Consider the following 72,089-nt stretch of genomic DNA (forward strand, 5'->3'; position numbering starts at 1 on the left):
CACTGACACTCTCTTCATTTAGCATGCTGTCTTGATGTTTTAGAGAAGATACAAAGGTTTATAACGGCTTGCCTTTAACCTTACTGTCCCCCTAAAATCTTAAATACCTCAACGGAAATGTCTCCTTCCCCTCACAACTGGGGAGGATCCACTCTATTTGTGATATTTCCTGAGACTGGCATCTATAGCTTATCCCTTTATCCCTGTATCTGCACCGAGCACATAACTGAAACTCTATCACTGATTATTGAGGATGCAATCCAAAACAAGATGTGGTTGGTAAAACCCACCCTCTTCTCTCCAATGGAGATTCTAAGAGAAAAGCGGAGATTGGGAGCAGGCGTGACAGCAGTGGACTCAGCTGCAGGCAATAGCTGGAAGTTGGGAGGCGGGAAAGCAGAGATAACTAGGCTGTGCTGGGCCCAGCCAGGAATGCCAACAGCGAGGGGAAGGAATGCAGGTGTTGCAACAGGTGCTAAAATAGAGCCCCGAGGAGGCAGAGCCAGGCAAGCAGGTTTGCCACGGTAACAGACATGAACGTGGAGACGGTTCTGAAGTTCAGGGGCAAGACTCCTGTCTCCAGGGTGTCGGAAAAGGTCAGGTTGCCAAGATCCTTGCCCAAGCCCCGTTTCCAACATTGCATCTTGCCTAGAAAATAGGTTTGTTTCTTTTGAGAGACTTGTTTTTTTTTTTTTTCCTTTTTCTTTCAAACTTTAAACATTTTTTTTTTGTATTGGGGTATAGCTGATTAACAATGTGTGGTCGTTTCAGGTGAACAGTGAAGGTATACATATATAGGTATATGTGTATACATATTCATACATTTCCCCCCCAAACCCCGCTTCCACCCAGGTTGGCACGTAACATTGAGTAAGGTTCCATGTGCTGTACAATAGACCCTTGTTGACTATCCATTTTGAATACAGCAGTGTGTGCATGGCCTTCCCAAGCATAGACACAGGTTTCTTGTGTGACTGAGGGCATGAATGAGCGAATGGAGTGAATAAAGCCAGTTAGAGAGGAAACCAGGGGCAAGAAGACAAGATAAAGAGAGGTGTTCTCAGAATGGGCTTACCGTGTAGACTGGTTTCCGAGGCATGAAGCTCAGCTGAAAGAGCAGTGCCACAGAGCCAAAGCCAGTGAACGGTAGTTAGGAAATGCTAGCAACGGAGCTTCTTCAGTTCATCATGTGCAGGGACAGGACCTGTTTCCAGAGTCCGGACAGGACTGGCTTTGCAGTAGTGCCTAAGTGGCCACAGCTGTAAAATAAGGAACCTGTCAGAAAACCCAGCAGGGACTCACAGGCAAAAACAATGACCTCCGGGATTGTTTTAGCCCAATATATTGCACATTCCGAAACTCTGAATAGGAGGATCTATCCTCTTAGATACTCTCTTGGGTGCTTCAGAAGGAAAGTCCATTTTCAAGGCTGTAGAGTTCCATTTTAATTCAAGTATCAAAGCATGACATGGGAAACAGGGAATAGGAGCGTATGTCTATGATGTCAATATAGAAATAAAACACTTCAAAACATCACCTGGGCTTTTTCGGGGGAGGGGGGATATTTTCTAGAATGAGTAATGGATTTGCAGTAAACCATGAATCTTTCCTGTCTCACCTGAACTATTTAATTACCCAAGGAGTTACAGCCGAGGTTCACAGAGTGGTGAATTCCAAGGTACTCTAACAGGTGAAGTTAATTGGTCCAGAGATGAACTGATGTTACAAACAAGAACTTCATGTTCTAACCATTAGGCCAATCACACTCAAGTTTCTTGAGTTAAGGTAATATATCCTTTAGCACAAATTCTTCCACTGTAAATGTTATGTTACCCAAAGAGCCTTAAATAAAATTTGGAGCAGGAAAAAAAGGCTAAACACAGTATTCCTTTGATGTTAACAGTATTGTGAATAAAGAACAATTAATAGCCTTTCAGATACCCATCCTCTTGAACCAAGGAGAATCTAGGAAAGATTCACTGTCAACAGAAATATTAGAGAGCAAAATTGGATGTGGTGGAATACAGTATACTAACGCATATATATGGAATTAGAAAGATGGTAACGATGACCCTATATGCAAGACAGCAAAAGAGACACAGATGTAAAGAACAGACTTTTGGACTCTGTGGGAGAAGGCGAGGGTGGGATGATTTGAGAGAATAGCATTGAAACATGTATATTACCATATGTAAAACAGATTGCCAGTCCAGGTTTGATGCATGAGACAGGGTGCTCAGGGCTGGTGCACTGGGAAGACCCTGAGGGATGGGATGGGGAGGGAGGTGGGAGGGGGGTTCGGGATGGGGAACACATGTACACCCATGGCTGATTTATGTCAATGTATGGTAAAAAAACACTACAATATTATAAAGTAATTGAAGGAGTGAAGTCACTCAGTCGTGTCCAACTCTTTGCAACCCCATGGACTATGGCCCACCAGGCTCCTCTATCCATGGGATTTTCCAGGCAAGAATACTGGAGTGGGTTGCCATTTCCTTCTCCAGGAGATCTTCCCAATCTAGGGATTGAACCCAGGTCTCCTGCATTGTAGGCAGATGCTTTACCATCTGAGCCACCAAGGAAGTTGTGAAGTAATTAGCCTCCAATTAAAATAAATTAATTAAATTTAAAAAAAAATATGTGGTGGAAGCTTTTGGGAATCTGCCTACAATGCAGGAGACCCTGGGTTGATTCTGGGTTGGAAAGATCCCCTGGAGAAGGGAAAGGCTACCCACCTCCTTATCCTGGCCTGGAGAATTCCGGCCTGGAGAATTGCACGGACTGTATAGTCCATGGGGTCGCAAAAAGTCGGACACGATTGAGCAACTTGAACTTTCCTTAACTGGACTTTCCTACTTTACTCTCCAGTCATACTCACATCTGTTCTCTGTAATACCAGAACTATCTAATGCAAGTCTAGGGGCTTCCCTGGCGGCTCAGTGGTAAAGCATCCACCTGCCAATGCAGGAGATACAGGTTCGATCCCTGGGTTGGAAAGATGCCCTGTAAAAGGAAATGGTAACCCACTCCAGTATTCTTGACTGGGAAATTCCATGGACAGAGGAGCCTGGAATGGGCTATGGACTGGGCTACAGTCCATAGGTTCACAAAAGAATGGGACACGGCTTAGCGACTGAACAACAACAATTCAAGTTTAACCATAATAGTCACAATCCTCAATACTAAGTCACCCGGAGGGCTATTAAAACACAGACTGCTGCTGACCCACATCCCAAATTTCCGATTTAGTAGATCTGAGATGAGGCATGCGATTTTTCCAACAAGTTCTAAGGTGAAGCTAGTATTATTGATCCAGGACTACACTTTGAGAACCACTAGTCTGGAGAAAATTTTTTTCTTTGTTGAGCCTCAATTTATACTCTGTAAAATAATAAGTAACATTCAGATTGTTGTAATGGTTAAATATTGCAAAGTGTTCCAGACAAACACGAAATGTGATTTTAATCTGAAGAAAAGAGCAGGAGAGTGTGAATCAGGAGACTCCTGGTTACAGGTCTACCATAGGCTAGCCAGCAACATAACCTCTCTAGGCATGTTTTCTCATTTATAAAATGTGTTAGTTCATGCAACTAAAACTTATGGAACACCCACTGTGTAACTGACATCTGTCAGACATTAGAAATATGGTAGAAAAACAAATCCCTTAATTTGAGAGAACAGCACTGAAACATGTATATTACCATATGTAAAATAGATGGCCAGTGCAATTTTGATGCATGAAGCATGGCACTCAAAGCCCGTGCTCTGGGACAACCCAGAGGGATGGGGTGGGGAGGAAGGTGGGAGGGGGGTTCAGGATGGGGGACACATGTACACCAATGGCTGATTCATGTCAATGTATGGCAAAAACCACCACAATATTGTAATTAGCCTCCAATTAAAATAAGTATTAATTTTAAAAAAAGAAAAATCCTGATTCCCCACACTATAATTATGATTATGATTTGGATGATATCTAAATTGTCCTCCAACTGTAAAATTGGGTGGCTTTATTATTTTTAAAAATTTTCTTTTTCCTATTCTTCAATAACTTTGTCCTTCATAAGTCTGACTTAAATAAAAATTTTATAAGCTATCAAGGAGTAATTAGGTGTTACTATCAGGTGAGGTGGCTAAAATATAAATATAAAATATTCATATATTATTCACGTAAATTCTGTGTGTTGATTACCACTCTTATAGTGAAGTCGCTCAGTCGTGTCCAACTCTTTGCGACCCCTTGACTATAGCCTACCAGGCTTATCCATCCATGGGATTTTTCAGGCAAGAGTACTGGAGTGGGTTGCCATTTCCTTCTCCAGGGGATCTTCCCGACCCAGGGATCAAACCCAGGTCTCCTGCATTGTAGGCAGACACTTTACTCTCTGAGCCACCAGGGAAGCCCAATTACCACTCTTACCTATTAATAAAAATAAAATTTTAAGTGTGTGGATTAAGTGGCAAACCATCAGTGAAGAAAACGACTGAAATTTACATTTAGTTCCATATTCTCCGATTCATTTGCATTTTTCAAATGTATACTTCAAGGCATTTGAAAACATACAAAAGGCAATGGCTCCAAGCCCAAGAATGGACGTGACCCATTCTAGCATATCTGGGAAGGCTTAGACAAGTTTTTTCACCTAAATCTCATTTCTTTTTACTTGTAAACTTGGGAATAATAAAACATACCCCACCAAGATTTAGATAATGATTTTTGGAGGTTTGAGATAATTTATGTAAAATTACTAGCATGGTACTTACAGCACTGTATAATAGGTGGTTATAATGTCACATTAACTAGAAGAATATCTATGCAAGTATAGAATTCCAAAGGGCAAAATCAAGTTGACTCTATAAAGAGTCTGTCAGTAATACCAGTAACTTAATTTGCTATTTTTAAATGAAATATAAATTACATAAATTGTAAATATGGTATCATATATAATTAAGTCTTTATCATTCTTTTTCTGTATGTGCTGCTGCTGCTGCTGCTGCTAAGTCGCTTCAGTTGTGTCCGACTCTGTGCGACCCCATAGATGGCAGCCGACCAGGCTCCCCCGTCCCTGGGACTCTCCAGGCAAGAACACTGGAGTGGGTTGCCATTTCCTTCTCCAATGTGTGAAAGTGAAAAGTGAAAGTGAAGTCGCTCAGTTGTGTCCGACTAGTAGCGACCCCATGGACTGCAGCCCACCAGGCTCCTCTGTCCATGCGATTTTCTAGGCAAGAGTACTGGAGTGGCTTGCCATTGCCTTCTCCATTTCTGTATGTAATATGTCTCAATTCAACTTAATGGGTGAATCAATCAATTAACACCACCCAGAATCTTCCACTGCAACTGAAGTTAAAGTCTCCTTATTTCTTCCGGCCACTAGAAAAGAACTGAAAATTTGAGTCTGGAAACCAAGACAACCAAAGTTCCAAAAAGCCAGAGTGGACTTTTGGAATGCACCAGCATTATGATGCTCTTCAAATTAGGGATGGATTTGGAAGTAGCTGCAGAAATGTAACACCTAATTTCTCCTTGATACCTTGTAAGAAACCACCTCAAAGAAAAAGGTGGGCTTACAAGCTGAAATTTATGTAGCCTAATATATCCCTCTGAATTACCGGGCTTGGAATAGTCAATAACAAGATGCCACAAAACACCTATAGCCACACAATCTGTGCATTCCAGAATATGAGTTGTGCTTAAGTAAAGAAGTGATTATTTCATATTTCTAAACATGAAAAATAGGCCAATGAATCCCAAATGAGTCCCCCAGATTAAAGTGGGATTCAAAAACCGTGATATAAATTGACTCTGTCTACACATTTTAAACGGATCTCCTGAAAAAAAAACAACAACTGATTATTCACTGCTGCTGCTGCTGCTGCTAGGTCACTTAAGTTGTGTCCGACTCTGTGTGACCCATAGACGGAAGCCCACCAGGCTCCCCCGTCCCTGGGATTCTCCAGGCAAGAACACTACCAAGTTTAAAAAAAAAAAATCTACAAGCTCTTAGATGTTCTTTGATTCAATACTAAGAAGCAAATAAGGAGGAATACAGAGTCAGAAACCTAAGGAAGGAGAAGAACATTTCAATGGAAGGCTTTGAATGGGGTCTGGGGACTTCCCTGGTGGTCCAGTGATCAAGACTTCACCCTCCAATGCAGAGGTGGGTTCAACCCCTGGTCAGGGAGCTAAGATCCTATGTGCCTCTAGACCAAAACACCAAACCTTAAAACAGAAGCAATATTGCAACAAATTTAACAAAGGCTTTAAAAATGGTCCACACCAAAAAAAAAAAAAAAAAACTTTAAAAAAAATAAAATGAGGTTTGTGTCAAGATTTAACATCTGCTTTGATCAGATCAGATCAGATCATTCTAACACAAAAAATTCTCTTCCACATTAATCCTAACATCACCTTTAACCTATACCCTAGCTCTCTCTCAACTCTTTTATATGCCTGATGTAACATAAATTCTACTCTCCGTTCCGTCGCTCAGTCGTGTCCGACTCTATGCAACCCCGTGGACTGTAGCCTACCAGGCTTCTCCGTCCATGGGATTCTCCAGGCAAGAATACTGGAGTGGGTTACCGGTTCCTTCTCCAGGGGATCTTCCCGACCCAGGGATCGAACCCGGATCTCCCGCATTGGAGGCAGACGCTTTAACCTCTGAGCCACCAGTACTCTAGATGTGTTAATTTCCTCATCCTTCCACATTCTCTCAGTAGGATTTCATTCCACTGGAACCACCCTCACCAAGGACGCCAGTAATCTCCACTTTGTTAATTTGTTGTCATTCTAGCCTTACTTGACCTTTCTTGCTCTCCTCGCCCAAACAACCTGTTTCCTTTCCTTCTGTGATGGAGACACTACTGTTTTCTTCCATCGTACGTGGATGTTCCCTCTCAGTCACCTGTATGGATTTTCCTCTTCTACCGTTGGTTGCGTACATGCTGGAGCTCTTCAAGCTTTTGTCCTAGGTTTTACTGATGTCAACTTCCATTTGCATGTTCAACCTGGGGGATTTCATCCACTCCTGTGACATCAGTAATTTGCTGACTCCCTTATTCATCAGTCTAGGCTATGTACAAGTTTTGGATTTCAGGCCTAAATATCTAACCAACTATGAGACCTAGCCACCATTGTGGATAGGACACAATCACCTAAAACTGAACACACCCAGCCTTGACCTCTTTATCTTCCCCCTCCTTCACTCCAAGTCCTCCCCCTCAAATGTTTCCCTGCTCAATGGGTGGTACCTCCAAGGCAGTCAGGGGCTCAGGCAAGAAATCTCCGGATGCTCCCCAAGTCCTTCTCCCTCACTACCCACAACCAGACATCAGTCTATTTCTTCTACTCCAAAATGTTTACAGTCTGCCAACTTCTCTCCAACTCTCCCAGCCCGACCCTAGGCCACCATGGTTATCCTTCAGAACCACTCCTGCAGCCGCCTAACTGGCTTCTCTGTCTCCACTGAGTTCTCTTCCTAATCATTTCCCTACACTGCAGCCACAATCATCCTTCTTACAGGCACTCTCTAATTACACATGTTTTCTGCTTAAAATCATCCAAACACTCTCCATAGGCTAGCTGAGGAAACGCAAACACCAGAACACAGCTGAAACAGCGCTTTCTGACCTAGTCCCTGCTGAACCCTCCGCTCTCACGTCCAGCTCCTTCCCCTGCTCCCTCCCTTCACAAACCCACTGTGCTCCCATTCCTCAGAACACAGCTGAAACAGTGCTTTCTGACCTAGTCCCTGCTGAAACCTCCGCTCTCACGTCCAGCTCCTTCCCCTGCTCCCTCCCTTCACAAACCCACTGTGCTCCCATTCCTCAGAACTGCCGGATTTGCTAATCCCTCTGTGACTGGGTCTCTCCCTCATCTCTTCTGATCCTATTCATGTTGAAGGCTTGAGCTTCTTGCATCTTCCAAGAAGCCCTCTTTGATTTCACCCACCTCAATCTGACACTGGGGGAGACTGAGGGCAGGAGGAGAAGGGGGCAACAGAAGATTCAGATGGATGAGATGGTTGGATGGCTTCACTGACTCAATGGACATGAGTTTGAGCAAACTCCCGGAGATCGTGAAGGCCAGGGAAGCCTGGCGTGCTGAAGTCCATGGGTGACAAAGAATCAGACATGACTGAGCCACTGAACAACAACCACCTAAATCTAGATTAGGTGTCGATGTAATCCCCCCATAAACATTTGGAAGCACCCTGTGTCTCCCCATCACAGCAGTCCCTGCGCTCGTCTCTTAATCTCCAACAGATGCCATGGCCCCTGAGGGCAGTGACCATGTTCTGTACCCACCAGTTAGCGCAATGCCTGCCTCCAGTACTAAACAGTATTTCAGTGAATACTCCTCTGGTCCTGTGTAAATAACCAAATGTTCCAATTGATAAGATGCAGGGCAGGAATCTCCATGTCTTCCAAACAAACGTCACAGACAGAAGTCAGCCCTTAAATCTGTTCAGCTACAAAGCAGAGACATTACTTTGCCAACAAAGGTCCGTCTAGTTAAGGCTATGGTTTTTCCCGTGGTCATGTATGAATGTGAGAGTTGGACTGTGAAGAAAGCTGAGCGCCGAAGAATTGATGCTCTTGAACTGTGGTGTTGGAGAAGACTCTTGAGAGTCCCTTGGACTTCAAGGAGATCCAACCAGTCCATCCTAAAGGAGATCAGTCCTGGGTGTTCATTGGAAGGACTGATGCTAAAGCTGAAACTCCAATACTTTGGCCACCTCATGCGAACGAATAGTTGACTCACTGGAAAAGACTCTGATGGTGGGAGGGACTGGGGGCAGGAGGAGAAGGGGACGACAGAGAATGAGATGGCTGGATGGCATCACCAACTTGATGGAGGTGAGTTTGAGTGAACTCCGGGAGTTGGTGATGGACAGGGAGGCCTGGCGTGCTGTGATTCATGGGGTTGCAAAGAGTCGGACATGACTGAGCGACCGAACTGAACTGAACTGAACCACCTTAATGATCAGCTAATACCTTCTGAGCAAAAGACCATCCTACCTAGAAATAGAATAAGATAGTGTAGTACTGGTGCTTTCCACAGAGTGGATCCTCAGAAATATTTGAAAGGCGATATCAGTTTGAAGCTTGATCAAAGGAAAGAAAGGAATAAAAGCATAAGACAGCATGGTCTTATCAGGCTGTTCTACATTTTTTTGCATGTTTTTAAAATTATGTTTTAATTGTAAGAAAACTGCTGTATAATGTTGTATTGGTTTCTGCTGTGATTATACATCTACCACCTGCCTCCATTCCCCGCATCCTGCCCCTCTAGGTCTGCTCTGCATTTTCTAAATCAGTGGGTCTCCTGACCCTACTCTTGCCAAACTTCATGGTGTGGCCTGGTTTGTAAACTGAGAGTTGTAGGGAGCTGAAGTGAGCATCTTGTTTTCAGTGGAGAACAGTTAAGGACTAGGAACCCAGGTGCTATCGCCTAACAGCAAAGTCCAGAGTTCTTTGCCCTCTAGCTCCTCTCCTTCCTCTCCCCTCCTCCGCTCTCTGCCTCTACCCTGCTTTACTCTCTTACTCTATTTTTTTCCTGCTAATGCATTTCCAATCCGCCCACCCAGTCACCCAGGCTTCCTCTTCACTCACCCACACCATCACAGCCATCCCCAAGACACTCAGTTTAGGCTTGGGGTCAGTTTTCTTCCCAGTCCCACCCCCTCTCCCCGTCCCCGTTCATTCACAAAGATTCTCACTTTGTTTGGATGCACAAAATAGTTAACAGAGATCTATTTAGATTGCAAATCTGTTTAGATTGCAAATGCTTAAACATTTAATTAACTATATTCCTCACTAAGTGGCAAGAAAGAGAAAGTCAAAATAATGTGTAAAAATCTGTTGGAACAAAAATGTCTCCCTCTTTAAAAATTCCATTTCAGTTTTCTCCATTCTCATTGTTTCCTCTGGATCCAGGGCCTCCCACCAAATGGCTGACGACTGCCAGCTTCAAACCCTGCCACATCAACAGGGAGGGAGCCGGGCCGCGTTAGCTATTTGCATCAGGTTCCAGGAATGCTTTTCCAGTTATCAGTTTACTCTGCAGAGAGATTTTTCCTTTAGTTTATAAACGTGTGCTCGAATTTCTCAAATTCTCCAAAACTTGCTGAGAATTTTGTTATGCTAAAAGGTAAATTATAATCAAATTTCCTAAACAGTTACTGCCATTTCAAAAAGTCTTCTAAAATTATCTCCCAAGTCAGTGCTCTTAATTAGAATAAGAGGTTTTTGGGTGTTGGGGTTTTTTTTTTTTTTAGTTTTGAGATTTTTCTCTTTTATTTCCACTAAGTTTGTAAGTTTAGAGGAAGCAACTAGTTTAAGAAAAGTTTATTTTATAGCAGCTACTGATAGAGTTAACTTAGGCAGAAATTCTTCCTTATAGTAGGGGGGTGGAGGAAGGAGAGAAGAGATGGAGGAAAGAAAGGAAAAAAGATTAGAAAGGAACTACAGCCTACTCATTTCTGTTTGGTGGAGACAGGGTTGACCTTCTGTGCTACCTTCTGGGAGAGAATGGTTGTCTCATTGAGGGTGCTGAGCAAGCAGAGAGGCGGCCCCAGACCAATGGCCTTTCCTCTGGGCCTGAAATGAATCTCAGAAGGGCTGGGGAAAGGGCCATCTGCTGATGCTGACTGCACTCAGTATTCTGGATTCTAAGAGTTTGGTGTCTCACTTCAGTGCTTCAGGGTCAAGGTCCCAGCTCCTCCTCTCCCTGGTGGGAGAAGGGGGTTGGGTGCAGGGGAGAGATCTAACAGCCAGGCTGGTGGGAGCTTTGCTTGAGGTGTTACCAGAGCAGACAGACAGCCCACATCCCAAACTCAAATGAGAAGTCCCTCTAGATGGCCTAGGCTTTTTCTCCAAGGTGTGGAGAAGAGCTGGGAGGTGCCTGGGCGTTTCCTGTTCAGAGTGGGGTCAGTGAATGGGCAGAGTGAATGGGAAGAGGGATGGGCTGGGTTTGGGGGACTCTGAGTTTGGGCTTGGGATGGAGCAGGTAAATTCAGACAAGGAGTCTGTGCAGAAGAGACGGGGGAGACCGGGAACCAGAAAGGGAGAGGGTGGACTTCCCGTGCAACCTCAGGAAGAGACTGCGAGTGAGAGAGGAGTCCGGGTCGGTCAGTTACAATCACTCCGCAGCGCCAGATAATCCCCACAGCCTCGGTTTAGGATCAGCCTCAGCAGAGGGTGGCCAGGAGGTCTAGGATTTCTCCGATGACTTGGTCAATCTGGTCTGCTGGCAAAGCCCATCCTCCCCGGCGCGGGAGGCCACGCTGCCACTAGCACGCCTCTCTCCCTTTCCAACAGTGGGTCTCCCTCGGGACTCCAAGTCCACCCTCCAGCAGGCGGAACCCCCCTCGCATCCCTTCCCGGAGCCAGAAGAGGGAGGGAGCGTTACTTCTGAAACAGGGGGCGCACACACGCCCCCGAGTTGGAGAAACGCGGGGCGGGGGTGAGGGGCGGAAGGAGCGCGGCCTCGGCTGCGCCACGCTGTCGGGCCCGTCCCGGGTCCTCTGCTCCCTGGGCCCTCCACCCCGCCGGTGGCCCGCAGGGCACAAGGTAGGCAGGGCTGGACAGCTCCCGCTTTGATCTCCGGGCTCCCGTCCCTTCTCCAGCTGCCGGGCTGCCCCCGAGAGCTGCAAACTCTGCCCACGTCGGTGTCAGCAGAGCCCTCCGACGTGTCCATAAGTGTTTCCAAACTTGGAAAGGGCGGGAAGGTGGGGGGAGGGGGTTGGGGAGGGCGGAGGTATGCAGACAGCGAGTCAGAGTTTCCCCTTGAAAGCCTCAAAAGTGTCCACGTCCTCAAAAAGAATGGAACCAATTTAAGAAGCCAGCCCCGTGGCCACGTCCCTCCCCCGCCGCGCTCCCTCCTCGGCGCCCCCGCAGTCTCCTCCCAGCTGGCTGCCCGGGCCCCCAGCCCCAGCCCTCCCATTGGTGGAAGCGCTTTTGGAGGCACCCTCGGGCCGGAGAAACTTGGGCCGTATAAATAGGGCAGATCCGGGCTTTATTATTTTAGCACCAAGGCGGCAGGAGGTTTCGGCTAAGTTGGAGGTACTGGCCACGACTGCATGCCTGCGCCCGCCAGGTGATACCTCCGCCGGTGACCCAGGGGCTCTGCGACACAAGGAGTCTGCATGTCTGAGTGACAGACATGCTCAGCTTTGTGGATACGCGGACTTTGTTGCTGCTTGCAGTAACTTCGTGCCTAGCGACATGCCAATGTAAGTGCCTTCGGCTTCTTTCGGGCAGTCTGGGGAAGAGGTGAGAGGGGTGGGCAGGAAAACCTGGTCTGAAATGGAAAACCTCGCCCATTTCCAGGTACAGCTAGGAGGGCAGGCTCTCCGGCATGTGGAGAAACGCTGGCATACAGGAGAAACGTGGAAAATACTGTAGAAATGAAAATCAAAAGAGGCTCCCGACTCTCGCCAAAAGTTAGGGAACTTCTCTTAACTCGGAGTGAGGCTGTGAACTTCATCTGGATCCTCCAGCTAGTGAAGCTCAAAGGGAGCAGAGAATCTTTTTCTTTAAGGATGAGATGTTATCTGACATGACCAAGGAAGCCAAAGGCCTCCACCTAAAAGGCCCCAAAACTGCACTGATGCCCACCTCTGTGAAACCTGAGGCCTGGTTTAGAAAACCTTTTAATTAAGTTATTAAAAAAAAAAAAAAAAAAAACCAACACCTCACGCCCTAAAGACTTTTCTGGGTGTTTTAAGACTGGTCTGGATGATGGTGACCATGAGGCGCCCTCTGGAGGGAGGACAAGGAGAGCACAGGGGACCAGGGCTTAAGGCTCGTGGAATCCCCATTTAAAGACTCCACAGGGTTACACAGAGAATGTCCGCATTTCTCCTTGAACCCAATCCCGGAAGCTAGTCAGTGTTTCCCGGCAAGGAAAATGGATACTTTCTGAAATGTAATTAGCTTCTCATTTCATTTCCTGATCATGGAAATGGTAACATGATTTAGCTAAAATCTGCCCTGCCTTTTGTTGAGCCTGAGAGTTCTCTCTTTAACATGTTCCCAGTGACAGGCTCTCTGAACTTAGCAAGTTGGGAAATTATCAACACTGATCTGGGTCTCAAGAGACCCAAGTTTTTCCCATGACTCTGCCAATAATTTATCATGTGACTGGGCAAGTCAAACTGAGCCTTTTCTAAAACACAGGATAGAAATTGGATGGTCTCCAAGCCTGCTTTCCAGCTGTAGGTTTTATGACCCGATTGGGAATCTGGCCACACCCAACACTCTAAAACTTGGCTCCACCCCTGTGCCACGGTGTCTACCATTGCATCATTACTGATGCATCTGTATTTGTTTCCTCCCTTCATCCATTTTTAGTGGACACACTGTGAATACTAAGGAATAATTGCACTGAACAAATTCACACTACCAGGTTCATTTTTTTAATGAGATCTGAGGGTGGTGGGGGGAAAGGGTCTTCTCCTAAAGATGAAGATAGACCTAGGGACTTTGAAGGTACAAAGGACAATTCAACTTCTGATCAGTATCCAACCCAAGTCTGAATAAAAGTTACCCAACACACATTCTTCAAAATGGCTCAGTCTGAATAATTAGAAGGCAAATTTCCAAAACCATGAGGACTTCCGTTAATCAAGCCCAGGCATAATTATTCTTCCTACTGATGAACACAATGAAGTAAACATATCATTTTCCTAATTTAAAAGTAATTCTCATAAATTGCCCTTAAATATCAGGGCTGGATGTGGTCCACCCTCCTGAATTGTGACTGCTACAACAGATGTTCTCACTCCAAATGACACACTTCTCGGCCACCTAATTAAAGCAGTTTTGGGGGGTCATTCATTTTGTTGCCAGCTTGGCCACATTTATATCCTGTGTTAGCCTGTAGTTTTTATACTGTAGGAGCGGAATTCAGTCTTTAAGGACTTACAGCAATTATGGCAAAGGGGGAGGATACTACTTTGGTGTATTTTTCCCATTATTTTTCTAGATCTTTAATGCAGTTTTTCCATTTATACAGAGTCATTCTTTCTCAGGGCCAAAAGTGATGTATGTTGGTAAAATGACCGTACCTAATTTAAGTGAACCTATTTAAAGCAAAACTTCAGATGTCCAAATGAATCCATATTCATGGTGACTGAATCACAAATTAGTCCTTTTGAAAAAGGACCTTAAGAATGGTACAAGCACTGTAATGTTAATGTTATATAAAAAAACAAAATCTGCTTTAGATAATATAGTTTCCTAAATTTCCCCCCTTTTAAATTTCTAAGTATCAAAAATTATCTAAACTACAAATTATTCCTCATCAATCTACTGGTTTTGCTCACATTCAGTGAGTCACTGTGCAATTTACCATCATAATTACTAAATGTTACAAGTATCCTTTAGACACATTAATGTTTCACAGCATTTATAAAACAGTAAATAATTAACAATTTAATTCAAAATATATTTGCATATTAATATTTAAAACAAATGATCCTGTTGATCCCTGCCATAATTTTGACCTGCATAATTTCCAAGTCATTAGAATATTCTTAATAAAAAATACACTGGTCCTTTAATTAGGTAAGTCAGTTTTATAGACAAATATACCCATTTGTTAATCACTGCTGGTGATCAGTGAAATAATACTAATAATTACTTCTTTTTTCCCCTTTTCTCTATAGCCTTACAAGAGGTGAGTAAAATTATTTTTAGAATTTTTTATTTTAGACTTTGATTGCCATGGCCACAGTAGTCATCTCTGGGGAAGGGAAAAGGAAGCTATATTGGTATTGAACCTGAATTTCCAAAAAAATCAAGAGTTAAGGCAGTCCAGCCTTTCTGGTTGCCTTAGAAAGTACCCACCCCAGTTTCCAAAATGGGCGGGGCTACTGAATAAGGCCACCCTAAAACCTACACCCATAAGAAAAGAAGAATAAATAATTCAGTGGAAGGTTGGGTGTTAGCACCACTTCCCCGGAGCTAGACTTCATCGAGCTAGAGAATTTTGTCACTCCCTGGAATCATCTGCAAGATTATTATGAGCAAATTCTTAGCTCATGAGCTGAATTTGAGGTATAATTATAGATAAGTATATATCTGAGATCTGTATGTATTTTTTATTGGTAAAATGTAAATTGTACTTTGAAACATTAAGATAATAGTAATGTGCAGTATGTATAATTTGTAAGTATATTTGTATACTACATGGAAATGGGAGCCATTTTAAACTTTATACAATTTTCCTCATAATAATCTTTTACTTGTTCTCTTCTAGGCAACTGCAAGAAAGGTAAGAATCCAATACTTCTCTGTATCTGAAATGATCAGAGATAACTTAGAGTTTTACTAAACTTACGGTATACTACAGAAGGAAAATACCTTGTCAGGATTTTGCGCATATGAATATGCATGAGCTAAACCATAAAATGAAGTAGCTTTGATATGTAAGATAACAAAGCTTTATCGTCTTCCAGAGTCATCTTTAATTATGTTTATATTATCCAACTGGTGACTTATGTACTAAAGGAAAAGAAAAGATTTATTTTTGTTCTAGAGATGAACTATTATATTAAGTATAGATAGTAGACAAAAGTTTATTTTAAAGAGCTTCAGTTCAGTTCAGTTCAGTCGCTCAGTCATGTCCGACTCTTTGCGACTCCGTGAATCACAGCACGCCAGGCCTCCGTGTCCATCACCAACTAAAGAGCTTAGACTATATAAATATGCTATTATTGATGTTACAAAATGATCATTTTATCCACAGAAATTGTCTTTCTAAAAATAGTGGTTACAATAATGGCCCTAATGCTGGAGACCATAGCCTCCAGTCTCCCAGTGTAAAACAAAATTACATGTAATTATAATAAAAACAAAATACTTTTATCTATTGTATTGTGCTATTTTTATTGCTACTATCTAATAACATTATGGTTAGATCAACCTCCTGACTAATCATTATCAAGAATGCTTTGCTTATTCACTGGAAATTGCTTAGACATTTATCATTGTGCTGTTTGTGTCTTCTTTATAGGGCCCAAGTGGAGATAGAGGACCACGCGGAGAAAGGGTATGTAATTTTTGAACTATCAAAGGGCTTTGGCCCATATTTTAATAACTACATATTAGAAACTACAGGAGTCTGACAGTTTATAAAAATGTTATGTATCCAGATAATTGCCTACCTTTTAAGCAGATAATGCCTCACAGGAAGTGAGTGAGCATTATTTATATAATCAATATTATTTTTAGGTCAAGATTATCCTTTAAGAAAGCAGACCTATTATAGACAGCCGTATTCTTTGCATGGTCTATCTCTCTTTGCTTTAAGTTGGCATGTCCAACACATACATAAGGGAGATGTACCTACCCACTACTCATGACCCTTCCCTTTTTCAACATGCTTTGCTTACTTTTCAAGTAAGATCTCTTATGTAGGCTGAATATAATAGTGAACCTGCTGGTTCAACAACATGTTTCTGTTTAAATTAATAAATGTATAAGTTAGGTTTGCATTTTTTTCTTGGTATTCTTAGATCTCCTTGCTATATTTATTTGTTATGTGTAATCACGTGGTTTTTCACTATATGACACTTTCATCAATATATAAATACCCATACCTTGTATCCACTGGGAAGTACAGACTTAAATTTATTCCACTCAAGCAACTTATTACAGATAGGATTATGTCAGTAAAGTAATTACTTTAACATAAATAGTATTAATAGTAGGAAAACTGCAGGATTTTCTAAGCTGTGATGACTGTTAATTATCATATCGATTCATCTTCTTTTCACACATCACATACTAAAATAATTGAATCAATTCATCAATCAGAAATTGACAGTCAATATACATAGTATATCACTGTGCACTGTTAACCATGTGAATTTACAGCTATAAGTTTTAGCTTTATTTGAATACTGGAGCTCCTTTATGATTCCGTATCAAATGGCTGACATAGTCTTCTTCCAAGAGGAACTATCCTGTCTCGTGTCTTCTTTGGACACCAGCTACTAAACCTCCTTCTAAAACAGACACATGTCAATAGTGACAAATGTGGCAGTTTAAACTTCCACATAACTTGTACCTTCTGACCAACTTCTGATCTTATCACATGGATTCTGAGGGCTCCTTTTTGAAGTGCAGGTCTCCATGGAGTCTGTCTAACCCTGATAGAATTCCCTTTTTCCATCACAGGGTCCACCAGGCCCTCCAGGCAGAGATGGTGATGACGGCATCCCAGGCCCCCCTGGTCCCCCTGGGCCTCCTGGCCCCCCTGGTCTTGGCGGGGTAAGATGTCTTTAAGTATCGTTAACTTCAGTTTCTTATACCTGTACGGGAAGAAGACTCATTGGGGAATTTATTTTTAGTGGGTTTTGAGGGAGAGTCTGCTATTTGGATATTGGTACGGTATTTTATTTCATTTCTTTGGTTTCTTCAATCAAGATTCTACTTTGCCAGATCTCTTTGTGAGCCCTTGTCAATTACAGGACAGGTCTTCGTGTTCACAGAAGGTAGCTGCAGCCCTCGCAACCATTATTTAATTGGGGAATTTAATATCTTTTATCAATGAGGCACAAATAAGAGGTGATGCATTATTAAAAGTTTTGATTAGATTGAATTATAAATGAAATCCCTGATCTTAAGCAATTTCACAAACATCCTACTTTTTTAATTTTCCTTGGCTTGAAGTCTGCAGAACCAACATTCAAAGCCGTTTTGGGTTTAATTTGCTTGAAACTAATATGAGAAAAGTACATTTCCCTTTTTCATTAATATCTTCTTTTAGCTTTATGCTTTAACAATGCTTTGAGCACCAAATGGCCTCACTGCAGGAAGGAAAACATATTTGCTTAATTGGTTAGCACTATGAATCAGAAGCCTGATTCTAATACCCAACTATATGCCAGTAAAATAAGACCTTTCTCCCCCAAAGATCTTATTATGATTGCTTATCTACTGAGTGAATTAAAAAGCACCTTCTTTAATAGATCTACCACTATAAGAGAGATCTTTAACAGTAAAGCTATTACTGTGAACTATTTTTTAAAAGTTTAATCTTCCAAGGGGCATTTTAATTTAATTTTCCTCTAAACTTGAATACTCTTTATACTCTTTTTGAAACTACAGCAAGAAAAGTATCCCTTAGTCGTTTTGTGTAGTTCCGGAGGAGCAGGGCAACAGGTGGAAATGCAAAGTCATTCTCTTGGTTTCTGTTCAGTTTATCAGGGGCCCCCAATGACTTTTACAGTTTAGAAAGCTCTCTTCCTCAATGTACAGGTAGAGGGTGGGGACTGAAGTGAGAGGGTTAACAGGGCAGGAAAGGTTTCAAAATAAAGTAGGGAAGCTCCCTATTTCAAACTAGGGATGGCCCTAAATTTTAAATTCTTGAATTTTTTTAGGCATTTAGCTCAGTTGGGAAGTCTAAATTAAGAATGATGTAAAAAACACTGCTCCCTTTTAAACATCAACAGAAAAATCTTTAGAAGCAGAATGAGAAAAATGAACTATATGGCCAATAGTTATTTTATATATATATATATATATATATTTATTTTTTTTTTCTTTTTCTCTCATCTAGAACTTTGCTGCTCAGTTTGATGGAAAAGGAGGCGGCCCTGGACCAATGGTATGTTTATCTTTAATTTTTATCTTAGCCAAAAAATTACTAAATAGGGAATTTACTTTACTTTTTAAAGTTCACATAGCCATTTATTTAGCTACCTAGGTTAATAGTACTCAGATCAGATAAAAGCAGTAGCTATTTTTGTATTCAAATCTATAAAAATCTAAGCCTAGGTAAGAGGGTTCCATTTTCTCTACAAATATGCCTCCTTATGATAGATATTTATTTCCAAGAAATAATCTCTGGACATAGTAACCATAATTTAGGCAAACCAATTTAATTTAGAAGAGTAATCACTCTAATTAACTTTTTTATGCCCTTTAATATTGCATAGAATTTTAAGCAACTAATAGAGACCCAGAACTATTAAGTTCTATGAACTTGCTGGAAAGGATCAGCAAGTTCTAGTCTAGATCAGCAAGTTCTAGTCTAGATCAGCAAGTTCTAGTCTAGCCCGTTCATTTTCTCTGTGTGTGTGTGTGTGTGTGTGTGTGTGTGTGTGAGTCACTCAGGCGTGTCTGACTCTTTGTGACCGAATGGACTGGGGCCTATCAGGCTCCTCTGTCCATGAAATTCTCCAGACAAGATTACTGGAGCGGGTTGCCATTCCCTTCTCCAGGGAATCTTTACAATCACAGGATCGAGCCCGGGTCTCCCGCATTGCAAGTAGATTCTTTACCATCTGAGTCACCGAGGAAGCTCATTTTCTATTTAGAGAGATTAAGGTCCTTCCCAAGGACATACTTGTGATTAATGACAGAACGTCAGGCAAGATGTCTGATATTCAACATCATGGCTTATGTATCTAGTACTTGAATAAAACATTACTTCATTCAACAAGTATTTACCAGTTATCTTCGAAGAGACCCAAACTCTATTATGCCTTTGGGATACAAGTAGTGAATGTGACAGATTCTCACCATTTCTCAAGAAATTAATAACATAGGAAATGTTTCTTTTTATCCATTTTGATAAATTCTTTTTAAAGTCTGATTAATTATAAATCAGTATAGGAGAGAATATGACTATGGTGATAAAAGTCTATTTTTTACAAGTAAACCTTCTCACAAGCATTAGTGAGTTTTGTGAGGGAAAAAAAAAACTGATAAGAAAATGCAAAATATATACTAGTATGTATAAAATAGAGGGGAAAATTGCTACAAGTAAAAACATTAAGTTGATTAAACACTGCAGTGTAGTACATATCCACACATAATTTAGTGATTTTTTAATTAATTATTTGCAAACAAAATTATTTATCTGCCCAAAGTTAAGATAGTCCTTAAAATATAAATTTTACCTGGACAATGTATGCAGTGTTCTGTCTTCAAAAGATGTTCTACTGTAGCTAATGGTCCACAATAAGCTAATACACTGTAAAGGCAAGATAATATTTTCTGTAAATTAAAACTCTCACTTGAGAAGTAGTATGCCTCTAATTGATGATTTCCAATTTCCTGATTTTGCTGGTAATTTAAAGCATTCATAGCTGAAATGAGGAAGTAGAGATTTTCTCTTGGCTTTGTTTATATTGGATATTTGAAATTAGCCATTTCAGCTAATGCTGGACATTAAAAGCAGTACCTATATCTCAAGAAGAAGCTAAAAAAAAAAAAGGAACTCACTAATTAAAAAAAAAACCTACATAAGTCTGGAAAGTTAATATGGATTTCAGATTTCCCTGACTTTGGAACATCTTTCTGGTGGGCAGAAAGCGTTATGTTTTACTTTTAAATATCAGTGAAATATAATTTAAGCTTGCACATTTACAGGCATTCACAGACATGTGTAATCAACAGATACATGTTTCACAAACAGGCAAGATAGACAGCAATAAAGCATTAAAATAAATTTCCATGTTGGAAAATCAATAACTGTAAAACCCCAAAGGGTTCTTCTCTGAATTAATGAGTAATCATCCTCCACCCAACAGCCTCCACAAAATCAATTACCTTTTATGTAAATGAAATTGTTGCAAATACATGGAAAAATGAGTAAATATAATTAAAAATTCATGGTGTCAAGGAAAATTATTTTTAATGTACCCCTGAAAATATTATTTTGATTGAACAGTGACAGTTTTTCTTTTAGCGTGGAAACAATTTCTAAAACCAAAAAAAAATAATAATAATTCTTATAATTAAAATGATGTGCTTTTAATAAAATCCGTATTGTTTCACTATGGGCATTAATGCAGTGGGGCAGACTTGACTGCAGAGTCCCCATAGACAAATTACCTGAGGCTTGTTTGTGCAATATTTTCAGCCTTAGAGGCATGGCCCCTACAGAAGAAATTGCATGGGCCTTGCCAAGGGGGCTCACAGGGTGTATCCACCTCCCCAGCCAGCAACACTTGGTTTGACTCTGTGCTACAGAGTGAAGAACCAAGGGGGGAACAGCCTGCTGCCATTTGGGCCATATTCTCAATACTAGTAACATATAATAGATCCTTCCAGTAGGGCGTTTCAATAGTATTTTATTTTTCCTTCACCCCTTACTATAGCCACTTTTGTTTGACATTTTCAGCAGCCACCAATAGCCTTTAGTGGAGCCATAAGATTATAACAAAGATTATGACATTAGATTATTAAACAAAAGATTATAACCTCCCTCTAATCATTAAGAAAGACTTTCAACCCTTTGCAATTTATGCCCCTTCTGGCAAGAAAAACACCAGTTTCTTAGCTAGGTATGATATGAGGAGATGACATATGATCAAGGAAATCCAGATGGAAATGCTTCACTGGCTGAATGCACGGTAGTTGTATATTCTGTACCATGCAATCAGTCACTTCATTTCATTAGAAGAATCTCAGTATGCCCAATTGCACACAGATTTAAGGAACCGGTGGCCACGCCATCTAACCAGGTTATGGTCTGGTTTAGGAGAAGAGGTAAAAGCAAAGGCAGAGAAACAGTGGAAGAAACTTGGGTCAGTAGATGCTTCCTTGGGAGGGACAAAAACTTATGAAATGAAAGCAGGACAGTTCTGTTCATTGGCCCATCACCGACTCTAACCCACCCTGAAGCCGTGACGGCTTGCCAGTGCTGACTGTGTGTGTCCTCTTCACAGGGGCTGATGGGACCGCGCGGCCCTCCTGGGGCCTCTGGAGCCCCTGTAAGTACCGGGAGCCTGTACTCTCTCTCATGTAAAGAAGACAGAGAATTAAATAAAGGCTTGGAGTGTGACTTACTGTGTTTCTCTTAGGGCCCTCAAGGTTTCCAGGGACCTCCTGGTGAGCCTGGTGAACCTGGCCAGACTGTGAGTACTTTTCCCCCTGTGTGATAAGTATTTTTTTCAAGAGGTTTATTAATATAGCATTAACAAAATGAGGGGTCTTCTGTTTTCCTAGGGTCCTGCTGGTGCTCGTGGCCCACCTGGCCCTCCTGGCAAGGCTGGTGAGGATGTAAGTATTTAAGCCTTTCCAAGTGTGCCATTTAAATACTCCTGCCTCAAATAGATTCAAATGAAGTATTCTGCCAAAAGCTGAATATGCCTGATGTAATTCTCCCCATATGGAAAATAATGTTTTAGTGAAATAATGATTAATTTTCTTGTATTTAAGGAAATATCATTGTTAATTAGATATGTATCTGGATCCATATTTTTATATAATGTGTTTTTCTCCCTATTGTAAAACCAAGATGTCCCCACTTTCCTCTGATAGTTTTCTAAGAAAAGGTTTACCCTATGATGCTTTGATGTTTTAGGGTCACCCTGGAAAACCTGGACGTCCTGGTGAGAGAGGAGTTGTTGGACCACAGGTAAGATTTTTTTTTTTAATAACAGCATTTAGTCCAAATAGTTGCTAAAACTGGAATCAGACTAAGTGGTAACATAGATGTCGTTCTTATGACACTCACTGGGGGCATCCAACAAATAAAGGAGCTTAGTTAAGAATGCATTCAGTTCAGTTCAGTCGCTCAGTCATGTCCAACTCTTTGCGACCCCATGAATCACAGCACGCCAGGCCTCCCTGTCCATCACCAACTCCCGGAGTTCCCTCAGACTCATGTCCATTGAGTCGGTGATGCCATCCAGCCATCTCATTCTCTGCTGTCCCCGTCTCCTCCCACCCCCAATCCCTCCTAGCATCAGACTCTTTTCCAGTGAGTCAACTCGTTGCATGAGGTGGCCAAAGTATTGGAGTTTCAGCTTTAGCATCAGTCCTTCCAGTGAACACCCAGGATTGATCTCCTCTAGAATGGACTGGTTGGATCTGCATAGTTTCTATTAATGCTAATAATGTAACATTAATATAGTAAGCATACTGTAAACAACTAAATTGTGGGTTCTAAGAGCCTCATAGGATTAGTTACTCAAATCATAGCATCTTAATCACCTCTCTGTGCTTACACATATGCTAGTCTTTGAGTCCAAGCTTGAACTTTGATGAGAAGAAACACTTCAGAGGGAAGAAATCAGGATCTTTTTATGTAGGGTGAAAATGTCATCTGTCTTTTGTGTTTCTTTTTAGGGTGCTCGTGGTTTCCCTGGAACTCCTGGACTGCCTGGCTTCAAGGGCATTAGGGTGAGCACCTTCTTCATCCACAACAGAGAAAATGTTGATTACTTTTAGGAAACACCTCAGGTACCTTTAAACTTCTGGATAACACATATTGGTTCCAAATTCCTGGAATTTGCCCAAGTGGAGAGCGAGTTAAAGAGTAAGGTGGCCAGAAAGTAAAGTGGAATGTAGCTTTTTTTTTTTAAGTCTGTTCATAGCTTCCAAGAAATGAGGATCCCACAGAGAAAACTGTATAAAATGGGTGCAACTTAAGAGGTATTTAAAGCCGTCTGAAGATATAAAATTATTAATGATGGAAAGTACGTGAGACAGCATCTAGTTCTTTATGCTTCTCTTTCAACTGAGGGAGGTTTAGTGACTTCCCTAGGGCAACAGAGGGAGTTTGTCGGGGGCTGGGGCACTGGGACTTCATATTCTACTGAAGCTGCCACAAGATACTTAGAGAAACAGTAACTGCAAAGATAAAAGGTGTTTGAGTTGACCGATCACTGTAATGGAATAGCATTTTAATAATGAGGATTTGCTTTTCAGGGTCACAACGGTCTGGATGGATTGAAGGGACAGCCTGGTGCTCCAGGTGTGAAGGTAAATACTAAATCAGAAGTCCTGTTTTTAAAACGATTGTAATTTCCTATCACCATCAAAAAATATGTCTTACTGAAGGCTACTCATATTCTGAAGTGTATCTGATTTCATCCTCAATACTTTAAATCCCTCAATGGTCAGGACTATGGGATTCTATAACAAAAAGCCAATTATTAATAATATTCATTTAATTTAATACCTAGTAAATGATTGAGATAAAAATAATGTCAATAGTTTCTTCCTCTATTTCCTTTCCTCCTGTAATTTCAGTTTTTCTCTACAGCCAAAATAAAAGTAAATAAACATATAATCAGATATTAGAACACTGTGTTATTTTAAACTATAAATTCCCCTTTGCCATGCACTAATTAGATAGGTACATTCATGTCACAATACACTTTTCAACCTCTTTCCTGTGATTTATCTGTGCATACTCAAAAAAATTTTAATTAGGTAATTAAAGTCTCAGAAGCGTGTTATCTCTTGGCTGGGCTCTTCTCTGACAGCGTTTTCAACTATAAAATGTTCTCTCTCCTATTAAGGAGATAATGTGATATTAAAGTGAATACCAACGTAATTACAAATTAATGAGTAACGAATACTAGTGGGACCAGAAATGAACATGAATATGGAGAATATGTTCTAACTTTGCAGCTGCCACACAAAGGGATAAGGTCAAACTTCCCCTCCCTAGAGCCTAAGATAATAGCTCAGACTACTAATCACAGCACCATCAAATGCTAGGGCTGCAAGGAGCCTTGGAGACACTCTCATTTTGCAGCTGAGGGAAACTGAGGGTTAAAGAGAGTGAGTGACTTGCCCAAAGTCACACATCTAGTAGAAAGGCACAGGCTAGAATTCCTGACTCTCACTCTAGGGCTTACTCACAAAGAATACACTTCAGGTAAAAATCCTAGAAATGAAACATCTTAAATGGTCTCACACACCAGGTTTCTTCTATGTCTAAATTAGATCATCTTGAAGGAAAGTTCCTTTTCACGGGCCATAGTATTAAATTACCACCACCACAACCATGGTTTTTACTCAAGAACGTAGCTTGGAAACAATACAGCTCTATAAAATATTAGGAAACTTCAAATTTTCATGCATATTTTATAAAAGTAAAAATATTATGTTGAAAATAACTTTAAAGAGGGTAAATATCTTGCAAGCAGTTTATCCTATTGTCTTTTTTTGTGTTATCGTTCCTTATATATAAGCCTCGTCTAAATGATATCCAAAATCTTAGGGGAAAATTGGGGAAAGGGTAAATAACACTTGACCACATCTCCCTAATACTGTGGTATCTTATATTATCTAAATAAAAACCCATATTTTATAAATTTTTAAAATTTATGTGATTGGCATAATTGAGAAACAGTCTATGTAAGAAATGTCACATGAATACCTGAATGGTTGAAACTGAAGTGATAGTGTAAAAATTATCCAATCAGAAAAAAACAATTGATATATATGTATAATGAATAAAAACTCAATCCTTCTTTTCCATGTAGGGTGAACCTGGTGCCCCTGGTGAAAATGGAACTCCAGGTCAAACGGTAAGTATTGATTACTTTACTGTAAATAAAAAAATGTGTACACTCTTTGCAAGCTGGAACTTCTTTAATGTTTTTGCTAATTACCATTTCCCTTGGCATTGTATTCTTTGATATTTTTCTAATAGCCTTCTGCCTAGTTAATTGAAATCCATTACCTTTTAGTTGGAATTAGAACAAGACCTATTTATTTCCAGTGGTTTCTTGCACATGTTAGAAATTGGAAAAAAGCAAATGATGCCTGTGACTTTTCCTTGAATTAGCAATTCTGGATTTCATTGGAAATATTTCTGCTTCTAGGGAGCCCGTGGTCTTCCTGGTGAGAGAGGACGTGTCGGTGCCCCTGGCCCCGCTGTGAGTGCTTCCAGTTTGGTTCTTTTTTATTCTTTTTGAAAAGCTTCTAATATATGCCATTTAACTTTGCACTGACTTTTTCTCTCTCTTTTCTTCACAGGGCGCCCGTGGAAGTGATGGAAGTGTGGGCCCTGTGGGCCCTGCTGTAAGTTGTGACACTGAAGAATTTGGAAGGATTGGGAGTGTGGGATGGAGCTGTCTTCTTTATTAATTCCTTGTGAAATAACGTCATTTTAGGCACCTTAGCAAATATTATCTGAAGGGTCTGTTTATAAGAACTACTATCCTTGAGGCTTGTAATTAATATGTAAAATAAAATCTACCTCACCTGGGATTCCTGGAGTGTCTTCCCTCTGATAATACAGCAGTGAGGACAGACTAGCCGTCAGTTTCCTCTCAGCCAACATGAACTGTGACCTCCCCACTCTAAGCCGCTTCAGTCTTCTGTTACTGTTTTGTGGATTTACTGGGAGGAAACTTCTCACTGCCTTCTCCTGTGATTTCAGGGTCCCATCGGGTCTGCCGGCCCTCCAGGCTTCCCGGGTGCTCCTGGCCCCAAGGTAAGAACGCCGGTGACCACTGTCATTACTTGGAAACTTTGTATTGTGATATGAAAGGAAGGGACTATGTTTGCAGGTAGCCAGTTACAGAACCGCAGCTTAATTACTCCCTCCTTCAAACTGGACACAGAGTCGCTGGTTTTCTCTCTCTAAACCTGAAGTAGATTCTCTCTCTGTACCCTGAGCACGGTGGGCATAGATAAAGATGGTGGCATGGAAACTGACTCCATGGGGCTCCTCTGGCGTACACTCGCAGACGAGCTGGAACGGACCAGTTGAGAACCAGAGTCTCTACCAAGAGAGACAGACGTAGGTGTAGATAGCAGTGGTGGCCAAGATGGTCAAACCGGGTCAGGAAAATAGGAATGCAAACCCACAACTGTAGTGCGTGCTCAGTCACTCAGTTGTGTCCAGCTCTTCACGACCCCATGGACTAGAGCCTGCCAGGGTCCTCTGTTCTTGGAATTATCTGTGGTACCAGACCTCATAAGGGCAATTATTGCAATTCTGAAGAAATGTCATAAAACTTAGTGACCTAAAACCAGAGATATGCTGTCTCACATTTTGCTGACTAATGCCTCGGTGTCTGTTCCTGCTTTTAGGGTGAACTTGGACCTGTTGGTAACCCTGGCCCTGCTGGTCCCGCGGGTCCCCGTGGTGAAGTGGGTCTTCCAGGCCTTTCTGGCCCTGTTGGACCTCCTGTAAGTAGCCATTGTCATTAATCTAACCGAGCAGGAGGAAGGAAACAAAAGGAATGAAGGCAGGATCGTAGAAGAACAGAAATACTCCTATGAACTGTATCCTTCTCCCTTCCTTTTCCTTACAGGGCAACCCCGGAGCCAATGGGCTTCCTGGTGCTAAGGGTGCTGCTGTGAGTACATGGCTAAAATATGCTGCTGTGCCTTTAAACGTGTTTAATGGGCGCTGTCTCTCATTGTCTCGTGATGGACCTTGCTGCCTTTCTTCCCCAGGGCCTTCCCGGTGTTGCTGGGGCTCCTGGCCTCCCTGGACCCCGGGGTATTCCTGGCCCTGTTGGCGCTGCTGGTGCTACTGGCGCCAGAGGACTTGTTGTAAGTGGTCGTGACTGATGCCCGCCTCATTCTGAAATGCCGTCCCTACATCAGCTCATCCCTGTCTAGACTTCCACTTGCTGTCTAATCATTCTCTTTCTTCACCAGCCTTTTTCATTTGTATTTTTTCTATAAGTTCAGGCACCTGTATGTATACTCTCTCCGGCCCCCCCACACACACACACACTGTGTGTCCCCCCTCTCTCTCTCTCACACACACACACACAGACACACCCACCCTTCTTGTTCTCCGGGAACATCACCCAGAGGTCAGGGAGGTATATCTCAGTTGTACCAGTCTCGTCCTTTCAAGTCAAGACTATTCCCCCTGTAGGTCGTTTACATGTGAACTGAGCATGTTTCATAGAGAACTAAAGCTTGTGTTACCTTGACTCATAAACTGTCCCTGATGTTTGTCTCCCAGAGAATTGTGACAGATGTCTGTCATTTGACCACTGTTTTGCATTGGACCCTAGGGGGAGCCCGGCCCAGCTGGTTCGAAAGGAGAGAGTGGCAACAAGGGCGAGCCTGTGAGTAGTTCTGTAGTCCCAATTTTATGGAATTACTACTTTTTCCATCCAAAAAGTAATACTTCTTTTAAGTTACTGCTTTTTCTGTAGCTGGATGTAAAGACAAATTTTATTTTCCTGCGTTTCCTTTTTGTTTTTTAATTAAATAGGGCGCTGTTGGGCAGCCAGGTCCTCCTGGCCCCAGTGGTGAAGAAGGGAAGAGAGGCTCCACTGGAGAAATTGGACCCGCTGGCCCCCCAGGACCTCCTGGGCTGAGGGTAGGTTCCAAACACTCTTGACACCCAGACACGCCAGAGGCACTCCTTCATTGGGAATTGGTTAGAATTACCAAGTGCATTTTCTAGATGAAGGAGGCATCTGCTTTCCATCTGCTGTCTTAAATCACTGACTCTCAATTTGATATGTTATAAAATTGGTCTGGAAACAGGGTTGACCTACTTTGGCAGAATGCTTCTCCCACACATTCCTTTGGGGTTTGGAGGAAGTTTTTTGGCTTGGTTTGTTATTGTATCCCCCGCTCAAGGGCATCAAGATTTCTTGCCTGCGTGCCATGTTTCAATAAATTCTGCTCTACCTGATGGAAGAATTTTCTCTGATTCTTTTCTGTGTTTTCTGTACCTTCTTACAGGGAAATCCTGGCTCCCGTGGTCTACCTGGTGCTGACGGCAGAGCTGGTGTCATGGTAAGTTGTCCATTATTCATATACTGGAAAGGAGCTTGATGCTTCTGGTGGTAGGTCTGACATTGGCTTTAACAAGCTCCCCTCGCTCTTCTTTTAAACAGGGCCCTGCTGGTAGCCGGGGTGCAACTGGCCCTGCTGGTGTGCGAGGTCCCAATGGAGATTCTGGTCGCCCGGGAGAGCCTGGCCTCATGGGACCCCGAGTAAGTTTCAGATTGATTCTGAGAAAGTCATACCTGGCACTGTTTCCTTTTTTAAAGGGATGATTAATATTTGAAGACAACAATAAAAAAATCAAAAGTTAATTTGTTAGTAAACTTGTTGACATTTCTGTTTTTAATTTAACGTTAACAAAGCCCAGTAGATATTTGGATGAATTTAGATAGTTCATAAATGTCCTATTTATTACTTGATACAATGGCTGTGAGGTTTTTGGAAGAACAGATTTATTTTAATATATCCAAATTAGGTTGGTTCTCCTATCAGCATGAATCTTTTATCTCAATTTGTGAGTTTTATATAAGGTGTTCACGAAATGTATTAGGACTATACATTATCAGTTTATTAGATTCATAAGTGAGTCATTTTTCTAGCAATCACAAAGTGCTATAATGTATTCAGCATCACACTAGCCATGGAGAAATGACCTTTAGAGCCGTAGACACTCTAATCCATAGCAATAGAGTAATTTTTTGCCTCCATTATCTCTTATGGATGGGTATCAACTGTAATTGTACCATAAATAAGTAATAAAGACACCAAACATAGCAATAAAAAAAATCCACTTTGAAAACTGCTTACTAAAAGTACTTGTTTTTCTATTACAAGATAAAATCATATACATTTTGCCCATACAGTGTTGTTCAACAGTTTCTTGAGATATCTTTAAATGGGTCAGTTGCACTAAAATTCAATAAAAGGAAAGGCATTAAAAATAGAATGAAGAAAGTTTTCAGAGCTTTTTCGTACCTCCTGGCTAGGGCTAATATCCCTAATTTTTGCCCTAAGGCAACAAACAAAAACTGGGAGAAAAGTGCTTCTGTGACATTTCAATTCATTGGAAACTTGAGTACATGTGTGAAAGTGCCAATAGGAAGGCATCCTCATTTGTTTTACAGGGTTTCCCAGGTTCCCCTGGAAATATTGGTCCAGCTGGTAAAGAAGGTCCTGTGGTAAGTATCACTTATATTTTCAAGGACACTTATTGCCCCCTTGTCAAGTCTATTCTGTAGCTTATTTACATGTGAAGACGTTTATACTGGAAATAAGTATCAGCCACACATGTATCTGGGAATGCAAAGTAATAGATTGTAATTACAGAGTCCAAAGGAGCACAGGAGCAAAAGGAAACAGAAAAACAGGGAAAATTGAAGAGGGTGATAAGGTTTGGGAAACAGAGGAGAAGGGGAATTGTGTACAGACGAGATTGACTTGGGTGTGTGTGTACTGACATCCTATTCAGAACAGGAAAATGGATTCATAACTTACTGACATCTTCTAGAAGAAGTTCTATGCATTCAGAAGATGATTCTGTTTCATCCCATGGCAGCATCTCAAGCTTGAGGTTGTGAGATCCTGTAGATGCTGAGTAAACATTAAATAAACTCTGGTTTCAGGGTCTCCCTGGTATTGACGGCAGACCTGGACCCATTGGCCCAGCTGGAGCAAGAGGAGAGCCTGGCAACATTGGATTCCCTGGACCCAAAGGCCCCACTGTAAGAATCACCACCACCTCCTCTCCCTCACACTTTTTTGTGTCACGTTTCATCAAAACTCTCATTTCTCTCTGGCATCAGTCCCCTCTACCTCAGGGGGTCCCTTTCAACACAAGAAAACTGCAATTTACCACTTAACCACATTAAAAGTGGACCTCCAGTATGCCATTGTGAAAACTCACATCCTGAGTTGCGTACTTCTGTGGACACAGGTGGACCTTATTGTAATCTAGATCTGCACAATGATGGGTCATGCCTTAGATAACAGAATTCAAGGATGAGGAAGCTAAAAACAAACCACCAAGATATTCGTATTTCAGAATTGTCATGGTTAACTTGACATTAAATGTATGTTTTTAAAATGTTTATTATAGGGTGATCCTGGCAAAGCTGGTGAAAAAGGTCATGCTGGTCTTGCTGGCCCCCGGGTAGGTGCTCATTTCTATGTGGCTCTATCCACATGGTATTTATTCACGTAGGATACACTCCTAGGAAAAGACCCTGATGGTGGGACAGATTGAGGGCAGGAGGAGAAGGGGGCGACAGAGGATGACATGGTTGGATGGCATCACCAACTCAATGGACATGGGTTTGAGCAAGCTCCGGGAGATAGTGAAGGGCAGGGAGGCCTGGCGTGCTGCAGTCCATGGGGTCACAAAGAGTCGGACACGACTGAACAACTGAACAACAACGACACCTCTTTGAGGCCATTGCATATCATTCCATCACTTTTTTCTACGATGGTACACCCAAGGTTCCTTTTACAATCAAAAAATGTGTTTTCTCTTTAACCACATTTAGAAAGCAGTGAGCTATAGAACAAATCAGAATGTATACTAAGTCAAAAATATTTATGGATGTGTTTGGCTTTTATTTAATTCATTTTGTGGTTAAAAAGCTATAAATATGCTAGTAGCATTCTCTGACCTTCATAAGTTGCCTTTCATCCATGGATTTCCCATAAGCCACATCAAAAAGTCAGTAGGCAGTATTTGGGCCTCAGTTGGTGATTCATGGGGTCGCAGAGAGTCGGACACGACTGAGCGACTGAACTGAACTGGGGACCTACAATGTATTTAATTCGTGCTAAACTGTCGAGCTTTGTTTTGAGGGAGTCATGCGTGCTTTAGGGAAGCTTATGCTGTCTGACTCAGGAGTGACTGACACTGAGCCTTTCTGCTAACCTCTTAGGGTGCTCCAGGTCCCGATGGCAACAATGGCGCTCAGGGCCCCCCTGGACCACAGGTGAGCATGCTCCCACTCCTGTCCTGTTCTGTACAAAAATGAATCTAGTCCCACAAAAACGGCCATTTCATTTTTTTCTCCAGTCTGAAAGTTATGTAGCTAGAAAGCAAGGGTGGCACATGCCCCTATGTAATCTTTCCTATCACTTTCAGGGTGTCCAAGGTGGAAAAGGTGAACAAGGTCCTGCTGGTCCTCCAGGCTTCCAGGTAAGTCAGCTACAACATACAGACTGGTGGTCCGTATGATAACTTTGGTCAGACTAGCCAGTTGCGAATCATTATGCCACTCTTCCCCACCACATGGAACGTGATTTCAGAACTGAAGCGAGTAGACAGCGAGTGAGAAGCTGCCGTGTAACACAGGGACCCAGCCTGGTGCTCTGTCATGACCTGGAGGGGTGGGATTGGGGTGGGAGAGGCAGGGTGGCTCAAGGGGGAGGAGACTTATGTATACTTATGGCTGATCCACAACACTGGCCGGAACCAACACCGCATTGTAAAGCAATTATTCTCCAATTAAAATTTTTAGAAAGAACTGAGGCAAAGAAAGGTACATGTTTTTCAAGGCAAATTTTTCTGTAATCCCTTCATAACACACAGTGGTTAGTGATCATGTTGATATTAGATAGTTCCCCCCAAAACCAATTATCAGAAAATCCCCCAAATATAATCATAAAGATTGAGGTTTGTATTTTTTTTCATCTAGGGTCTGCCTGGACCTGCAGGCACAGCTGGTGAAGCTGGCAAACCAGGAGAAAGGGTGAGTCAAACAAGTGATCGTAAATTCGCCTAAACTTGGGACTTTTTCTCTGTTTAATATCCTACTGCAGTGCAATTATGATATACAAAAGGAAACTTCATATTTCATATGTTAATGATAGTGTGCCATGTATGTTGGTACTGTTGGAGAGAATGAGCCAAGTTACTCATTTTCATTCAAATTACTTTGTTTTAAGGATTGAATGAAGCATCACATTATGGAGTGAACTATATCATGAACATTCCATTTAATAGCCTTACTTTTTTGTATTGTTCTTGGTAATGTTAAAATACAGATTATTTCCCTCTCCATAGAAAAGAAGTAAATGCACTGATTTTCCATCAAACTAGGCCCTGAAAAATTGCTTTTAATGTTTTTCTTGGCATTCAGACATGACACCGCTATTCACAATCAGGGCCTGAGTTCTGAGTCATTTTATCTATAATTGTGATGAATGTGCTTCAATTCAGTTACATTCTGTGGCCGGCTCTCCTTTGTCAACTGTGGGGCACATTAAGGAGACAGCTGGCCAGTAATAAAGGAGATACACTTGGGTATACAATTAACTAGGTAATGGGCAGAATATGATTGTTTCTATTAAGAGAGCAGTCTGTTATATAACTAAAAATAGGCAACGTCTGATACTGTTCATCATCATCATTTATTATATTATCAAAGGAGAAGAGTCTTTGTCACCTTTAAAAAAGCAATACACTAAATAATGAAACTAAAGTTTTCTGCTACCAGGTTCTAGGGGAGATCTATCTTTCATATCAGTGGAATTCTCACTTTTTTTTTAAATCTTTCCATGCACCACTGAAAGTTTTCTTGTTCCTAACAGCCTGTGTACTTATACACTCATGGAGGTAGAGCCCATTTGGCTTTATTTTACTCTTTCGAAAATTTTCTAAACATAGTAAACATAAGTGGATCTGGAGAAAATATGTAAATGTCATACTTTATTTATTCCCATGTTTTGCCTAGGGTATCCCTGGTGAATTTGGTCTCCCTGGCCCTGCTGGGGCAAGAGTAAGTATTACTTTCATAAACTCCTGGCAATATTTTTAAAACAAATAGTGCTTTCTTCTAAAAACTACTGATGACCTTGTAACAACAAATTTCTGATACTCTTCTGTAGTCAAGTTGATTTCTAAATTGATAATAGACTTTTGTATCTAATTGCTCATATTTCTTATGAAAAATCCACAAGGTATAAAAAACATACATGAACTAATATATGTATTATATTCAGTGACTTATACATACATGTGAGATATGTTTATATGACAGTGGCTTGACCTGCGCTAAGGAAAAGTAATATCCTATTAAGATTTAAAGTCAATTTTTGCAATGCCTATTGGTACTCAAAGCCTAAAATCTGAAATCATAAGCCTGCTCTTATTTTAAAAATTAAATAAATTTATATAATTTGTCTGAGGTCATTAGACTAACTGGAAGGATTGGCTGGCCCCTAAAGTATCCTGTTATGTAGCTAGTTACCATATAACTGGGATGCCCACACAAATGTAGTGACATAGGACCATTGGGAAGATCCCCTGGAGAATGAAATGGCAAGCTACTCCAGTCCTCCTGCCTGGAAAATTCCATGAACGGAGGATCCTGCTAAGCTACTGTCCATGGGATTGCAAAGAGTCACACACGACTGAGCAACTTCACTTCTTCAGGATCATAGAACCAAATTGTAACAAGGGTCTTTGAAACAGTTATAGTGTGGACTTACATGTTAAATATTCTGAACCATAGAATGCTATGTTGTAGTGATATTTACATGCAAATTGGGACATGTTTAGATAGGTAGAAAAATAAATAGACATATATACAAATATATACATTTCATATATATATATTCGGTTATACACACACACACATATTATACCTGTTACATCCCTATTGTGCGCAGTTGTAAAAAGAGAGCATAGATAATGAGGATATATAATCTTATTTACACCTGGTATTGCTTTTCACCAAAAATGATACAATCTTTCCCTTTGAATACTGTGTATAACTGACATCTGTTTTTACCTATGGATCTATTAGTATCACAGAAAAGACCAAAAAGAGGAAATGAATTCTAGAAGTTGAACATTATACTCTAGAGGCAACAGATTTTGACGCTGTAGCCGTAGACCACTAGAACTGAATAAGAGCTTAGAGATTATCTCATCCCATCCTTTTGTTTTCAGTTCAGTTCAGTTCAGTCGCTCAGTCACTAGTAGAGAAATTATGGGAAAGTAATTGTAATTTGCTTGTAAATGGAGAGCTAGGATTCGGAAGCTAAACAAGCATGAACTCTGATGTATAACATGGTATCTCAGAAAATGATGAACAGTACAACACTTCTTCTGATTCCTTTCCACAGGGGGAGCGTGGGCCCCCAGGTGAAAGTGGTGCTGCGGGGCCTACTGGGCCTATCGGAAGCCGAGGTCCTTCTGGACCCCCAGGGCCTGATGGGAACAAGGTAAAATGTGATATTCTATATTATTGGTTTGGCCCAGCATGCTCTAGAATAAGTAAAATCCTTTACAATAGTAAATGCATTATTTCTCAGATTTTTAGAATTTACTTTCAGTTTGGTAATGATTTCCACCTCAGTAAATAACAGTCTGATTCTAGTAGACCCAAATTATTCCAAAGGAAGTGACGCCCCGGTGTCCTACACACACAAATGAATTAGTGTGGGTTTTCACTCTTTTCTCATCACGCTATTCATACTTTTGTCTTAATCTAGAAACACCATATATATCTGGACACAATTTTTAGAGAATGAACTTTTACTTTCCCAACATCCTAGAGTAAAATTTCAAAAAGTAATTAAATTTTAATAAGAGAATTTATGATGATAAAAACCGGACAGTACTTTCATCTCCAAAACCTAAGCCTGAAAACTTGTTTCAAAATAGAACTTGTGATTTAGATCTTAAAATAGATGGAGTTATACATTTCTGAAAAACAGATTACTACAACCGCAGTAAAGAGAAGGCAATTTATACTACTTCTGATTCTTACCTTTACGGGGTAAAGAATCACTATAAAAAGCTATTTTGGTATATGGAAGGATATTGGAAAAAATAACAATAAGGTAAGAGGGCGAGAGGAAGGAAGAATGGAAATACTGGTTCTCTGAGAAAGTACTTTCAAAGGGTTTTATCTCAGAAGCCAGTCAACAGTTTTTAAGTACATGGAATTGTAAGGTTTTATAGAAAAATGGAAGCTATAGTCCCCACTCTTAAGAAGATTAAAATGTAAACATCTCCCTGGTTGATGAGGTCTCTTTCCACATTTCCTTTCTAGGCTAAGAGACTTAACCTTGAAAAATGTTTGTGGGCACACATTCTTCACTTTCTGCTTCCCATTGTCCTACTCTCTTCTCCTACAGGCCTGCCTTCCTTTAAGAGCAGGTTATAGAAAACTTGGCGGGTACCCATTCCCACCACCCACTTCTTTTCAGTCCCTGGGTCATTAACAGCGTCTCCCTCACTTAGAGCCTCCCTCTTTCGGTAGGCCTCCTTTGTGTCTCTCTAAGCAGGAGAGAATGCTATCCATTAAACGTATAAATTGGAACCCTTCAAGAGTTCGTCTCTCCACTTTCTTCTTTTTACCACAGAAATAATTGATTTCGCATGTGTTTGATTCAAGGGCGAACCGGGTGTGGTTGGTGCTCCCGGCACTGCTGGTCCATCTGGTCCTAGTGGACTCCCGGGAGAGAGGGGTGCGGCTGGCATTCCTGGAGGCAAGGGAGAAAAGGTAGTGTCTCGGCGTTGGGCCTTAACACACACTGTTGATGAACTCTAGCAAACAGGGCTGCACAAGGTTAACCTTTTTTTTTTTTTAAACAGTTCTTGGCAGGTGGTCTCATAGCATTTTGATGTCTATCTGTATACATTTCCCTCTGCCACCTAGCACCTACGTGTTTCTAAACTCAGCAATCTGGCAAAATTCCTTGCTACCATGGAATTTCATGCAAACAGATGGTGTTGAGTAATACATGAGGCTCATTTTAATGCCACTAACAATAATGCCTCCGCCTGCCCTAATTAATGGGAAGAAGCTATATTGAACAGCTGTCAACCGTGCTGCTGCATTAGTTATGCCATAAGAGGGATCGGCTGCTGAAGCCCATTGTGATGTTGCCTTATAATTCTGTCCACATGAGTTTGTACCTCACTTGATTATGCTTCAGGAGGGTGCATGGAAATTAGTAAAGAATAGTTAACACTAAGCTGGAAAGGGACTTGAATTTTTTTGTTGTTATTTTTTCCTTCCATATTTCTATCAGATGAGTATTTCCATTCGATTTTTTAGAAGAGGGTAGGAAATCAAAACATTACTAAAGATCTTAAATGAATAAAGGTATTATAGCATCTTCTGTAGAAAGAAAAGAAAACTTCAATTTTGATTCAAAAGTTTGGTTGGGAAATAAAAAGTTGCTTTCGCTTTATACTTTTAGGGTGAAACTGGTCTCAGAGGTGACGTTGGTAGCCCTGGAAGAGATGGTGCTCGTGTGAGTAGAATTCTGTTTGTACTTATATTGGTTTTGTTTTTTTAAAAAAAACATTTCACTCCATTTGAGTTGAGCTTTCCAAAATGGAACTGACAAAAGAGGGATTCGAGGTTAGTAAAAGGGTATTCCAATCACATCATTTTGCATGTTCCAAAAGAGAAATTCAAAAGAGGACTTACTCCTTTGAAAATTATGGCCTGAATTTTCTCCCTTCCTTAGTTTTAACTGTACCAAGTACAAACTACCATCCCAAATCTCTGGGTTTAACAGAACATTAAATTATTGTTTAAACTATCATAGGGCTTTAGAAAAAAAGCAGTAATTCTTACATTTTAAGAAGTCATATCCTCTAACAAGGTTATATATACCCTAAGAATTTATCATTCAAGAGCAGCCCCAAGATTAGCTGTGAATGGCGTGGAGGTGCCAATGATAGTCCCATCAAGGTACAATAATCCTACTCTAGGATACTGGCATCATGGCTTTTCCAGGTCATAATACCCTTTGGTTCTTCTCACCCCTCCCTCAGTGCTGGGAGCTCCCTGTGCCACATTCATCATAGTCCTTTCTTTGAATCACACAGTCCTAACTCTTCCTAACGAGGCTAGTCATTTGCTACCCTCCAAGGAATCTTAAAAAAGCAGAGAGTTCAGATCTCTGCAGTTCCTAATCTGGCCATAACCCAGACATTTCGATGACCTTCACCGCTGCAGTAACTCTCCTCTTTGGAGTGGCTTCTGATGTCTTGATAATTAGAACCGAGATGCATCAAAGGCTTTCTTCATGTCTATCCTGAGTGTCCAGTGAAAGTGTTCCCCCACTGAATAAGCACAGCAAGGGGAAAGGGTAAGTGTCCCTTCTGATGGTACGGGGTGTCATTGACAAGACTTCTCTTTTGGGGTCTAGGGTGCTCCCGGCGCTGTTGGCGCTCCTGGCCCTGCTGGAGCCAACGGGGACCGGGTAAGCGTGCATTTTCACTGACTTGCAACTCTCTTGACTGATAGCAGTATAGAAAATTCCCTGCTGCCCTGGCCCCAAAGGGCCCCAGCAATTCACTTTTATGCCTTGTTATAAAGCCCATCTATTTAAAAACATACCTGTTAGTATGGGGCAGCACGGAACAAATGCTCCGTGGTTAAAGTTCTCTCCCTTTTCTTACACGTGCCATCTGAGCTATACTTTAATCCCTATCATTTGTTTGAAAGTCTTTAGGGGTTGCCCATTAACAATATCCTAAGCTTTATACTTAGGATAAAGTATACTGAGCTTTGCTGAAGTCTTCAATTGTAAAAAAAAAAAAAAAATCAATAAAATACACGTGTTCCCATTTCACATCGAACAGTCCACTTAAAATAGACATTATTTATTGTATTGTGCAAATTGCAGCTAGTAGATCAGCCTCGTATCCATCTAAAAATTAAAACGTCCTCCTTCTGGTATTGTGGACACTGATTTATAATATTTCTGCAAGTGTATGACCAATACCCCTTCAACCTCCAAAAAGAATACAACATTAGGCAGAGTAAGAGTCCATTTCATTTCTATCTGTGAGATGTGGATTAGTCACCCGTTTGGAAGCAATTGTGAACTCTGACAAGAACCCACTGTCTAACTGTGTTTCCTTTCCCTCCTCCCTCTTTGAGCATCTGTGTGAGCCACACTGATGTACTCATTTTTGGTCCCCTTGTAGGGTGAAGCTGGTCCCGCCGGCCCTGCTGGCCCTGCTGGTCCTCGTGGTAGCCCTGTAAGTAGAAATCTGGATCAACTTGGACACTCATAACTTTTAGACACAGATGAATCTGAGGTTTGCTAAGACATTTTGCAATCCCTTCTCCCACCTAGGGTGAACGTGGTGAGGTTGGTCCCGCTGGCCCCAACGGATTTGCTGGTCCTGCTGTGAGTATCACGTGATGAAAGTTATTCTGGAAACACCCCAAGTGAACAAGTAGAGTGTGTTGGAACACCTGAACTGTAACTGTTCCTATCCGACAGGGTGCTGCTGGTCAACCTGGTGCTAAAGGAGAAAGAGGAACCAAAGGACCCAAGGGTGAAAATGGTCCTGTTGGTCCCACAGGCCCCGTTGGAGCTGCTGGTCCATCTGTAAGTTGAATCCACAACTGGTCAACACAGCCTGAAACCTTGTAACAACATAAATCCATCAAGTGCCTGCTACACATCAGGGAACAGAAGATGATTTTTAAAATGAGTTAACACTTGTGTACCCACTTTACATATTATAAAAGTATCATAAATATTGTTTTATCTCATTTATTGGATAACCCCCTAAAGGTGGTAATATTGAAGTGGGAATTTTATGTAACAAAGATAATCTCTAGATTTGCTTCTAATAGACGTGGAAATAATCCATTTGAAGAAAAGAGTAACATTTATAAAGGTTGTTTTGTGATTTGACCCCATCTTTCTTTGTTTCCATGTAGGGTCCAAATGGCCCACCTGGTCCTGCTGGAAGTCGTGGTGATGGAGGGCCCCCTGTGAGTACTTACAGTGGATTTGTATCGTTTTTCTTTCTTCAGAAGCTATTAGGGACAACTAGAGAGTTTGGAAATTTTTGGTAATTTGGACTATAATAAGGGGAGTCTTGAGGCTCAAGCTAACTCTCTTTTGGAGAAATTCTGATACTGAAGTTAAGGGTCATGTTCCTGGAATGTTAACTTAAATTCCAGCTGGAACTCAGTGCACTGTATATTCTTACCACTTCACTTGAGGTAGTAATAACAAGGTTAAACCCAGGTAGTTTCACTGTGAAATGGGTAAAATATTTCTTTGGTACCTTTTATCCTTCTATTGATACACCCCCCTTCTGCCTGACCAAGCCCCTTCCCTGGGTCACACTGACTCCCTAGAGACCCAGAGCTCCCTAGGAATGAACTCCACTGACTCCTTCCTCCTCTCGTTGGACAGCAGTTAACACCCTTGGTCTTTTACTGTACCTTCCTCTGAACACAAAATGACTTACTCCATGTCCATTCCCTTAGCACCCAGCCAGGTGGTTAAGAGTTACTAATATATTCACATTGATGTATAGTAATAGTATAGTGTCTTGCCTTTATAATCATCATGTAATCTGATAGCATTTCAGCAAGAGCTATCAGAGCCTTAATGCAAAACACATACACTGAAATCTGGGCCATGCTGGTCAGGAAGATGCGTGGAGATGGAGGGTCTTTGGGATCCTGGTTAAAATAATACCCTCTCCAGGGCTGTCACTCCCTACTCTTTGGTCCATCCTTGGTCACATGTATTGAGGATTTTCCTTCTTAGCCAGATTCCTGGAGTTGGTGCTGACTGTGGAATTTTAATGTGCTTGGCTTCTAGGGGGCTACTGGTTTCCCTGGTGCTGCTGGACGGACTGGTCCCCCTGGACCCTCTGTGAGTAAATCACTTCCCAAATGTGTCTTCATTTATCCAAACGTGTCCTCATTTATTTACTCCAGCCAAAACCCCTAGCCTCTAGTAGGAAACTGTTAAGAAACTCTCTGCGGAGAAACATGCTACTAGTATTTTGCTATGACTTTCCTAATCTGAAATCAGTTGTTCTGAGTCATTAAGGCAAAATCATCAGAAATTATATTTTCTAATATCAGTTTAAGAGGCTTTTATTCATATGAACACAAGTCCCCTTGCCCCTGTTAGGGGCATGGTCTCTGTTTAAAATAAAAATCGAGACAGTTTTAGTCACTTATCAGTTATTTCTATATCTAATTACCCTTTATGGCCAACATTCTGCCTTCATTGTTAAAGTATAATTGTTCCTGAATTTAAAGGTGGTTTGGCCTCTAATTTAATTTTGATTCAGACTCTCCTGTCAGGACTCAAGAGAATTTAATTAATTACCGAGGATTAAGTCTTCTGGTTAAGGTTTCAGGGGAAAAAAAAATAGCAGAGATGTTGATTTCTTGGAATCCTTTCACAGGTTCATAACAGGAAAATCTTCATTCCCTGTAGGCATTTAATTAAACCTAGTTGAGGGCATGTGATTCCTCAATTATGAACAAAATGCCTGTACTGGCTTTCTTCGAAAAGAAACAAGTGGAGTCCTCCAAAACCCACAGTCCCATTCATTTACAACTGACTGTTATAACTCGGCATAGCTCTGATTCCAATATGCTGGCAACTGTGGCACAGCATTGCTTTTCCTTACAGATATTTGCCGTATCCTCTGCCTCAGTTGTTCAGTTTATTATACTCTCAGGAAGGAGAATGAAAATTGCTTCTTCCTACACAAGATTGTTTAAAGGTCTAAACATTTCTCCAAAATGGCCAGGATGTTATTTTGTAGCTTCAAATTGTTGACATCTTAATATTTAAAACCTCAGCCGCTCTCTCTCTGCCCCATGATGATTAACAGAAAGTAAGTGACCTCATACATTTTCTCACAGGGTATCTCTGGCCCCCCTGGCCCCACTGGTCCTGCTGGTAAAGAAGGGCTTCGTGGGCCTCGTGGTGACCAAGGTCCAGTTGGTCGAACTGGAGAGACAGGTGCCTCTGGCCCTCCTGGCTTTGTCGGTGAGAAGGGTCCCTCTGGAGAGCCTGGTACTGCTGTAAGTGATTTCAGACTCTTCTTTCTTAATACCTTGTGTTGAATTAAAATAAGTCCCATATACAAATCTTCACGTGGCATATATTGGTTGATGAGTATTGCAGATTCTCAAGTAGAGCTCAGCTGAGCCAGGAAATCTACCCAGCAGATGTTGAGGTGTCAGGGCTTCAGTAGATACTCAGAAGGCACTGGGTGGAGGTGACAATAAGTGAGTGAACGTGCTGTTTTATCAATACAGCCCTTTAAGCTGTTGAGGGTACCTTACTGATACTGGGATTAGAGCAAAATTCTATCGCTGTGGTCATCCTACTGTAAATTAATCAATCTCAGTCAAGCTTCCAATCAATCAATCAAGCTATCAGTTTTTTAAAACATGCAGTGTGCAGTATTATTGCCACCTCTGAAATGTGATCTTACTAGACATGGGTTAGTTAGAGGCCAAGGTCAAAAATTTTGCTTCCCAGCATAAATTCTATGACTCTATTCCCTCACTCCATGATGACTTCATTAATCCCAACCACATGTTTTTAAATGTCATTCCACTGGTCTCAAGGAGAAACCAGGTACAAAGAAATATACATGCCAAAATGGAAACTAATTCTCATCACTAGAGAAAAGATAGCCAAAGATATGTCCTACTAATAAGAGGTCACTAGCCTTTTTTCTGGGTTTCCCAGGTGGCACTAGGGGTAAAGAACCTACCTGCCAATATGCAGGAGACTTAAAAGACATGGGTTCGATCCCTGGGTCAGAAAGATCCCCTGGAGGAGAGCATGGCAGCCCTCTCCAGTATTCTTGCCTGGAGAATCCCATGGATAGAGGAGCCTGGTGGGCTACAGTCCATGGGGTCACAAAGAGTCAGACATGTCTGAAGTGACTTCGCACACGCACCGCCTTTTTCTACACTAAGGATAAACCCATTCTCAGAATCTCAAACCCACCTGTATTATCCTGAAGGGTCTTACAGTAATACTCAGTATTTTTATTGTTGTTTAGGGACCTCCTGGAACCCCAGGTCCACAAGGGCTTCTTGGTGCTCCTGGTTTTCTGGGTCTCCCAGGCTCTAGAGGGGAACGTGGTCTACCAGGTGTCGCTGGATCTGTGGTAAGTGTTTGACACCATTCTTATCCTCATTAACATAATAAAAGATGTTAAAAGCTGCCACTTCAACAGTGACAGACTGATCACTGAATAACTCCACTTAAGATTTTTTATTCATGGCATTTCTTTATACAGATCACATGTCACTTAACTGAGAAGCTTTAATACTACCTCCCTTAGACACATGTTATAAAGACACAGCTTAACATTATGCAGAACAATTTTTGTTCTTTTTTACATGCTTAACAACAATATAAGCTCTAATTGCATTTACTCCTTTGTAGTACGGAAAGCTAGCATCATTTATCCTGGAGCAAGAATGAAACTCTGCAAGTTCTGAATCATTCCATTAAACCTAGTATGTGACAGTAACTAGGAACCATCTCATCTCCATAGACTCTCTCACCTTGAAGAATTCATTTTATCTGGAGTATCAGATGAAATGAGGCTCACTTTGCATAGAACATCCCCAAAGTACATACAACTGACCATCTCAGTGTAAGGAGGAGGGCAAGGATGCCACTAATGACACTTCTTACCATTAGGTGGCTCCTCACTTCCCATTTACCTTCTCTCTTAAAACTAGAATCCCCTGACTAGGACTGCTTTGGGAGAGTGAGACTAGCCCTCCATCCAACAAGAGGAATTTTGTCTTCTCTGCCTCTTTAGGGTGAACCTGGCCCCCTCGGCATTGCAGGCCCACCTGGGGCCCGTGGTCCCCCTGGTAATGTGGGTAATCCTGGCGTCAATGGTGCTCCTGGTGAAGCCGGTCGTGACGTGAGTCCAACGTTTGGTTTGTAATATCTAACTCAGCAGGACATCACTGTGTGCAACTTTGTAGCCTGAGCTGAAGTCTAGTTGTACTAACCACTCTAAAATACTAAAAATACTAAAGATAACTTGGGTTGGGGAATGAGTCTTTAAGTAGCATACTTCAAGGTGGCTGAAAGATTAAAACACCTCTAAAAAAAAATCTAGGTTTGCCAGTTTCTTGTTCCTGTGTTTGAACAGCCTGAAAGCAGGCTCTCTACTGGGCACTGGGGGTAATGGAGGCAGGTAGCCCGCCTGTAAGGGGCCGGTGGGCTACAGTCTAAGTGCCTTAGCTGGTGTGATCTCTTCACAGGGCAACCCTGGGAACGATGGTCCCCCAGGCCGCGATGGCCAACCCGGACACAAGGTCAGTTTGCCTTATCCTTGTTCTGTGACTTCAAAGGGGACTACAGTACACGCCAGATTGGTGCTTAGCTTCCTGTTTGCCTTCCTGCAGGGGGAGCGTGGTTACCCCGGTAACGCGGGTCCTGTCGGTGCTGCAGGTGCTCCTGGCCCTCAAGGCCCCGTGGGTCCCACTGGTAAACACGGAAACCGTGGTGAACCTGTAAGTGTGTCAACACCAGCCCCTTAATGCTGTCATCTTACCGGGCTTCACCCCTGGCCTCCCTACGCTTGGGAGCTGTGGGGGGCCTAGGGAGGAGGACCTTGGGTGTGGCTGCTAAGTTGTGTATGTCTTTTCTGATTCACAGGGTCCTGCTGGTGCTGTTGGTCCTGCTGGTGCTGTTGGCCCAAGAGGTCCCAGTGTATGTACATGGAGATGGTTTCTGTACAGCGTTTAGGGAGGATCGGTCTAGACTGTCCATTAAGAAGACAAATAATACATAAACTATATATATATTTTTTTAAATTTAGTCCATGTTGAGAGTTGTTACAGACAGCTTTTAATCTCTTGTATTTCAAATCTCTTCTTATTGGTATTAAATAATCACAAAGATTGGACTTCCTCAGTGGCCCAGAGGGTAAAGAATCCGCCTGCATTGCAGGAGACCCGGGTTCGATCCCTAGGTCGGTCGGGGAAGATCCCCTGAAGAAGGGCATGGCAGCCACTCCAGTGTTCTTGCCTGGAGAATTCCATGGACAGAGGAGCCTGGTGGGCTACAGTCCATAGGGTTGCAAAGAGTTGGACACGACTGAGTGACTAACACTTTGACTTTCAATCACAAAGATTAGCCACTTAACAGAGAGCTCAACTAAAGAAGATTAAGGAAAGAGGTGGGAGTATCACCCACCTGGCTTTTAGACCTTTCACATATTGAATTATGTTTGTAAATAGACTGAACAATATTTGTGAAGAACTGAGTGTTGTTTCTAAAGGTAAATGCCCTGTCCGTCCTTCTTTTTCTTCATAGGGCCCACAAGGCATTCGAGGTGACAAGGGAGAGCCTGGTGATAAGGGTCCCAGAGGTCTTCCTGGCTTAAAGGGACACAATGGGTTGCAAGGTCTTCCAGGTCTTGCTGTAAGTACAGTATGGATAAACAGCTTAAGAATGAACTTCCTCTGAATTTCACTGCTATTGTTCTAAAATGTCCTATATCGTATTCATTTCCTGTTCTCTGGCCAACTCCATAGCTCAGAGATAATACTATTTCATCCCAACATGGAAAGGTGAGGGTTAGAGGAGATAGAAACGTACATATACTAAGATCTCCTGGCAACAATGTCCTTCAGCCCCACTTAAATAAACAGAATTAGAGGAATGACTAATACTGCACTGTGAAATAGCTTATAGGAAAAAAAAAAAAATTGAATAGACATAATGAAAGAAAAGAGGCCCATATTACATTTTTTTATTTTCTCAATCCAGAGTCCACTGAAACTAAAATTTTCTGTTCAGTTTTTTAAAATCTGTTCATCGACACATGTTCTAAAATGTGTGATTTTCCTGTTCTCTCTTTAAAGGGTCATCATGGCGATCAAGGTGCTCCTGGTACTGTGGGTCCTGCTGGTCCTAGGGTAGGTAAATCTAAGAGATGTTTATCTATGAAAAGAGCCTATGGCAGACAGTGAGCCCCAGACCCCCTTTCCCTTTGGGGTGTTCACTGGCGCACACAGACTTTGTGTCCTTCTTTACTAGGGCCCTGCCGGTCCTTCTGGCCCCGCTGGCAAAGATGGTCGCACTGGACAGCCTGGTGCAGTTGGACCTGCTGGCATTCGTGGCTCTCAGGGTAGCCAAGGTCCTGCTGTAAGTATGATTTGGGGAAATAATAAAGGGAATCACTGACCTATGGGAATATCTTCTTTAGACTAAACCAAGACAGTGAAGGGCTTCCTTGGTGGCTCAGAGCGGTAAAGAATCCGCCTTCAATGCAGGAGACCTAGGTTCGATCCCTGGGTTGGGAAGATCCCCTGGATGAGGAAATGGCAACCCACTCCAGTATTCTTGCCTGGAGAATTCCCTGGACATAGGAGCCTGATGAGCTACAGTCCACGTGGTTGCAAAGAGTTGGAAACAACTGAGCCACTGAGCATACAAGACAGTGATAACAACACATTAAAGTAGTCCCCCATTTCCCTGCTTTCTAAAATATATAAAAATTATCTGTACCTGATGAACTCTTTAAGCCCATCCCTGCAAGTATGCCTCAGAGCAAGTTGTTATTACATGAATTTGATTCTGTTTTACTTATTAGGGCATGCTTTTGTGTGAATCTCCATGGAAAACCTGTTATCATTGTTGTCTCTCACTGTGACCAAATCCAGAGCCTCTTGTCTCTCACTTGCACCTTTGCAGGGCCCTCCTGGTCCCCCCGGCCCTCCTGGACCTCCTGGCCCAAGTGGTGGTGGTTACGACTTTGGTTTTGATGGAGACTTCTACAGGGCTGACCAGCCTCGCTCACCACCTTCTCTCAGACCCAAGGATTATGAAGTTGATGCTACTCTGAAATCTCTCAACAACCAGATTGAGACCCTTCTTACTCCAGAAGGCTCTCGGAAGAACCCAGCTCGCACATGCCGAGACTTGAGACTCAGCCACCCAGAATGGAGCAGTGGTAGGTTGAGATATCCAATCAGAATGACCCTTCTCACAAGTTAGGCCTTTCAAAGTCATCTCCCACTGATACGAAAGGGTATTTGAGTCAAAATGGCATTATGTGAAATCCTACCTAGTTAGTATTTTCTTTTTCCAACCAGCACCCATTTTCAAGATTGTCTTGATATGTATTTCTTCCCTTTTCTTTATAATACATACCCTAATTTTGATTTTCATGGAGAGGAGAGGAAGAACTGTCTAATTTTTAAAATAGTCACCCTCTTCCTGTTCATGTGGAGTAGACAATATAACAGTATGATCAAAAATGTTACTGTTGGGAATCAGAACTTCTCAGTAGTGACTATTAGAAAGTAATTATTAGAACCCATGCTCCTCTCACTCAATGGGAGGTTTTATGATCTAGGTCTTTTTTTTTTTTTTAAGGTTACTACTGGATTGACCCTAACCAAGGATGTACTATGGATGCTATCAAAGTATACTGTGATTTCTCTACTGGCGAAACCTGCATCCGGGCTCAACCTGAAGACATCCCAGTCAAGAACTGGTACAGAAATTCCAAGGCCAAGAAGCATGTCTGGGTAGGAGAAACTATTAATGGTGGTACCCAGGTAAGGAATTTTACAAACATTCCTTTTCGCACTAAATACCATCTAGCACTATTTGCTTTTTAATTATCCTCATTTTAGCCTTTTACCAAAATGGGCTTTTTAAAAGAACCTGCTCTGTTCTTGGGTTCTGTTACTTCCTGGATTGCATATTACAGATAGATTGATTGAACATGTCCATACAATCCAAAAGTTATTCAAATATGACTTAACTGATAGTCACTGGAGAAAGTGACGATGTCACATAGTGTGAAGGCGTATAAGCCATTATCTAGTCCAGTATCCATGAACATATGTTTTCAAGATGTGAGCTTTTCTGAATTTCTAATTAAAAGTTTTCATTAACTTTATTGGTGGAAAATAAAGGGGTCTAAATCTCTACCTTCTTGCTCTCTTATTTTTAAAAAGAAACATATATGTAGAGAGAGAGAAGCTTTCTCTGAAATAGGTCCCTTTTTGAGATGACTTGCTTCGGCATGGTAGTTCCTGTGTTCCTTCTAGGTAGCCACTACTTCCAAGACAAGTGAATTGAGTCTCCTTTAAAAGTACAGGTTCATACCTGAGTCCGTTATTCTTCTCTGTACCAGACTATTTGTTTTTAATTTGACTCTTAGTATCTGAGTCCTTCTTCATTTAAGTGGAATTCCCATCTTACTCTCTGTAGTTTGAATATAATGTTGAAGGAGTAACCACCAAGGAAATGGCTACCCAACTTGCCTTCATGCGCCTGCTGGCCAACCATGCCTCTCAGAACATCACCTACCATTGCAAGAACAGCATTGCATACATGGATGAGGAGACTGGCAACCTGAAAAAGGCTGTCATCCTGCAAGGATCCAATGATGTCGAACTTGTTGCCGAGGGCAACAGCAGATTCACTTACACTGTTCTTGTAGATGACTGCTCTGTAAGTAATAGTGGAAAATGGAAATAACATTAATTTGGGAAGTGGGATAGTGGAGCTTAGACCATTAAATGAACAGATGAACGAGAGACCTAACATTTTTCTTTCATAAATATATTTGTTTAAATTCAGATGGTAAATCCAGAGTATTCTTATCAGATCTTGCCTGCTGAAATTCTCTGAAATACTGAAATATATATTATGTTCCATGTATTATTTTTAACATGTTTTTTAAATGATGATATAAAGCCATAACTTACAATTACTTGAGGTTAAAAAGGCCCAGGCTGTAATTTATAATATAGTACATAATGGGCTTCCCAGGTGGCGCTACTGGTAAAGAACCCACTTGCCTATGCAGGAGACATAAGAGATGTGGGTTTGATCCCTGGGTCAGGAAGATCCCCTGGAGGAGGGCATGGCAACCCACTCCAGTATTCTTACCTAGAGGAGCCTGGAGGGCTACGGTCCATAGGGTTGCAAAGAGTTGGACATGACTGAAGCAACTTAGCACGCATGCATAATAAAATAATTATATATGAATAATATCTGATATATTATATATTTCTCTATAAATATGTGTTATATATATTATATATTATACAATATAATTGTATGTAATATATCTAATTACATAATATGATATAAGATGATTAGATTCCATAACAGTGCTGCTTTATGTATATTCCTGTCTTCTCTTTTTAAACAGAAAAAGACAAATGAATGGAAGAAGACAATCATTGAATATAAAACAAACAAGCCATCTCGCCTGCCTATCCTTGACATTGCACCTTTGGACATCGGTGGTGCTGACCAAGAAATCAGATTGAACATTGGCCCAGTCTGTTTCAAATAAACGAACTCAACCTAAATTAAAGAAAAAGGAAACCTGAAACATTTCTCTTGGCCATTTCTTTTTCTTCTTTCCTAACTGAAAGCTGAATCCTTCCGTTTCTTCTGCACATCTACTTGCTTAAATTGTGGGCAAAAGAGGAGAAGGATTGATCAGAGCATTGTGCAATACAATTTAATTCATTCCCCCTCCCTTTTCCCCTCTCCAAAAGATTTGGAATTTTTTTTCAACACTCTTACACCTGTTGTGGAAAATGTCAACCTTTGTAAGAAAACCAAAATAAAAATTGAAAAATAAAAACCATGAACATTTGCACCACTTGTGGCTTTTGAATATCTTCCACGGAGGGAAGTTTAAAACCCAAACTTCCAAAGGTTTAAACTACCTCAAAACACTTTCCTGTGAGTGTGACCACACTGTGAGGTGCTGACCAGAGATGAGCTGAGGTATTTGTGCTTTTTTTGTTCAAAATACGAAGGTGCTAATTAATAGTATTTCAGATACTTGAAGAATGTTGATGGTGCTAGGAGAATTTGAGGAGAGATACTCCTCTGCTGTTGAGCTGTATTGTGTATTTTTTTCATTTGACTTAACATCAGTACTTTACATCTTATTCCCACAAAGTAAGTGGATCATTTGCCCAACATTGTCCTCTTCTTTAAATCCAGCATTTGTTCTTTGCCAGTCTCATTTTCATCCTCTCCCACGGTTCCAAAGAAGTCTTGTTTCTCGGACAAGCAGAAAAATTAAATTGTACCTATTTTGTATATGTGAGATGTTTAAATAAATTGTGAAAAAAAATGAAATAAAGCATGTTTGGTTTTCCAAAGAAAATATTGAGTAGAATTCCTTGCTTCAGTGCTCTTCACAATATAAATATAGATTATAGCAGCTCTACCAGCCATAATACCAAGTGTTTCTCATTAGATAGAAACTCTGCAAAAAGGGCAGTTTGGTATGGCAGAAAGAGCAGAGAACAGGGACTCTGGAGATCTGAGCTCCAATTCTGGCTCAGCTCCTTCCGGCTAACTGACCTTGGGCATTTCACCTTCCTGAGTTTCGCTATTTATCTATAATATGGGGAAGACTCCTTCTCTGAACTAACATTTGCCCTACTCAAAATACATAATACCTAAGCAACATGGCAGGGGTTGACCCACATTTATTCTAAGTAGAGGTCCATAGAACCTTTTGGTTTATTATCCATTAAGCATTTTGAAAGAGTGGCTGCAAGTTGGTCTATGCACAATTAATACCATTAACTAAAACAGTTTCAAATATTCAGTGAAAAATGTCATACACTTAAATCTGCTGCAACTGAGTACAGTGCCTGTTAAGAGGTAACGTGTGTGCTGTCAATCAGCACAGAGACTTGTGGATAATAGTACCGTGAACACCCACCTGCCAAAGCAAGTTCATTCTCCTCCCCTGCACCTTTCAACGACATCTTTAATACACTTAAACATAGTAGCGTGTCAAGGAAAATGTTAAGATTCATTTAGAACTTATTTCCTGTTGCAGAACATAATGATGATTGTAATATTTGCCTCCCGCTCTAAAGTTATCTTGAGATTCAATTAGTTTGAAAAGCAAAAGACTGAACATGATAAAAATCTAAAATTAACTGCAAAATTAGCATGGTCTACTAACCAAATGATAATTTCAAATTATGGTCCTCTACCACCAAAATCAGAACACTGGGATGCTTATTAAAATGCAGATTCCCAATCCTCAGCCACCAAATTAAGACTTAGTAAGGAATTAGTATTCTTTTAATCACCTTGAAAAATTCTGACAGTGCACCAATTGGGATACCATTGGATAAGGTGATTTCAAACAATCCTTTGTAGCTTTAACATTTTTATGTCTGACAAGAAAGAAAGAATCAATACCCTAGACCAGGTAACATAAAGAAAACTGAACATTTGGGATCACAGTACGAGTACTCCCCACAAATTGCTAATTGAAATAACAAAGGTAAATTTACATAATAACCAGTTAGAAATCTCTGGATTAAAAATACTCCATGCTCAGTCTTGCAGTATAAGAAACACCAGAAAGATAGCATAAAGAAGGGAGAAAGAGAAGCAGGAATAAAACCAACATTTATTGACTACCAACTATGAGCCTAAACTATGTTATATGATAATGATTGCTAAACTATATCCAAATAGGGAGATTTCCTAATGACTTCATAGTCATTCACTCATCTATCTGTGACTAGCATAGTTAAAAAGTTAAATAATGGTATACCTGATAGATAGCAAAAAGGAAACAAATGATGGCATATCTAATAAATACCAATGAGGAAAAATGATAATATCTAACATAATAATAAGAAAACAGTGAAATAAAATTTTATATCCTAGTAACATTTATGAGGACAATTAAAAGAAAAAATAGAATGTCACATTTTAAAATATATTCAAGTACACTGTCATTAAAAGTATTTTAAATGCATATAAAAATACTAAGAATAGGTATATTCATGTATTAACTATAGGAATGATTTTATGTATAAATTAGCCAAATTTGCTGCAATGTAGTTATATTACTATTGTCATTTACAACAAATTTAAAATATCATGAAAAGAAATATGCAGTCACAAGTGAAAACGATCCTGGTTGAGGAGTGACCAACCCCAGGGGAAGGGTGGTCATCCTCCCACTCACCCACCCACCTTCTGAAAAAGAAGGAAAATCCTGACCTAAAGTGTCATTACTCATCACATCCAAGCTACTCTGGGGGACACTGGGAGAGGAGTACAAAGCCATACCGCAGCAGCGTCCTCAGGGATCTCGCAGTTCAGTTGCAGAGAGAGAATAGCGTGTGAACACAATTTTAAATGAAGTGTCCTCCAATGATAGCAGAGGACTCCATCAATTAATGAGATGAAGTGTCAAGAAACTGACCCTAGCCTCATGCATTCACACTGATGCTGGGACTGGCTGGCTAGCTCTCGCCAGAGATCTCATTTCGCCTTCTAGCCCTCTGCCTGGCTAAATGTTCCTTCTCTGAAGGCCACATAGTAAAACAGTCTAGTACTTACCAAGCCAGGAGGTCCACTGTTTCTGTTCCCAGTGCTGGGCAATGTCCTGAAGGCTTGACCCTTGAACAGCAGATCCCCTCTTTAAAGGCTAATCACCAGACTCCAGGGACCCTCCTCACAACATCTGCTGACCTTTGGTCATACAAGGGTCAGCTGCCTCGAATTTGTGCTAGTATGAGAGGAAAGAAGATGGCACAGGGGAGAGTGAGGGAGCTAGGCAGCTGAGATGAGAAGAGGTATTAATCAAGTCTGGTAAAAGGGTCATTTAAAATTCTAAAATCAATACAGCTCATGCACTGGCAAAAAGCAGAGACACCTGAGCAATGCTGAATCTATATCTTTAATGCCCAAAGACTTTTTTAACCCATTCCACTTAATAACGAAAAGGAAGTTCAGAAATTGAATTATATATAAGCAAAGTTGGAAATGTCGTTTGGGGTCAGAACTACGATCCATCTAGATGCGTGCTTTGCCTTTGACAGTGGCACCTGGGGAAATTTGGGAGGGCACTTCCCATGAAGCCAGCCTCAAAACTCCTGTTTAATAACCCACTGTAAATCTTCTTTGTACATAGATGTATCTAAACCCTTGCAGAGCCCTCTGTCTGGTTTGAAATATGTCGGTATTACAGTACCAACAGGAGAGAGCTAATGCTGAATTGTGAGCTCAGCTTCCTGGCCCTCTGATCAAGTAACTAAAATAGGCTTTCTGTCCCGATGCCCGGATCAGCCAGGGAGCCAACAACTCAGTGTCCTCAGGGAGCATCAGCAACTGTAGCAAGCGGGCCACAGGCAGCCCATAGTGACTGACTTACCCCCACAGTTCAGTCAAACGAGCGCGTAATTTGTGGTCAGCAGCCAAGGTTATGAGCACCAGCTCTGCTACTGACTAGCCAAGGGCCTTTGGGAGAGTCTCTAAAGTTTTCTGAGAATTTGGTTAACAAATCTCTGCTCCCAGAGATTCCCATGAGCATACCTGCTCTGCCTGTCTCACAGGACCACTGGGAGAACCAAATGGGGCAGGTGTGAAAGTGCTTAATGAAGTGCAGACAAATGTTACCTGTCATCGTCAGGCTCAAAACTTCCAGTCACTTGCAGTCACCTCTTGATTTAAGATCCTATCCATGGCCCTCCAATTCAGGGGGAGGAGAGATTAGAATTTAAATTTAATCAGCACCATTCTCTAAATTGGTAGTCGCTCATTTTTGAGTTGTGCCTTCCTATCAGTAAAAATGTAAGCTCTTACAATTAATTTTGTTAGTCTCTTTATATACTAATGTTATATGTATACTATAACATTATGTGTACTAATATACTATGTGCAATGTAAAACCTAAATGGAAAAAATTTTTAGGGAAAAAATGAAAACAAAGAGAAAATTTTTAGAGAAAAAATAAAAACAAAGAGAAAATGCCACACTTCTCTGGATCATTTGGCACACACCTTGCTGTGTACCACCCATCCACTCCACATCTCTGAGACTACTGTTCTAAACAAGGATTTGTGGTAGCCTCCAGGGGAGGGCAGAACATCAATAAATTCCTGAAACAGAGGGCTCAATTTTGTGAGCATATGCATATTTATTGGAAAAGGGTCCATAACTTTCTTTGGCTACTGCAAGGGGTCTAAGACCAAAAATTATGTCATAAACCACCAACCAGAAGAAATACTACTCATTTCATTAAACCTGGGCTTTTCTGAACTATGACTCTCATATCTCATCTTGGGTCTCATACTCAACATGCTGCTTCTCCTATCCTAAGACCCAAGAGAACAAGCCAATGGCCCAAATTAAAATGGAGGTTTGTCATTCCCTTTTCCACTTTCCTCCTATAGACCCTCTAGCCTATGTTCAACAAGTCTTAGCAAATGCTTTATGACCCAGCCTTATACTCTGCAACATCAGAATACACCAGTCCACAAAACCGCCTCAAATGAGAACAAAGTCAATTATGCAGAACAATTAATGAGCTATTCCCTTTACGTAAAATATGCAGATGCTGGTTATATATTAAAAAAAAAAAAAAAAGAAGTTTTAACCTAAAAGGGACTAAAACCTGGCCACTGTTAGAGGTTGTAAAGACAATAATAGGAATATGATTTTCAGGGACCCTCAAGTCACCTCATAGAACCAAATATCTCTTCTTCATATGGCTGTCCACAAGCAGAAACATTATTCTGAGTCCAGGGTTTAAGAATAATCTCTGACAGAATTAGCAATCCTAATGGATTCTAGAGAGATGTCTTTAAAATCACAATTCACTACATATTTATAGATGTTCTCTACTACTGAACATAGGCATGAAATGTATTTTTCTACTAAAGTAAATTTTTTTTTCTACTGCATCATTGATGTTGGTGTTGCTGACTTAATTATCCATAAACAGCATGGAAGAAAATGGAAGTAATTTTTTTCATGGAATCTATTAATTCCAGGCAAATAAGAACACTTACTCATACCACTGTGCTGAGTGGATTGCCTTTCTCTCCCTATGGGATGTCACTTCAAGCTCACTGCTCCCCCTGCTGACGGGATAATAGAACATCCCAGCCTTTTAACTGACACATGCACATCGCCAGAGAAGCAACACTCAGATTGAGGAGAAAATACAACAACTTCCCGCACTTATTTCCTGCCTGCCCCAGACACATAGCCTTCTCTCCAGATGGTGGAGAGACAGTGTCCATAGGGGTCTACCTTCATGTCCTTAATGCTCTCTTTTCCTTCTTCCCCTCTATCTTAAAGAGACACCAGACCACCTGACCTGCCTTCCTGAGAAATCTGTATACAGGTCAAGAAGCAACAGTTAGAACTGGACATGGAACAATGGACTAGTTCAAAACTGGGAAAGGAGTCCGTCAAGGCTGTATATTGTTACCCTGTTTATTTAACTTATATGCAGAGTACATCGTGCGAAATGCCAGGCTGGATGAAGCACAAGCTGGAATCAAGATTGCTAGGAGAAATATCAATAGCCTCAGATATGTAGATGACGCCTCCCTAATGGCAGAAAATGAAGAGGAACTAAAGAGCCTCCTGATGAAGCTGAAAGAGAGAGTGAAAAAGCTGGGTAAAATTCAGTTTACCCCTCTAATCTATCCTTAATCTCTCTCCCATAGAGATAATAAGTGGAAATCCCAAGGAGACAAACATAAAGCTCAAAAGGAGAATGGTCTTTCAGGTAGGCACAGCTGTCCCATGCTACAAATTCTGCCCCCCAATACAGTGAGTAATCCTTCAGGGTCTAAGCAAGAGGGTTTAAAGATTATATGGAACAGAGAAAAGTCGGTGTGAGAGAAAGAACAGGGGCTTAGTAAGCAGAGCTGTTTGGATTTAAATCCTGTCTCCACCATTTCATCATCCATAAAATGGTGATAATGATGACACCACCCATTGGACTGTTAGGGTTGGAAATACGAATGCAGAGCAGCTTGTAAGGCTGGTGTAGAGCAAGTTCCCAGCAACCACTGTTGTCATTATCCTACAAGGCTGGATCTTCTCTGAAAGCCCTTAACTACATTGCTAAGAAAATCAGTCACCTTTCTACAGGTGCTATCTTCTCTGACAGCAGTGGCCTAAAACAACAGTACCACTGCACTTTAATTTCTTCTACCACAAATGGATTCCGGCAAACTTCCAAACCCTCACAATTTTGGTGAATACCACTCCACAATCCAACTTTAAGAAGTACTTTTAATAAAAGCTTGGAAATCTTTTCAATTTTTTACAACAAAAAACAATAATGATTCCACCTTGACAGAAAAAAAGAAAATTTCTGACAAATAGAACAAATTTGCACTTAACTGGTCTCTGCCCTATGCCATTACAAGCTTCCAACTTTTGAGAGAAAGTTTCTGAGCATAGAAATGGTCCTTTTGCTTACTTGGAAGCCAGTTTTTCTATACAAATGGGCTATAATTCATACATTTTGAATAATCTAGACTTCTGATACTTAATTCTCACAATTTGATTTTTTAAAATTTTGTCTCTGGCAGTGGTAATCCTATCTCAAGAGTTATCAGTACAAGAAATGATCATAATTATTAAATTCATGTCCTCTGGGAAATTTCTTGTCCTATATAAATTTATTCAAGGGTTTTAAACATCATTAAATCACCTATTATTGCCAGTGCTCTGAATGTCTATGAGTAATATTATAAGTAGATCCACTTCAAAGAAACATAGAAGAAGCTTTGATTAGAGTTATTTCCAACATGGTTTTTCTATTACTGATTATCAGTCTCCTTTCCTTTGTAATACAGAAGTCTAAAATAATTTCAAAAACTTTATCAATGTAACTAAAGTTTCCATCTACCACTTTGTTCATTATGATATGTTCCTAATCAAAAAAATTGTTAAAGACCTTCTTCAGATAACATCTAGAAAATTGCCCGTTTAACCACTTTTCTAGCTTATTCGCAACAAATATTTACCTTGGGCATGCTATTAAAATACAGTGAACTTACAGTCAATTTGAAGCACCATATGTTTTCTTATATTTTTCAACTAAAACAATACAATAAACACTCACCTTGCCATCATAAATAATAAAAAGAGCTGTGCTTTTCTCCTCTCAAGCTTGGGAAGGCTATCTATCAAACCAGAGGACAAAGCCCACTAAATCCTTTGAACCTCTGAAGAGAGAAAGACAAATCAGTGCCAAAAATGATGTGCCTTCACACCAATACACAAATTAAACCGTGTATTTTGTAAGATTTATAGGGTATCTGAGCTCTTTTTATTATCATTTTTGCTAGGTATCTGTCAAGTGAGTCTAATTCAGTAAAACAAATTAATATGTTGGGGAAAATCTCTAGTCTCCATTCTCAGTTGGGGAAAAAAAACATGCAGACAGTTTAGTCACCCTGTACCACTCATATTATGATTTAATTGGTCTGAAAGATTGTTTTAAAACTCCCTCAGTGACTGTAATATGTGATGAGTCTCCAGAAAATTTGTACTAAAGTCACAGTAAAATCACTAGTAAAGTTGGAAGTATGTGAATATATGCTTTTTTCTAGAAAGAAAGTATGCGATGCTCCTCCAAGTTTTTCCAGACCCCACATAATAACTCTCTAATCAGAATTGCTGGGGGTGGGACCAAGGTATCTGTATTTTCAATGAGTAGTGAGGTGATTCTCATGCCCTCTCAAAGTTTGGGAACCACTGGTTTATTGCTGTCATCATATTATTGACGTACTCTTGGATGATTCTGTTCCCCTCTCCTCAGAATGTTTAGGACTACAGCTTTAAAATCATGGGCTCTTTAAGCTGCTTTAAATGAGAACATGTAATGGCTCATTGAACACATGAGCAATTAATTTGGGAACAGTTGCAGTATTACAAATGTGATTACTTATTGCAAACCCAATTAATCTGGTCAGGAGGAATGTTAATTACAAAGGAGTTTGGAAATTAGCATTAGTGCATGACTAAATGCCTATATTTTGACCTTATTGTATTGTCTGTCTGGTAATTTATTTTAAAAATACTTCCATAGGAGGGCTCATGCATATATATATGCATATAGGTAATAAGGTAACATTATCCCACATCCCAGGGCTGATTAAGTAATCTTGGAATTACCCTAATTATGAAAATTCACTTTTGTAGAGGTGGCTACTCTGGTATTTCAAACAGCATTATTGAAATCTACACCAGAATATATATATTAATTAGCATGAAAGATGTTAAAAATAAATGTTCATAGTTGACATAATGATCTTGATATTTTGACTAATAAATATTTAATATTAACAAAATGTGCACTAAGTCTTGCTCTGCTTATTGCATACCACCTGACAACAAGATTGATAACAAAAGACACATAGTCCAATCTATTTTCAACCACCAAATGCTACCTATACTTAACCCAAACTCTTGAATCACTAGATTGTCTTGGATCGGTCCCCAAAATTGAGAAATGGCAGGAGATGACCAAGAAAATGACACATAAAGCAAAAATATATTGAATTGATTAAAAACTAGAATAATGTATAAAACAATAACTGTATTTTTCTATGAGCAGTGGAATATCAATCAAAACAAATCCAGATATAGAAGAAAGCAATCAGGAGGTTTCCAAAGCTGCCAAGAAATTCTCTCCTAATTTGGGAACAGCAAAGTTTTACTAGGTCTGTGCGCTTTTCGGTCCCTCCCCCTTGGGCATAATTGAAAAGATAGAAGCAGAGTCTTAGCCGAGCTGGGCCATTCCACTCCCCTCCTCTGAGCATTTAAAACTTGGAGTGGAGAATGACAGAGCCTGAAAGCCCCTGAGGTCAAGGCATGCTAATGAACTTCTGCTGATGAGGCGCCAGAACAGCACTGTTTAGGGGTTGTTCTTTGAATTATGAAATAATCCAGTGTCCTTCTACTAACTTTCTTTTTTGTTTAAGTTAGGGAAAATTGGTTTCTGTTAAATAAAACAAAGAAGCGGGAAAAAAAATACAGTTTTGGTAAATATACCGACTTAAAAGAATATGCTAAAAATGGGGAAGTACAGGACAGTCTCAGAATAAGTAGATACTTAGAGTTAACAGAATTAAGAACCAAACATTTGAAGTGTTTTATAAAGTATCCAGAGAAAGAACATTGTTAGAACACAATTCTCTATGGATTTATAAAATTTCTGTAAAATGTCTTGCAAGCAAAAGTATGCTAGTCACTCAGTAGTGTCCAACACTTTGCGACCTGATGGACTGTAGCCTGCCAGGCTACTCTGTCCATGGCAAGAACACTGGAGTGGGTTGCCATACACTGACTATCTATGTTTTGAACTATCTTTTCAAGAATGTTTGTTTAGTAGCCTTGGAAGACAGAGGTAGTGTCTCCCTCCACAGTGGAGGGCAAGCTACTGTCCAGTATAATAAAGATGTTTCCCTACAGGGTAAATGTCAGGCAGGTTTGGTTACAATTCACTGTAAAAGATTGGGGCTCCCTATACTTGGTGTTCCTCATTTGTGACACATTCACGGAGTTGCTCTCGGTGCCCCCATGAGACCTGGGGGCAAGAGGACCAGAAGGAAACGTAAAGCTCATGTTACTTGCCTTGCTGTGAGTAATAAAGTCCTTTTCTGACTCAGAAGTCACATGTCTTCTGCCACCATCTATTAAACTGTGGCAGGCTAATATCATAGCTTTAAAGGAGAGGAAAATTTCAGACCCTTCACAATTCTTGACAAACATTTCAAAGATGAATTCATATCATAATGAAGCTGCATCAGTTCTGTATTCCTGTATTTCAAGTTGCCTAGCAACTAGTTGGTCACCATTGATCTGACAATCCGTAGTAATGAAAGACCATGCTACATAGAAAAGCATGATTGAACTATGTGCTTCTAGATGACAGATTGTCTGATTCGTCTCTGCATCTCCTTTACCACCTAGCCCAACACCTAATACAGACAGCATGCTCGATGATTTTATGTTCAACAAATTGTTAAATGAAAGAATTGTTGATTATTAAAATTACTCTGCTGGGATATAGAGAGAATTGTAGTAAATAAGATAGTTTTAAATCGGTGTTACTTTTCCTCAGAATCATTCTGTTTCTTCAGGGTCACTTAAATGTAAATAATAGAGGTCCATTCAAGGAAGCTTAAGAGATAGGGAGGTGTATAGGGGAATAAGAGCAGGAAAGGTAAACAGCTTTGCTGAAACTGGAGCTAGAATGTGGCTATTTAAGGTGGCTTTAGAGATCTCAGGAGCTGGAATTTGTGACTCTTTTCTCTACAGCTCCACCACTAATCTGGTTCATTCATATTCTGCATGTTTGTCCTTTCAGATCTGCTATTAATTGGCAATCTTTTTTTTTTAACTTGCTATTCTAGTTCCCTCGGGAGACATTCCAGTGCAGTTCATAAATCCCTTGGCAGCCTATTAACTCATGACCTTTTAGTCGACATCCCATCAGCTCTGATCATTAAAGTCATGTGGTATAACACGTGGCCACCTAGGCATCAGAAGCCATGGATGGGGCAATTTTTAAAGGGGGTGAGAGCATAAAGGCCATGAAAGGCTATTCTGTTTGAATATATGTTGTCTCTCTATCCTCACATTCTTCCTATTACATCTTTCTCTTGATAAATACATGTCTTATTTCACCAGATTTGAGTATTATTTTTAAACACCAAGTGCTCTTACACATTAGCTTTTATTTTTAAAATGCTTGCACCAAAAACCTTGTGAGAGAGGGAACAAAGAACACAAATTAAAAAAAAATACAAAACAAAAGGTCATTAAACAGGCAAAAAATCTGTTCAATTCCTCTAACAAAGAAATATGAAGTAAAGCTTCAACTGGTCTATGGCTAGGCTTCTTTTGAAAAGAATGTTTTAGACAAAAGATCAGCCCCATGTATAGTTGGCATGATGTGTGTTTGTGTGTGTGTGTGTGTGTGTATGTAGTGACATCATATGACTATGACATATAGTCTCATACATAAATGGGTACAAAATTTCTGGAAAGCAGTTGATTGGTATGTATCAAAAGACTTAAAAATGTTTATACTTTTGACAAGTTACTATTCCTCATCTAGGAATGTATCCTAGGAGATGAATCCTTGATTTTCCTAAAGATTTCTGGATAAGAGTGTCTACATGAAGAGTTTCCCAAAAAGCTGTGAAACCCTGGTTTTCTTTCTACTGCCCAAGTCACAGCAACACACAGCTGTCCTCCAATGAAACTGTTCAGAAGCTTTGAAGGACAGCCATGCCAGTCTGAAGGACAAGCACGTGAATCACAGAAGTCTGAGAAAATGCCAGGGTGTTTGCAGAATGAAGCCAACAGAAAGAACCAGAACACCACAGCTCTCAAAAAAAGTCACAGCAGATACACTCTGTGAACTGGCTCATGTGACTAAGTGCTAATCCAACCCTCTGAACAGGAGGTGTTGTGGCAAGAAGTCCCCCCAAAATATCAAAGATTGTATTTAAAATATATGTCATATTGCCTCCTCTTCCATTAAAGGCAATCTCCCATTGGTTATTGTGAAGTCACATTCCCCTAGCTTCTATACTTTAAGAGCATGAAAGTGTTAAAAATTGCCTGAAGGAAAGACCCCGCAACAGCATTTAAGTATGTGTGCAAAAATAATGGTTGATCATCACGTCATATCGTGGGTGTAACAGCTGTCGTCGCCTTACTTAACACCAAACATTGGAAAGCAATCAGATACCTAAAAAATAGTGGATTGGCTAAAGTAGTTATGTTCTCAAAGAGTACTTAATGATATGAGAAAAAATTCATAACTAGATACAACAAGTAGATTACAGTGAAGTTGCATCTCATGCAGTAGACTTTAAAATCAGCACATGATTAAAAAAATCTCATATGGCTAAGACTACCCATGAAACTCTCCAGTTTGGATACCAAATACCATACCTTCAGGACAGTTTTTCTTTTCAGTATTAGAACAGATAACTGTTTCTGTGACTGAGCATCAAAGCTGCTGGCTTAAGTTTTGACCGTGTTGTAGGAAAAATATGTATTTTTACCATTAGAATCATAGTCAGTGTAGCAAGATGCACAATACTATAAGAGACAGAAACTGAGACGCATTGAAGAAACAGCAGATACCTATCCCCTGTCTCATGCTTATTCCGTATACTCACAAACGAAATGAACAGGAAATTTTAAAAATCTATTTAAATTGTTCTCTCTCACACACACACGCAGAATAAAATTCACATAAGTTAAAAGTAATGTCTGTCTCATAAATCATTATAAAAGTTCAAGTTTGTTTAAAATTTTTCATTTTACAAACATACGCATAAAAAATCTAGAAAGGATCTATGTAAAAATTTTAATAGCCATCACCTTTAATGAGAAATGAGTATTGTCAGGTTTCTTTCCTGTATCTTTCTTAATTTTTCAAAAAAAACGTAAATGAACATTTAATATTTCTATTGCCAGAAGAAAACTGATTATTTTCAGTGATATTCAAAAAATATAGACAATATCTTTAAAACTAAGCTTTATTACAAATGCTTAACAATATGTAGTTTTTGGTGTGTAATTGCTGTGTCTAGTGAACAAGCATTTGGTTAAACAAACTACTGCTAAACATGACAGAAACTTTACAGGACACATTTATAATGCAGGAATTTCAATCAACAGAATTCTATTAGGTTACCTCAGTAAAGCAGTGCTATTAGGGACTACTGAACATGAAAACAGCCTCCTTACATTGAACTGGACATTTAAACATACCTGTCAAAAGAAAAGAAAGGTTTTATCTAGACATGGATTATATAAATACACATAGTCTACAGTAAATTACCTCAGGAGTGTCCATAAATTCCTACCCTTTATGCATTTCCTTAAAATATCATTAAAATACCTATTACACAATACTTTCTCTCCTTCATTCACAAAAGATGCATAGATGCATTCATGTAATAAAGGAAATTTCTCACTAAAACACATATATCTCTCTAGTAAGGGTATTTCAGTGATTGAAAAAAATACATGTCTCATGAGAAGGGTTCAAAAGACAGGTCAATTAAAATAATTCTTTGATTGCATAAAATTACTGGTGGTTGATCCATTGTGTCACATGTGAGGTAAATCAAACAGTAAGTTTTAAATTCTTAATACTAAATTGAATTAATAAATTGAGAAAAGACATGGTTCAAGTATAAATGAAAGGTTTTCTGCTACAACCAGACTGTGTACATTAGCAACACAGACACTAAGCCCGAACATCTCATCAGAAAGCAGTATAGGCTGCAGAAAATTAGCAGAGTGCTAGACCCAATCTTGGTGTAGAATTACATAGAAGGGATTAGGAAGTGAGGGGAAGGTAATTAAGTAGAAAGAACAGCCGGAAAGAACTGAAAACTAAAAGATCAGATGGTCTGAGTTTGAGCCCCTCACCATCTGTTGGCAATCATCAAAATTTATTTGATCTTATTGTGTATTTACTTTGTAAAAGGGGGGGGAAATAAAACCTCATTCTAATAAATGAATAGGTGGGATACAAGGCGAATGCCTATTATAGCGGAACTCATTATGACAGCAAGCAAAATCATTCCCATTGCAACATAACAAATAAAATTAATGCCATTTAATTGTTCCATCTTTGTCCATGTCCCTAACATCAGCATCATAAAAAGGTTCTTATGTTTTCCAGGCTTTTTATGATTTAGTCGGAGGGCTTTGTCTGTAGTTTTACCGTCATTGTTTATTGTATGTCTGTCCATACAATTTGCTCTTGTAAAATTCTGAATGACTGCATGTATCCATTAGGAAAGTAGCTTAACCAGCCACTTATGTTTCCCATTCTAATCAGCATCAGCACCTGTCACTTCAGTACCATTTAAGGATGTTACCATCTACCCAGTTATATAAGGAGGAAAACTCATTCTTTCTTCTGCTTTACCTCTGGCCTCCATATTCACTCAACTTCTAAATCCTTCTAAATGTTCTTCCTACACACTTTATCTTTTAAATATTTTGGTGCTTCCTCTTATCTGTGGTGCGGCCTTTCATGATCTTTCACTTTAAAGACTACCTGCCTCTTTTCCTGACTCCCTCAAATCCATTCTCCATCATACAGAGAAAATACAAATCTGACCTTTCAGTTCCCCTTTAAAAGATTCCTGTTTTCACAGTTATTTACAGGATAAAGTCAAAAGGCATCTGTGTGGTATATGAAACCCTTAACCACAGATCCCCTGACAATTTCACCTCTCTAGCTCTTCCATCTCACAGTTTATACCCTTCAGCAAAACCAGAGTGAGTAATTTATAAAGCAACTAGTAATAAATAATTAAGCAATTTTTATTATAATCATGAGAAGCCTCAGGGATGAGTATTTTCATTCATTCTTTAGATCTATGCCATGCATTACTATTTTAATATTAGCTGGTAGGGCTTCAGAGTGAGACAGCCTTGCAAGTAAGGTGGAACAGACTACACATCCAGCTGTCCCAAAGGAGACTCTGAGCAAAAGATCTCCAAACAGCTCAGCAAGCCTGGCAGATACATTGTTGTACCTCTGGACACATATTAGTGTTACCTGCCAGTCAGGCTGTGTGCAGTTACACAGGAGAGCTGTATATTTTCCTTTATTAAAAAATGATTGAGACCGTATTTTCCTTTGTATCAGCTTTCACGTACCTAGCAACACACTTTCAGGATGCCAGATATTTGGAAGCTTTATCAGAAAAGAATGGCTGCATTGAATCAAGAGTTTTATTTAATTTAGTTCTGAAGTTGCTTGATGAAAATTCATTGATGTCAGGTTTCTAAGGTTATATTTGCATTGCAGATGGACTATTTAACAGTCCACATAATCAGTAATATTACTGCTGAAGCCAAGTTTGTATTAATGAGATATTCTAATATCTGGGTAAGAAGTTTCCTTCTGAAAAATCATATCATATTTGCTTGCTTAAGTTAATCATAAGAAACTATTTTCTCTTGATGAAATAATAGTTGAATATTTCCACAAAGCAGTCAGCTCCTTGTACATGACGCTAATTTCCTTTTAGGGACTAACCTATCTTGATAAATGGAAATATTCTACTCTACTCCCCACCACCATCCCACTATAGGAAATAATGTACAGATCCAAATTTGTGTAGACTGGTTTAAAATGCTGATTCATTGCAGTGTCAAATACCAATGAGGGAATATTTTAAATATCTTGGGTTTCTATATATCAATAAATGGATGAAATAAATATTGAGCTAATAAAAGGTAAACACTGAATGTTTTAAATATTAAATTTTCTTTTTATAAAGAAAAGACAAGAGTTGTATGTATTCTTTTTTTAACAGTTTTACTGAGGTATAATGGTGGTTTAGTCGCTAAGTCATGTCTGACTCTTGTGACCCCACGGGCTGCAGTCCACCATGCTCCATTGTCTCTCAGATTTCCCAAGCAAGATTATTGGATTGGGTTGCCTTTTCCTTCTCCAGGAGATCTTCCCGACCCAGGGATTGGCCCCACATCTCTTGCATCTCCTGCATTGCCAGGTGGATTCTTTACCATTGCTCTACTGGGGAAGATCAAAGATTATACATACATATGAAATGCACATCTTTGTTTATCAGAAGTAAAATATTCACAAAATGAATGATAAAGAAAATAATCACCCCTAACTAGGAAATATAATTAAGAAATAACCATACAAATAACCACTATTAAATAATTTCAATCTACAGTTATGAATATACACGGGTACATATAACATATATTTTTATTAAACTAGTAATCAAATTACATGTATTATTTCATACCCTAATTTTAAAGGAATTTTAATAATCATTTTATGTATTTGCAATTTTACTGTTTTCAAAGAATTTTTAAATACAGAAATAAATGAAGAAGGCAATTATCACCAATAACTCTGGTAATATGATAATCACTATTAAAACTCGGAAATAATATCCTTATGGAGAGATAGATATAAATAAAACTGTGTTATTACTTAAACCCTATTTGTAATCTAAACTCGAGATGAGTGTTTTTCCATATTATTAAACATATTTTCAGGAATAATTTTAAACAGCAGTAGAGTTATAATATGGAGTACTTTTGTCTGTATCATCTTTCATCTACCAAGCAACACACTTTTAACATGTCAGATATTTGAAAGCTTTATCAGAAAAGGAAAACATTTATCAGAAAACACTAAGTATAATAACATTTTTAAAATCTTGGCCAATTTTATAGTTAAATTTTTCAGTTTTCAAAACATATGTAATCCTTTGATTAGTAATGATGTTAATATTCTTTTCAAATGCTCACAGGCCTTTTTTTAAAAGTCTTATTTTACTTGTCAGTTCTGTAAGCTCTAAATATTTTTCCTAAATATTTTATTATTTGTTTTTCTGGTGATACTTAGACGTTTTCAACATTCTCCTTTATAATTTTTCCTTTGTTTTTTGCTTAGCCTAAATATTAATTTATATTTTTTAATTTATTTCATTGCATATTTTTAATTTTTCACATCTGGAATATATTTGGTAAATGATGTGAGGTACCCTTGCACATGAATTTGAAATGGCATCTTTATCACATAATAAATTCTTATGTATGCATTTGAATTTAAAATTTGTGCTAGTGGAGTGATGAAAGCTTCAGTTCAATCTCCAGGCTTTTGTTCCTTTTGTATCTTTTTCGTTAAATGTGGCATTGATTTAGGGTGGTGCTTTTTTTTTTAAACACTCTATCAAGTGCCCTTGTGAGACTTACATTTAGATTTATGTACACTAGCATATAGCTATTTTTCTTCTTCAGATTTATATTTTTCTTTTAAAGCAATACAATCTTTGCATAGGAGGAGAAAATATAACTCCATACAAATGTAAAGAAGCAACAAAATTTATTTTATTTCCTCTTAATCTTAGAAGTCAACAGCAACCACTGATAACGCTTAGGCATATTCTGTGATTTTGGTTTTTTTTTCTCTTCTCCCTTTTGTAGGGGCTACAAGAGATGTAAAAGATTTTTAAATGGTTGCAAATGATAGAGTTTTTAATTTTTTCCAGTAGAGCCTTAAAGTGTTACAGAATAATAAAAATCTTTATTCTTCTAGCAAAGTTTAAAATATATATATTTTAAACCTAAACATATAAATTCATACTCCAGAAACAGAAAACAAATGTTTTCCTAAATTACTGATTAAAATGGAAATTCTCTATTTTCACCAGCGGGTGGCAATCTCAACATATACACAATTTAGTATTTTCAACAGAACTGTTTCATGCAAAAGGAAAAACTACTTAAAATGTCTGACAACCCTAACTGTTTGTTGCAGCTGTTTGTTGCCCTTTAGTTGTTGTGATTTAAAAAACAAAATGAGAACTGCAGGAATAATCACAAGTGAGAACGTTACACAACATGGAAAAAAATTACCTTAGCTTAATGTCAGCTCAGTGAATAAAAGCTGTGTGTTAAAGTATTACTCCTCGTGTGCTTCCAAAGAATACAGTGTTTTAAATATTTGCTATTTTCAGGCAGGACTAAGAGTTTACATCTAACAGATATCCTACAGTTACATAAATTACAACTATTGCTAAAAAACAAGACAAAATGAAAAATAATGGAGAATATAATTGTGATGGGAAAACAGCAAGTTTGAATTGTTAGCAAAACATCCAAAACACAGAGCTGAGCCACCATGACAGTCACAGTCAGTCAGGATAGCAGAAAGCTTGCAGGGCCAAGAAAACCTGTGGGGAAATGCTTGCAAATAACAGTCTGAAATGGCACCTATCTCTGATTTTAGAAACAAAAATGAACATAAAATCAACGTAATTGCTTTCTAAGTGCAAAATTCAGTAATGCCCAACATCAGATCATGAGAAAAAGCAGTTTTGGGTGCTTTCATGGACAGTTTTGATCCACGTATTTATACACTCAGTCTCCAAACCAAATATAGTATAAATGTGGCAATTTTTTATTTTATAGAAAACCCACAGTCTTTCACACTGGTAATTTAAAGTAATTTGGATTTTAAAAATCACCTGAGAGAGACAGAGTAAAACCTCAACCTCCAGGGCAGTCTAAAATTGAGGGCAGGCTTAGCAGCACAGCCTAGAGTTGGTCTTCAAACCAAGTTCATGCTCAAGATGGGGCCCCTTGTCTCCTTACAGCTTGTGAGTCCCCATTTCCTGCGTGTTTCTACTCCACTGCTCTAGAGCCTATTAAGCCTGGGGGAAAGGGCAGAGAGTGTGACTCAGGATTTAGCAACGCTGAAGCCCTCTGGCAAACTGGTCGGCACTCTCAAGAAGCTCATAAAAACTTAGGAACCTCTAGGGAGAACTCTTTGAGGGGGAAAAAATGGCAAGGATGGTAAAACTGTCTTAGGAAAAAAGCCACAGCAGCTAAGAGAGTGAGGGCTTCGAAAATGGGTAACTTTTGATAGTAACTAACCCCAGTCCAGCCTCGGGAGCTCAAAGATTAAAACTTGACTATAAACAGAAATCTAAAAAAGAGCAAACCTCTCCAATAGTGCCTAACGTCAAAGAAAGATTCTTACCCGCTGCACCACCCAGTCCTTTCCACAATTTCTCACAATGCGTAAGGTTTCTAGACTCTTCTATACTTACTTTCTGTTATCAGTGTCATTCTCAGGGTGTAGGTTCCCATAATTAAACCAGATATTCTAGTAATGAGGAAGAAAGCAGGACTTCCATAAGCTAGACACTTTTTCTTCGTGAACGGGGTATCACATTCCTTTAGCTTTTTTAGTATTGACCTAGTTGTTCAGTCACTAAGTCGTGTCTGACTCTTTGCAACCCCATGGAATGCAGCACAGCAGACCTCCCTGTCCCTCACTCTCAGAGTTTGCCCAAGTTCACGTCCATTGACTCAGTGATGCCATCCAACCATCCCATCCTCATCTAAGATTGACCTAGAGTTGCGAGTAAGCATTTATCAGAGATTAGTTTAACCTAAGCAGCACCACTAGGCAATCTGCTCTCTTGAACACTGTGAGCCGTGTTCAGCAGTCTAAGGGGGATTAAAGTCACTCAATAGATGGTGATGGATGAATTAATGCATGATCAAGTGCCAAAACGAGCACTGCAGATTCCAAGAGCTTTAGTAGTTCAGAGTCAAGGAGTAGTTGTGGCAGACAGGACTTATCAGGTAACATTTGTTAAGTGTTCATTTAGTGCCAGACTCTGTTCCGTGTCCTTTAGTAGCATGATTTCATTTAATCCTCACATCAACCCTATGAGTTAAATACTATTATTATCTCCATTTTACAAGCAAGGAAACTAAGGCCTAAAGACGTTAAAGAATTTATCCAAAAGTACACAGTAGTAATTGGGAAGACCTGGTTCTTAAACCTAGATAACCTGACTCCATTCTGCTGTACATTCTCCCTACAAAACTGCAGTATCTCTGGTTTTACAATCATGCCCCCCAAAATCAGAGGTGTCTCATTTAGCTTAGTTCATGGTGGCTGCTTTCTGATCATCAGGGGCTTACACTTCTAGGCTCCCTTTTTAATGTGAAAGCAGGCAAACTGGCTATAATGAAACAGTCTGAAGCTTTGTCACATCTGAGTCCACTGCATTCATGAGGATCTAGCCCATGCTGACGGGTTAGGGCTCTGTGAAAATGAGCAGCGAAAGCATCAAAATAACCCATAATAGAAGATTTATGAAGAGCACTGATATTATGATTTGAGGATAGTTACACGGATAATTCAAACTATTTACATCTTTTTCACTCAAATAACAAGCAAGGCAGAATGCAAATTATGTGCAAGGCCCTGCAATAGACATTATGGGCATTCACTGCAGGGTTTGGAAAACCTCTGTGGATCTTCAGAAACAAGTATACTGAATATTTTTTATTACGACTTAAGTTTTTAATTCCAAGCACTCTCATCTTAGTAGGTGAGTTGAGTATGGGAAGTACTACATACCACTAAGGGGAAATACACCAAAAGGAAACCCCCCCAAAAAGAAAAATCAGTTGAGAATACTTACATTAAATAAAAGGCAATAACTCTAGACCTACTATGATCATATTGACAGCCTCAAGAGGACAGTGCTACAAATAATAATGAAGTAGAAAGAATTCCTTCTACAGTAATAAAATATTTAGTCTTTTTAATACTGTTCCTGGGGGAACAAAACCAAATAATTTTGTCAACAAACACGAATGATCTCTATTAGAGGAATAAAACGTAGAAAAAGCTATCAGGAAAAGGTGGGTTTTTATGTCCTTTGTTAAATAACTTAAACATTTATCTAGACAAGGATCATATTTAAGGAGCCAAAGTCAGCCTCAAAGGGAAACAGCTGGCCATGAAATACAATCTCTTTAGCTGGATGGAGGATAAGGATAAACAAAGTTCAGTCCTTCGTACAGAACATGGAGTGAAGGTAGAAAGCACGTTGCCCTGGGATTTGTCCGGAGCAGGTGTCAGCAGCCTCTGTGAGATGGCTGCCAAGTCTTTATTTATTCACTTCTCATGAACTGGAAGAGGGAAGGGCTCTAGTATCTTTAGGTCTCTCTCTCTCTCTCTCTCTCATACACACACACACACACGCACACACGCTTGGAGACAGCTAAGTTAAATCTATAAGCAGAAACACTGAAAAAAGCACCTGGTTTATGTTTTCTACTCCCCCAAAAATGTGGGGCTAGGACATTTCCCCTCGCTCTCAAGGAATCTCTCTTCCCACAATTCCAGCTACTGCTCCTAGGGCTTCTTTAGAGCCCTCAAGAATTTCCTTCCACCATGCAAATAGCCTTCAGACAGACCACACCTTACATTCATCATTGCAAAAGCCTTTGTGAAGCTGAAAGACAGATAACATTCAAGCACAGTCATGACTTTATGACCCAAGCGGAGAACAATTCCCTTCGCTGTGTTTATCTGGTCCCACTGGTGTGGATGCAGGAGGCAGAGGCAGAGTGAAAGGGTAACCCTGTTGCTGGTTAAGAGAGGGAGTAGCTGCTTATTTTCTCGGTGTTCTATTTTTATCTGTGTTAAGATCTCAGAGGAAGGTGTAATAAATCAGTTTTGAGGCTAGAATGCCATACTACAATCATATTTTACATATATTTATACTACTGGGCGAGTCAGTAAACAAGAATAATTGAGTTCTGACCGGAGCCTAGAGCACTGTATCTGGGATTTATGGGAAGAGCAAACAATATAGTTTGGTTTACCCCTAGGTTGCTAGCAAACAGATTTTTTTTTTTTACTACTATTTACCTACACACTAGAGCCAAGTGGAGCAATGCGATTAAAGTGTTCCAGGCCATCATTATAAATAAAAAGAGCCTTAAGTATACCTGGGTAATTTAATGAAACATTTACTTTTTCTAACTTACTTGTATATATTTCTATTTCTTTCTTTCTTCTGTTTGGTTTAATTCTAAATAAATTTTAAATAAATTAGTCTATATATAAGAATAGAAATAATATGTAAGACTGATGACAGAGCACTAATTAGAGACCTTAAAAAATTTTTATAATTTAATAAGTTGTAATCAAATAGAAACTCACAGCCACCTCTGCTTACTACAATTGGGAGTTTTTAGCCTATTCATCTATTTTCTCTGTCTTCGATATTCAACCACATCTATAAGACATGTTGTTGTTGACTATCCAATATTATGTCATGCTGCTTAAAGTTAAATTGCACACTTTTCCTTATCAAACTATTTATCTTCCCTCTGAGTCTCAATCTGTGTATTTTGGGTGGCATGCCATCCTGATGCCTAGTCAATCAGAGCAAAAGATAACCCCAGGAAATTGGGTCAGAGACCATATGATCCAAATTGGTCCCATTACAGTGGATCCCAGGATTTACATGGAAATTTCCAGAGGACACTTTCTCCCTTTTCCTCTGGACTTGAACACTGGAGAGGTTAGGCTGGCTGAAGCCAACACACAGGATAGCTGAATGAAGAGATGGCAAAACCAGGTCCTAATGATAGTATTTTAAGTCCTGTATCAAACCCCTAGATTTTCTGTTACACGAGTCAATATATTGTTTTTCTTAAGCTATTTGAAATTATCTCTCCTTTTCCATGTTATCAGAGGAGACCTACCTGACACAGAAACCAAGTTAGTTGCTTTTACCCTGTTATATCCTTTTTGTTTCTATCCTCTAACTCAGTGTGTTAGATATTTATTAATAACAAGAATACCATATTTTTCGACTAAAGCAAAACTTTTTCATACTTTGTGTCCCAAAAACTTTGATGGATAAGTTGTGATGCCAACATCCGTACACAAACATCCCAAGTAAAGGAGTTTGTCATTGAGTCGTGATCCTGTTTTTAGCAATGGTGTCACATGCTGTACTGTTACTCACAGACTGAGATTCAGATTTAAAATTTTCACTTAAGACGCTTTCAAAATGATTATGTTATAAAACCACTCAAATGAAACAGTATTGTGAAAGAGGATACCTGGCAGAAGTCAGGTGATGCAATTAAAGGCCCTGGAAACTGCCAGATCTTTTTAATAGATCATCAAGTTCTCAAAGTGGGGAAAGACCGCTACAAACAACACATGATTACAAAGAACCACAGTCAGGCCTCCGAATAGTTATCTATTAAAAATCTTTGGCTGACTTTCAAGAGAAGCTATGTAACTTCCAGAAATACTTAAGTCATTGAAAGATAAAAAGAAAACGTGAACTTAACCAAATAGGAAATACAGACAAAATCCCACTGCTCTTCCACATTACAATGTCACTGTATCAAGCCTAAACACACTAAAGAAGTCACTATCCTAGGAAGTGTGCTTGCCACATGGTGCTACAGCTGAGTGCCCACTGATGAGAATGACTCAGAAAAGTCTTTACTCCAAATACAAAGAAGCATTAGAACTCTATCTTCATGAAGGAGAAGACACAAAATGCCACTGTTTATGTAAATTCATTAACAAAAAGGTACTAAATTTCATTTATAGATTTTGGTTCTAAGATGCAGACTAACACACAAAACCAGAGAAGAAAGGAAAAGGATGGAAGAGAGAG

The 72,089-nt window shown here is 40.0% G+C and overlaps 1 protein-coding gene across 1 annotated transcript; it reads left to right on the top strand.

The window, feature by feature from the left end:
- The first annotated feature begins 11,899 nt into the window (after positions 1-11,899).
- Positions 11,900-48,886, top strand: COL1A2 (collagen type I alpha 2 chain). Its single transcript, XM_088833286.1, has 52 exons — positions 11,900-12,239; positions 14,676-14,686; positions 15,269-15,283; positions 16,025-16,060; positions 17,191-17,283; positions 18,575-18,622; positions 21,693-21,737; positions 21,828-21,881; positions 21,973-22,026; positions 22,331-22,384; positions 23,098-23,151; positions 23,680-23,733; positions 25,248-25,292; positions 25,590-25,643; positions 25,744-25,788; positions 26,150-26,203; positions 26,806-26,904; positions 27,030-27,074; positions 27,175-27,273; positions 27,750-27,803; positions 27,953-28,060; positions 28,432-28,485; positions 28,587-28,685; positions 29,601-29,654; positions 30,099-30,197; positions 30,572-30,625; positions 31,389-31,442; positions 31,595-31,648; positions 32,148-32,201; positions 33,186-33,230; positions 34,582-34,680; positions 35,859-35,966; positions 36,670-36,723; positions 37,630-37,683; positions 38,414-38,467; positions 38,566-38,619; positions 38,716-38,823; positions 39,162-39,215; positions 40,060-40,113; positions 41,124-41,285; positions 42,281-42,388; positions 43,055-43,162; positions 43,509-43,562; positions 43,653-43,760; positions 43,906-43,959; positions 44,566-44,673; positions 45,117-45,170; positions 45,292-45,399; positions 45,949-46,207; positions 46,633-46,817; positions 47,479-47,721; positions 48,428-48,886. Exons 1-52 carry the CDS (start codon positions 12,170-12,172, stop codon positions 48,572-48,574), a joined length of 4,095 nt encoding a protein of 1,364 aa, XP_088689412.1. The 5' UTR covers positions 11,900-12,169; the 3' UTR covers positions 48,575-48,886.
- The last annotated feature ends 23,203 nt before the right edge of the window (positions 48,887-72,089 follow it).

This window comes from Moschus berezovskii, chromosome 3 (genome assembly GCF_049115385.1).
Source record: "Moschus berezovskii isolate FMDL1 chromosome 3, NW_MosBer_1.0, whole genome shotgun sequence".
Lineage (NCBI taxonomy): Eukaryota > Metazoa > Chordata > Mammalia > Artiodactyla > Moschidae > Moschus > Moschus berezovskii.

What these genes read in the sequence shown, in the direction of transcription:
- COL1A2 (XM_088833286.1), top strand. Translation starts at nt 12,170, where the DNA reads ATGCTCAGCTTTGTGGATACGCGGACTTTGTTGCTGCTTGCAGTAACT. An exon ending in TGGGCCCTGTGGGCCCTGCT is followed by an intron (nt 25,789 to 26,149) that starts GTAAGTTGTGAC and finishes CTGTGATTTCAG; the next exon opens with GGTCCCATCGGGTCTGCCGG. An exon ending in CTGGTGCTAAGGGTGCTGCT is followed by an intron (nt 27,075 to 27,174) that starts GTGAGTACATGG and finishes TTTCTTCCCCAG; the next exon opens with GGCCTTCCCGGTGTTGCTGG.